Source organism: Quercus robur, chromosome 8 (genome assembly GCF_932294415.1).
Source record: "Quercus robur chromosome 8, dhQueRobu3.1, whole genome shotgun sequence".
Classification (NCBI taxonomy): Eukaryota; Viridiplantae; Streptophyta; class Magnoliopsida; order Fagales; family Fagaceae; genus Quercus; species Quercus robur.
In genome coordinates this window covers 36,401,144-36,462,091 of record NC_065541.1, presented here as the reverse complement: position 1 = coordinate 36,462,091, position 60,948 = coordinate 36,401,144, and the positions used below count along the sequence as shown (strand labels likewise).

Sequence of the window (60,948 nt, the reverse complement as noted above, 5' to 3'; positions counted from 1 at the left end):
TGGCATACTTAAGATTCTCATAGGGAAAAAAAAAATAATGGCATATTTTATCTTGTATCGATACTGCTTTAAAGAGTATTGTGTTTCATAATCTAAAACTATTGAACTACGAAGAATTGAGGTTAGATTATATAGATCAACCACTTTAGACTAGGGGCTATTATGATCAAATCCAAATAGGGAGTAAAGTAATTTATAACTATTGGAACTAACTTGTATCAATTCTAACCTGTGCAATCACCACCTAGGCCATGGCCAAGCGTTTAAGATCTTGATGTAGAGTAGGACCTGAGGTTGAGTCCTTTGGACGATGTGACCTTTGTTTGGTTCAAATCATCAACTCTAATGAACTAGACAGAACTGAGGTCAAATTACTTATTAAGCCACTTAAGATTAGAAGCTATTTTAGTCATGTGGTGGCTCAGCTCAATGGTGTCGGGATTTTTGGGCTTAGGTACCCAATTTACTTGTATTTTGGGCTGAGCTTATTTCACAATGGGAGGTCTAAGAAATGGTTTTGTAGGTTATTGATGGAGTTAAAGTGTTGTTAGGGCCCTAAGCTCTTTTGATTTTGGCTTAGTTGAGGTGACAACTATGTAGCTGAGCCCTTTCCCTGAAATCTAAACATGATTTCTTAACTCCCAGGATGTCTTTCCTCACTACTCTCATGTCTCCCTTTCCCCAATTTTTTCAACCTCCTAATTTGTATCTATATTCCCTTATTAGTATCATTTCCTTAGTGGGATTGTCATGACTAAGGGGGGTCTTCCCCAAGCCTGTGGGCCCTTCTGTGCTATATTCCTGACCAAAGGGGACTTACTGCATACTGTTGACACAACCTCCTTGGAACTTGTACCAGACGCCAGTTAATGCTCGGCGGGTGGATTCCCCATGGCATTATCTATCATTCTTGGCATGACGAGAGATACGCGGTCTAGGTGCTTGGTTGGGCTTGATTAGGCTTGGTTTAGTGTTGGGACGGGACAGGCCGGTTTAGGGAGCAGGCCGTGAGCTCAGGTTGGACCATTATTCACGGTCCATACAAAATATATATATATATATATATATATATAGAGAGAGAGAGAGAGAGAGAGAGAGAGAGAGAGAGAGATAAGTTCGAGTTACATACGGTATAACTTTGAGTTACATTCAGTGTAACTTTAAGTAATGTTACACCACTTCATATTTTTTAATTGGATATAGATTTTGATAAATTAATAGTTGGATTACATTTTCTTTGTACATTCTTCATGCTTGTTACCAATTAATTTTTAAATTCAAGTTTTTGTAGTTTAAAATAATGATTAAAAGATAAGTTTATAGATCAAATAGTAAATAACATCTGATTGATATGAAAATCGGCATGCATGTTAAGAATATAGAGAATATGTACTCCAATAATGAGTTTTCAAAATACAGATTTAACATGTTATTGGATGATGTAATATTATTTAGAGTTACACAACGTGTTATTTTAAATCAATCCATGTATATAAATCAAAAGTAATCATACAGTACAGCAATACTATACATGCAGAATAAATTATACAGTATATTATATGGGTCTATAAATAACAAAGCTAGTATATAACTCGTCAATAGAAATTGGAGTTTGGCTCAAAATAATAATAACTGGAGTAAGATGTTGCCAACAAGAAAATCAGTGTGGAATAAAGAAATTAACATAGTAAAATGGTAAGAATAAAAAAATGAAATAGGAAAAACAGAATCAGTTAGCTATTAAATTAAATAAAGGAGTGACATCACGCAGAACGAAAGACAAACATCATGGTGGCACAGGATAGGTGGTGCCATCACCTACGCGCCTGCAAAGTGCAAATCAATGCAGCTCCCATTCAGACAAGTGTCACTGACTTTCTGAAAAGATATCAATGACAAAGGTTTTATGTAATAGATTAATAGATAAACAAAACTGAGGGAAATGAATTGTGAATTTTCTTGGTTTTTGTTCTTTCCTTATCCAGAAGGGCATTGGTTTTACTTTTTTTTCTCCCCACAAGGGGATGTGAGTATGCCTTTGCGTTATAAATTGAGGGACTTGGAAGAGGTTCAGCATGAACTTCTCCTACTTAGTTGTTTAATTCTTATTGTTTTAGAAAATATTTCATATAAAGAAAAAGTTCAGCCATGGCTGCATCTTACTCTGTGCCCTCAATGGTAAGCACACTGGCCAGAAAGCCTTTATTTAATTCTCTTCTCGAATCTCTTGGTCTGTTCTCACTGGAAGTTTGATAGCTTGACCCATGCTTATGGTTCAAGAGAATTCAACACTTTGGTGTTCATGCAATGAGCTACCCTTGCATATGTTTTGAGCTAATCTGTTGCATTACAATTTTTATTCTAGTTGCCCCAGTACAGATTATGTGGATGAGCCACACCCAGATACATAAATCACGTTCGATTAACTACAAAGTAGCAGACTATTTTTGCAACACAACATCAATCCCGATGTCTCTCATCTCATATAATAGTGCATTCTATTAATTAAATAATTAAATTCTGTTATGTATATGACATTTTTTGAGTTTTTACTGCTTACCAAAAAAATTGATTAAAACAACTGGAATATCTTTAGGGAATTGGTTCTGATTTTGTACTGTACAGTGATCAAAACGAGTTGTATATCATATTTTCCTCTCTCTGGGCTGCCTATATAGTACTCTCATCTCATATAATATAATAGTGCATTCTATTAATTAAATTCTGTTATGTATATGACCTTTTTTTGAGTTTTTACTGCTTATCCAAAAAATTAATTAAGAGACCTAGAATATCTTTCGGGAATTGGTTCTGATTTTGTACAGTACAGTGATCAAAACGAGTTGTATATCATATTTTCCTCTCTCTGGGCTGCCTATATAGTTCTCTCATCTCATATAATATTGCATTCTATTAATGAAATTCTGTTATGTATATGACCTTTTTTTGAGTTTTTACTGCTTACCAAAAAAATTGATTAAAACACCTGGAATATCTTTAGGGAATTGGTTCTGATTTTGTACAGTACAGTAATCAAAATGAGTTGTATATATATCAAATTTCCCTCTCTCTGGGCTGCCTATATAGTTGTAATTTTTATATTCAAACTTTTGTTTCATTACTCTCAACAGTGGTTAATGCATATTCTAGTTTAGCCTACATGGATCTGTCTCTAAATTTTTGATGCTATCCCCTAGAACCAAAATAGTAAGAAAATATTTCATATAGTGACAAATAGTTGGAAATTTAAATAGACTGTTGACTATAAGTCTATAACACAAACAATAAATTTTCTTTTGAAAAACAACTCTACTTCACAGCAAGATTAGAAGATTGTTTTTTAATTCATTTAAGATTATTATCAAATATAGAGAAATAAAATAGTTTTATAGAAAATAATTTTTAAAAAATAACTCAATTTCTAAAAAAATATTATTATCGAAATAAACAGAAAGTCACAATAGATTGTTGAAAATTTAAACATTGACTGACTATAACACAATCAATAATAAAGTTGGCAACAACACTTTCATTTTCTTACCTTTAGTTGCATTTAAACATATGCAACACAAAACATCTTGTACCAAGTATCTTAGAAGATTAAGGGGCTGTTTGGTTTTAAAAATGTCCTCACTCGTCACTTATTACTCAATTCTCATCACTTATCACTTATCACTCATCACTTAAAATACTCCAACTTCCTACTCTTGGCAGCACACTATTTCCAACCTCTCATAACTCAAAAATTTGTAATGTTTGTGGGACCTACTACCTAAGCACCATGTCAGGCTCACGGTTAGCATAGCCGCGTGTATCCTCTCTCTCCCCACAAATCCCCCTTTTTTTTCCCCCAATACCCAGACACACGGTACAAACCCCTCTCCGCCCCTCCATTCTCTTCCTCTCACCGAGTCCAAACATCTTCCTGCACTTTCTTCTTCACTCTTATGCTTGTCGGTCACAATTAGCCCTGTTTCTCCCAAAACCCTCGACGAACCCAGCAAAGGAAATCCACCCAGCGCTGATCTCCATCGTCACCCAGCTTGCGAGATCACCTTTGACGGGCAGCAGCGGCGCCGATCTCCTCCATCATGACCTAGTGGCACTAATCAAGAATGCAGGAAAGGACATGCAAGATCGATTCCATCCCTCTTCTCCGCCCCTTTCCTCTCTTTCATTTCTTACTTCTAGGTTTTGTTTGTGTTTGGAGAAGAAATTTTTAGGTTTATTGTGTAGATGAGCATGTTTGTAGGTTTGTGTTTGTATGTTAGTATGTATAATCGGTATCATGTGTTTATGGGTTTGATTTCTGGGTTTGAGAAATCGGTACCCAAGTGTTTTTGGATAAAATCTTAGGTCCCAACGGTAAGAGGTACAAATATAACAGTAAAAGTAATACACAGGTGGAAGAGTAGAAAAAGTTTCTTATGTGTTTTTACGGAGTATATGTAATATTTTTTTCTTCGTATAATAAAAAAATTCCCTACAAACCTTTGAAATATAAAATATTCTTCTTACGGAATTAAAAATTAATTCCCTTTCTGCTTACAAGCATGAAATCGTACGTGGAGAGAGTTTACGTAAACGTACTTAGCAGAGGCAGATGTACCTGGAGTCTCTTTGTCTTAGCGAACCTCCCTAGGGACAACTTGGCCTTTCTTCTATTGGATTTGCTTAAATTAAATTCTAATGCCTATCATACAGTGTTCAATAAGGCATAGCACTCGTATCATTATGGCATTATAAGTCATTAATTTTGTAAACAGATAATGGAGGAAGAAGGAAGGTTTGAAGCTGAAGTTGCAGAGGTGCAAGCATGGTGGAACACGGAGAGGTTCAAGCTAACCAGGCGCCCATATTCAGCTAGAGATGCTGTGTCGCTACGAGGAAACCTCAGACAAAGCTACGGTTCAAATGAACTGGCGAAAAAACTATGGAGAACTCTCAAGAGCCACCAAGCCAATGGCACAGCCTCTAGGACTTTTGGTGCACTTGATCCTGTCCAGGTGACCATGATGGCCAAGCACTTGGACACTGTATATGTCTCTGGTTGGCAGTGCTCATCCACCCACACCTCCACCAATGAACCTGGTCCAGACCTTGCTGACTACCCCTATGACACTGTCCCAAACAAAGTGGAACATTTATTTTTTGCCCAACAATACCATGAGAGAAAGCAAAGAGAGGCAAGAATGAGCATGTGCAGAGAAGAGAGAGCTCGAATCCCTTATATTGATTACTTGAAACCAATCATAGCTGATGGGGATACTGGCTTTGGTGGCTCCACAGCAACTGTTAAGCTTTGTAAGCTTTTTGTGGAACGTGGTGCAGCTGGAGTTCACATTGAGGACCAGTCCTCAATGACCAAAAAATGTGGCCACATGGCTGGAAAAGTACTTGTTGCCACCAGTGAACACATCAATAGGCTAGTGGCTGCAAGGTTGCAATTTGATGTCATGGGGGTTGAGACAATTTTGGTGGCTAGGACTGATGCAGTCGCGGCTAATTTGATCCAAACTAATATTGACACAAGAGATCATCAGTTCATTTTGGGTGTGACAAATCCAAACCTTAAGGGGAAAAGTTTGGCTACTCTTTTGGCAGAAGCAATGGCTGCTGGTAAAACAGGAGTTGAACTTCAAGCTCTTGAAGACCAATGGATATCAATGGCACAGTTGAAGACATTCTCTGATTGTGTTGTGGATGCCATTAAGAATATGAACATTGGGGAGACTGAGAAGATAAGAAGAGTAAATGAGTGGACGAATTATTCTAGTTATGATAAATGTCTCTCAAATGAGCAAGCGCGCGAGGTTGCTGAGAGACTGGGGCTCAACAACCTGTTCTGGGACTGGGACTTGCCTAGAACCAGAGAAGGCTATTACAGGTTCAAAGGGTCTGTGATGGCAGCTGTTGTCCGTGGCTGGGCTTTTGCTCCACATGCTGATATTCTTTGGATGGAGACTGCAAGTCCTGACTTGGTAGAATGCACCGAGTTTGCTGAGGGGGTGAAATCCAAGCACCCGGAGATCATGCTGGCTTATAATCTTTCACCTTCTTTCAATTGGGATGCATCGGGAATGACCAATGAACAAATGAAGGAGTTCATTCCTATGATTGCCAAGTTGGGCTACTGTTGGCAGTTTATAACTCTGGCCGGTTTCCATGCCGATGCTCTTGTGACTGACACCTTTGCAAGGGATTATGCAAGGAGGGGAATGTTGGCTTATGTAGAGAGGATCCAGAGGGAGGAGAGGAACAATGGGGTTGACACACTTGCTCATCAAAAATGGTCTGGTGCAAACTACTATGATAAGTACCTCAAGACTGTCCAGGGAGGTATTTCTTCAACTGCTGCAATGGGCAAAGGCAAGTATCTAAATTCCTTCCATGTAAATGTACCTGAGTAAAATATGAAAGCACATTGCTAATGTTTCTTTTTGTTTTTTATCTTTTTCCAGGTGTGACTGAGGAGCAATTCAAAGAAACATGGACTAGGCTAGGTGCTGTGGACATGGTTGATGGACCTCTTGTGGTTGCCAAGGCAAGAATGTAAAAGAGCTACCTTATTTATGTTGAGTTTGGTCTGGGAGTTGGGAACATTTCCCAGTTCCAAATTATATATATATATATATTCGAACTCATAAGAATAATGTGCTGTAATAATTTCATAGGCAATTGGTTCATTCTGGGCAATTTTGGGCCGCATGATGCCTTTTTTTTTTTTTTTTTTTTTTTTTTTTTTTTTTTTTTTTAGCTCATTGCATTTGCCTGGGGCGAAATTTCTGTAATTTGGTTTAATTCGATATATATATATATATATATATGTTTAAAATACTATCATTAATTATTAAGCATTTCAATTTCTTTCTCATATTTTTGTGTGTCTCTCGATGATTGCATGGAATCAATTTTCTGTATTGAATGATCTAAAGTGGAAGGCAACGGGAAGTTCGTTCTTAAAACATTGAAGAGGCAAACTCCACTATCTCTCAATATTTGTGAGTGCTAATGAGTAAGCTTAAGCCCTTCTCGATCTTTATAGGACCCTAAGGTCCATCTTGTTCTTTCTTTAGGTTTTAAATGACATAAATGTAAAGAGCTTTAGGTTTTTAATGACATAAATGTAAAGAGCTTAAAATTTAAATGGCATAAAAGTAAAGACTTGGAATTTAAATGATATGAAAGTAAAGAACTTGGAATATTGAAAGGTTGATTAAAAGTTTTTTTATTATTATTTATTTTTATTTTTATTTCTCCCTTAAATAGATTTTAATATCTTTCAAGCCTGATGGATCCTTCAGCATAAAGAAATTGGAGTTCTAAGCCATCACCAATCTTATGAGACATACCCATATTGTGCTCTAATGGAGGTTTAAAAACCATTTAAGAGAGATAGTAGAATATCTTTTCTCTTTTAAGTGTCTAGATATAGTAAATATATAAGTACAATAAAATAGACTCTCAAAAAAAAAAAAAAAGTACAATAAAATATAGGAGGATTGGAGATGTGCAAGAAATTAAATGGGGTAACAAGATATTAAAAGGGAATGGGGGTTGCTTGAAAGTAAATGGGATGACAAGATGCTAAAATGCAATAATAAAATCCTTAGATGCTTAGGTGGGATGGGATTTCTACCCCCTAAAGGTACTTCCCATACATAGCCTAGGAGATGGTCCAACACCTATTTAGGGATACCAACACAATAATAATAACCAACAACAATATAAACATTAAAGTAAAGGATACATACACAAAGTAAAGAGGAGATTTTTATATATATGAAAATGATGATTACGATAGTAAAAGGGATGGGATGAGTTTAGTTATTAAGAAACTAACCACAAAGATTACAAAAAGAAAAGGATGAGTTTGTTTTGGTGTAGGGTTTCACACAGAGAGAGAGAGAGAGAGAGAGAGAGAGATTTATGAAGAAAGAAAAGAAAAAATAGTGGAAAAAAGGAGTGAAGTAGAGAGAAAAATCATAAAAAGTGAGGAAAATAATTTTTTTTCTAAGCCTATTTTTCTAGAATTTCCTCACTTTTTATGATTTTTCTCTCTACTTCACTCCTTTTTTCCACTATTTTTTCTTTTCTTTCTTCATAAATCTCTCTCTCTCTCTCTCTCTCTCTCTCTCTCTATCTCTCTATATATATATATATATATATATATATATATATATTATTTAAATGGGGGACATTTATAGGAGAATGTGGAAAATGGGGGGCTAGTATTAGTGTATTAGGATACACTAGTGCTAGCTATCCATTCAAAGAGTCAGTTAGCATTGGTCTATTCTGATACACCAATGTTACCCTTCTCTTTTTTCCATGTTGTTAGGGTATATCGTTTTTTACACCTAATTTTATTTAAATACTGATGGTGTCACAAATAATCCCAAGTCCATAACTCGTCTATATGTCTCGTCCAAAGACAGAAGCTACAATAGGCGGAGAAAATTGCAAGCGTACCAGCAAACCTCGTCCGTATATGGACGAGATTAATACCTCGTGAGATCTACTCGTCATTTATGAACGACAAGCTTTCCAAGATGATCTCGTCCATCTTTCACTAAAAGTGGACGAGATCATCATGGAGGTCTCGTCCATCCTTACTATGGATGGACTAAAAGTGGACGAGCTCTTCATGAAGGTCTCGTCCATCCTTGCTATGGATGGACGAGTTCATCGGCCCGTCCGACCTAGATAACTTCCACAGCGGTTATGGAAGTTACTCCCAATTCTCCGGACTCCTTGACACTGGGAACGGTTACCAAACAGATAACCGTTCCACACACACACTATATAAGGCCTCTTTGATGAAGGGTAAGGGTATTCAGACATTTTCTTACTTTTAAGAGAATACTTCTTCGTTACAGAGAGTTAAAAGTAACTAACTTGATCATCGGAGGATTTTTGGCCGGTCCTCACCGGTCCCCTCTGATTCTGTATCCTTTGTATTACAGGAGATAGCCCAAAGATCAACGTTCAAGTCTTGTCAACCCACTGATAAACAAAGAATCATCAGTTGGCGCCGTCTGTGGGAACCGATTGTTTTACAGTTTGTTTCTCCGTGACAAAGGGTTGATGGTTCGGACTAGATCAAGGGCTAATAACCCAGGCCATCAGGGAAGCAGCAACCCGCATCGCGATCGCCAGTCTGCGCCGGTCATGCAGTCATTTGCCCAACATGCACAATCTATGGCAGACGCTATGGCGGAGTTGACTCGCCAAAACCAAGAATTACGAATGGAGATTAATATGAGGAGGCAAACACAAGAAGAATGTGAAGGAAGACAAACAGATAGTCATGGTGGAAGAGAGAATACCGAAGTTGGAAGTCAGTTTCGAGGCACCACTTCACGAACGGTACCATACTTGAAGGAAGAAATGGACCAAATGAAGAGAGTTATGGAGGAAATGAAGGAGAATATGAAAAGGGCGAATCCGATAGAAGACTTGGTTCACAGGACTGATTCTCCCTTTACGGCTTCCATCAACGGTCACCCACTACCATCAAAGTTCAAGTTGCCTTCTCTGGATTCATATGATGGAACACGTGACCCGTTTGATCACATAGCCACTTTCAAGACCACCATGCATCTTCAAGGAGTGCCTGATGAGATAATGTGTAGGGCCTTCCCAACCACCCTTAAGGGTTCGGCGCGAGTTTGGTTTAGCAAAATACCTCCAAATTCGGTGAGTTCTTTTGAAGAGTTGAGTAAGTTATTTGTTAACAATTTCATTGGAGGACAAAGGCATAAGCGTTCCTCGTCCAGTTTGTTGACAATAGAGCAGGGAGAGAACGAGAGCCTTCGGTCATTTATCACCCGTTTTAACAGAGAAGCTCTCAGTGTGGACGAAGCAGATGATAAGCTTCTACTGGCAGCCTTCCACAATGGGGTGAATTCAGATCTGTTTATACACAAGCTCTATGAAAAAGAGCCCCAGTCCATGGCCGAACTCGTCCATTCGGCTCAGAATTTTATGAATGCAGAAGACGCAATCATTGCTAAGAAGAGGAAGAGGTCCGAGAGAATGGACGCAAATCCCAGTCGTCAGCACGAGCAAGGTACTCGTCCAAAGAAGGGACGGATGGAGGAAAGGAGAGATCGAGAAAGTAAGAAGCTAGGCCCTCCAGTACGGAACCAGCAGTATACCCCTTTAAACGCCCCACTTGAGCAAGTCCTTATGCAAATCAAGGATGATCCTTCCCTGAAGTGGCCAGAGAAAATGAAGGGTGATCCCAACAAGCGCAACAGGAACAAGTATTGTCGCTTCCATAGGGATCATGGTCATGAAACGGACGAGTGTTTTGACTTGAAGCAACAAATTGAAAATCTCATAAGGTAAGGGAAGTTGAGGGGTTTCCTTGGACGAGACCAGAAGGACGAGAAACAGAAGGGAAAGATGGAAGATTCATCGTGACCACCACTCGGGGAGATAAGAGTCATCATTGGGGGAAGTACCACTGGCCAGTCGTCCAAGTCCAAGAAAGCATTCTTGAAGGTAGTACAGAGCGTCCAACTTTCTGGACGATCACCAAGAGCAAGATCTACGGACGAACGGGCAATCACCTTCACGGACGAGGATGCTGACAGAATTCATCACCCTCATGATGATGCCCTCGTCATCTCCTTACTAATTGCAAACTACACAACCAGAAGAGTGCTTGTGGACAATGGAAGCTCAGCAGACATTTTATATTATCCAGCTTTTCAGCAGATGAGATTAGGACGAGACCAGCTCCGTCCAGTGAACTCCCCCCTAGTAGGCTTTGGTGGGATGAAGGTGCAACCAGTGGGTACCATTTCCTTATCCGTGGTAGTGGGGGCATATCCACGACAGATTACCAAGGATGTGAACTTCCTTGTGATAGATTGTCCATCCTCTTACAATGCCATCATTGGGAGGCCAACTTTGAATAGTTGGAAAGCTGTTACCTCTACTTACCACTTATCAGTCAAGTTTCCAACAGAACACGGGGTAGGACAGGTACAAGGTGACCAACTGGCAGCAAGAGAGTGTTACTTGGCCATGCTGGCCATGGATGAACAAGTTCAAGCAATGAACATTGAAGAAAAGAGGGTTGTAGCAGAACCTACTGAAGCATTGGAAGATATTTCCTTGGATGAAGATAACCCTAAGAGGTGTACTAGGGTGGGAGCAGATTTAGAAGAGAAGATTAAGACGGATCTCGTCCAATTTTTGAAGAAAAACATCGACGTGTTTGCGTGGAGTCACGAGGATATGCCGGGTATAGACCCTAATGTCATTACCCACCGTTTGAATGTATATCCTTCCTCCAAGCCTGTGCGGCAAAAGAAGAGGGTGTTTGCCCCTGAAAGAGATAGTGCAATCAAGGACGAGGTCCAAAAGCTGATGGTAGCAAAGTTCATTCGGGAAGTGTACTACCCGGATTGGTTGGCCAATGTAGTAATGGTCAAAAAAGCGAATGGCAAGTGGAGAATGTGCGTGGACTTCACTGATCTGAACAAGGCTTGCCCCAAGGACAGCTATCCGTTACCGCGCATTGACCAATTAGTAGACTCAACTGCAGGCCACAAATTGCTTAGCTTCATGGATGCCTTTTCAGGATACAATCAGATAAGAATGGACAAGGCTGATCAAGAGAAGACATCTTTTGTCACCAGTCAAGACTTATTCTGCTATAAGGTGATGCCGTTTGGTTTAAAGAATGCAGGGGCGATGTATCAGAGGTTGGTCAACCACATGTTCCGTCTGCAGATTGGGCGGAATGTGGAAGTCTATGTAGATGACATGCTGGTGAAAAGTCAGGACGAAGGAAGACATCTAGACGACCTGCAGGAGACATTTGAGACATTGAGACAGTATCACATGAAGCTGAATCCTAGCAAATGTGCCTTTGGAGTATCATCAGGGAAATTCCTTGGCTTTATGGTATCCCACAGGGGAATTGAAGCGAATTCAGATAAAATTCAAGCAATACTGGACATGAAGCCACCGCAAAATACCAAGGAAATCCAATCCCTCACTGGACGAGTCGCTGCGCTTAACAGGTTTGTCTCCAAAGCTACTGATAAATGTTTGCCATTTTTTAAGGTTCTCAAAAAAGCATTCGAATGGACCGACGAGTGTCAGAGAGCTTTTGAAGATTTGAAGGTATACCTTACCATGGCACCGCTGCTGAGTCCATCAGTGGAAGGAGAGGAACTATATTTGTACCTAGCGGTAACCCCACATGCAGTGAGCTCAGCATTGATAAGAGAGGAAGATAAAGTTCAAAGACCTGTGTATTATACAAGCAAGGCATTGAAAGGAGCGGAAGGACGATATCCACAAATGGAGAAGTTGGCCTTCGCGCTAATCACAGCTTCAAGGAAGCTGAGGCATTATTTCCAAGCACATGTCATTAATGTTATGATGGATCATCCTCTCAAAAAGGCAATGAATAGACTGGAAGCCGCAGGACGATTAATCCAGTGGGCCGTGGAGCTAAGTGAGTTCGATATCAGGTATCAACCAAGGCATGTCATAAAAGCTCAAGCCCTAGCGGATTTTATTGCAGAGTTTACCCCAAGTCATAGAGAGACAGAAGACAGTGAGAGATGGATCGTCCACGTGGATGGTTCGTCTACACGGCATGCAGGAGGAATTGGTGTGGTCTTGCAATCCCCAGAGGGAGATAAACTGAAACATAAAGTCCGTCTACAGTATCAAGCGACTAACAATGAAGTCGAATATGAAGCCCTCCTCAAAGGGCTAGAATTGGCAAAGTCCGTAGAAGCCAAGTCCATATGTGTCATGGGGGATTCCCAACTGATCATGGGGCAAGTGAATGGGACGTATGAAGCGAAGGAAGAAAGAATGAAGAAATACCTTGGTAGAGTAATGCGCCTTGTGAAAAGGTTTGAAAAAGCTGACTTCGTTCAAATCCCAAGGGAGGAGAACGTGGAAGCTGATACTATAGCAAAAGAGGCCTCAGCAGATGAATCATTAGAGAAGTCAGATGAAGTTCAATATATGCCAAGTATCGATGTCCAGGAAGTACAGCAGGTGGATAACAGAGAAAATTGGATGACTCCCATTGTATCATACTTGAAGGATGGACGATTACCAGAAGAGAAAGACGAGGCCAGAAAGGTGAGGGTGAGATCAGCTAGATACATCCTTATGAATGAAGTGCTATATAAGAGAGGTTTCTCTCAACCTTACCTTAGATGCTTAACTCCGGACGAAGCAAACTACGTGCTGAGAGAAGTTCATGAAGGGGCATGTGGCAATCACTCAAGAGCCAGATCACTTGTCCACAAGGTCGTCCGAGCAGGGTATTACTGGCCGCACATGCAAGCTGATGCTAAAGCATACGTTAAGGTCTGCGACCAATGCCAGCGATTTAGCAACGTCCCCAGACAACCATCGGAATACCTTACCCCAATGGTGGCACCGTGGCCCTTTGCACAATGGGGACTAGACATTTTGGGTCCTTTCCCTTTGGGAATAAGGCAGATGAAGTTTCTAGTGGTGGGCATCGATTACTTCACTAAATGGGTGGAAGCAGAACCGTTGGCAAATATCACACAGCAGAATGTGAAAAACTTCGTCTGGAAGAACATTGTATGCAGATTTGGAGTGCCAAAGGTGTTGGTGTCTGACAACGGACGACAATTTGACAATGCACTCTTCAAGGACTTTTGCTTACACTTTGGAATTCAGAACCATTACTCCTCCCCTGCACACCCCCAAGCCAACGGCCAGGCTGAAGTTGCAAACCGATCCTTGTTGAAAATCATCAAGACTCGGCTTGAGGGGGCAAAGGGAATATGGCCAGATGAATTACCAGGAGTTTTATGGGCATACAGGACCACAGTGAGGACCCCTACAGGGGAGACCCCTTTCAAGTTAGCCTATGGAAGCGATGCAGTCATACCGGCAGAAGTACATATGGCTAATCACAGGGTGATGATGTATCAAGACAAGGATAATGAGGACCAGCTTCGTCTGAACCTCGATCTAATAGACGAGGTAAGGGCAAACGTAGAACACAGGGCAGCAAAGTATAAGAACCTTATGGCTAGGCAGTATGATGCGATGGTGAAGCCTAGGCGTTTCAATATAGGAGATCTCGTCCTGAGAAAGGTCTCTTTGTCAACCAAGAACCCAGCACATGGGAAGTTGGGCCTAAACTGGGAAGGACCCTATAGAGTAATCAACTGTAAAAGGCAAGGATCCTACTACCTGAAGGCCCTGGACGGGAGAAAGTTGGAACATCCTTGGAATGTGGAGCACCTGAGGAGGTACTACCAGTAAGAGTGAACCTATGGACGAGACTGGGTCTTATCTGTCTACTAGCGTACTACTATGAGTGATGCTGTTTGATACTACTATGTTTGGTATTGTTTGTGTGTGAAGTTTGAAACTATGATTTACTTTTTATAGTTGTATTGTGGTTATGGACGAAGTCATGAAGTATGTATTTATTAAATAAAAAGGCATCAGTGTGCATGTGCCTTGTCTGTAAACAATATTTATGTTATGTTCAAAATGTTGTGTGAATTCTCCATGATATTGTCGTCCAATTCAATCCTCAAGAGGGTTGAAAGATCCAAGACGAACAAAATCTCTGGACGCAGAGATGTAACGTCTAAATTTTCTTGAATAAAAGGAAGAAACCACATCCATACTCGTCCAACTCATGGACGAGGTAGAGCCAACTGAAACAATCCAAATTCTAGACGAGAAAAGGTTGGCAAAATAAGTAGATGGTATGTAAAATTAGTTTGCAAGTCTTAAGACGAATCAAGCTAATTAAAAATACTACCTGCTAAGACGAGTTAGACTACATGAAAAATATGTATTCTCGACATGGACGAGCTAGGAGTAAAATAGCTTAGCAGCATCCGTCCATGCAAAGTGAAAGTTCAAAAACGTGTACAAAAACACTTTTGAACGTTTAGACCCCCAAAAACCAATTTAATCAACACACGCAATATGTTAAACAACTAGTGTGCGGAAACTTAACATATGCTATAATAAGGAATTGATTACACAACTATCTAAGCCACAACAAAATAAACCACAGCAGATAATGTAAAGGCAGAGATAGAGAGGAAGGAAGATGCAAACACAGCGATAACACCAGATATGTTATCGAAGAGGAAACCGAAGACCTCGGCGAAAAACCTCTCCGCCGCCCTCCAAGCGGTAATCAATCCACTAGAAAATACAGTTGGGATACAAGGACAGCAATAGACCCTCCAAGCCTAATCTACCCAATGCACCTAAGCCCTCCAAGCTTCTTGCTCCAATGAGGTTGCGCCGAACCTTTTTCTTTTCTAGCTTTCCGGATTCCGCTACTACACCGTAGCATCAACCAATGAATATTGGCTCCTTCCTAACTGCTTCCCAGAACTCCAAACGTCTGTCTCACAGGGATGATAATGGTGAGAACCAGGTTTGGTATAATGCCTCTCAAGGATTTGACAATGGAGAGGAAGAGAGTGAGGGAATTTGATGAGACTCTAAGGTAGAGATTGTGGGTGAAACAATCTGGTTTTTCTTTAGGGTTTCTCTCTCAAAATTCTCTCTGGAAGCTCTCTTTCAATCGTGGGTTAAAAGGGTATTTATACTGAAGTGGAGTGGAATGCGAAACGTCAGGTTTTTCCAAAACAGGGGTGGCTCGCGGCTTGACCTCGCGACTTGACTAAGTCGCGAGTTCCAGTCGCGAGTTAACCGTATGGCCAGTTGTCCTGTTTTGTCCTGTAGTGCTCCAGCTAGCATGACTGTTCATCTTCCAGCATGCTTGGCACGTGTGCATCTTCTGGCGGGTTGAAGCCGCGAGTCCCAGCCGCGACACTCTGTTTTCTTGCACACTCTTGAGCAATCTTCACACTATCTCACTCACTACCCTTACAACAATCCCACCTAAATACAGGGTTACTAAATGCTGAATTACAAGCAAATTTGGCACGGAATAAAGCCAATTAGATGGTTGAATAAATTCAACCTTACAATCTCCCCCTTTGGCTATTCCGTGACAAAACCCTAAAACAGACTCTAGACTTAACATGTGAGTTGGGAACAGTTGATCAAAACTCACTCACACCTAATTCTAGAAGCTGTGAAGCACTTGAATCATATGAACATAAACTCCTGAAACACAACAATACACCATGATCATTGTAAGCAGAAAATTATAAATGCATATGAAACAGGCAATATGTGATCAAGCAAAGATGGAGTTAATAAATAAACCATGGCTTGATCAACCAAGTGAACACCACAAGGTAGTGATCACAGTGTTCATTCACACTTGGAATGAACACAAGGACATACAAGTTAACAAGCACAAGGCAAGACACTTGTATGTACAACACTCAACCAATGCATAGCACACAAGGCATATGCATCTAGGAACAATCCTACAAGGGCACAAGAGTGACAGTACATAAACCAAAATGCAGAACATTTAGATTGAAGTACTGATTTCAACATAGCATAAAGGCTGCACTTAAGCATGGTACATACCACAAGGCCTACAAACTATGCATAAAACAATAACCCTGAAAGCTTACAAAAGCATATGGGTACAAACACATTATATTGAATAAAAACTTAAACAATATAAACTAAAAGTGCTTAAAATTTCTCCCCTTCAAAGTGATGATAAGCTGTGATGCACTTGGAACATATTTATACTTGTACCCTGAAACACTTGCACAAAACATATTAGACCCTCAAGGTAAAGCAAGTAATAAATGACAAGTATAATATAACAAGTATAGAAATGGCTATAATGATCACATAGCAAAGCAAATGATCATCTGAACATGCATTCAATGAAGCATAATAGCATAGGGATAAATGCATGTCCAAAGCACAAACATGATGCAATGAGAACAACAAAGCATAACTCAAAGCACCATAAAGCCAACAAGAAAACAAATAGAACAAGGTTTTCTAGTTAACACAATGTCTTCTCCCCCTTGGTATATGCATCTCCCCTATGGAATATCTCTCCCCCTACAAATGTGCATGTGAGAAATAGAATTTCTCCCCCTAAGGATGTGCACAAGAGTCCTATAGAAAAGACAAAATACTCCGAAACATTCTCTAGAGTATACTCTCCCCCTTTTTGTCAGGAATAGACAAAGGGTCAAGAAGAAACGAGGGCAAGAGATGAAGGTATGAACAATGCTAAAGATGCATGAGGGGTGCAAGATGAATGAGAAAATGAAGCTCAAACCTAAGACAAAGTAACATGCTACAAAGCATAAGGTAAACATGACATGCTAGGATGAAGAAATAAGGTAAAGTCCAATGCATGACAAGGGTAGCAAAGGTGTGTGCAAGAGGTGGCTAAGTGCATGCATGTCCAATGCATGAAAAATGCACATGTGGGGCAAAGTGTGTTAAAATACACAACCAATGAACCAAACATGTTCCTAATGAGGAAACATGAGAAACCCCAAAGTTTGGTACTCATCGGAGTCCAAACAAGCGAGAAAATGTCTAAGAGGCATTTTATCAAACACCTAGCATGCACACTATGAACAATAATGTGAAACAATGCATGATCATCATGAAAACCACCCTAAATACATGTTCTTTCTGACACAAGGGGCCAACATCCAATGCATATCAACAAAAGAAACCAGTCCCAGAAAGAAATTTGACAAAAATTAAGTTTTCCCAACCCCAATGATAAAAATCCCAACCAAGAGCACAAAACTTTCCAAAACATAATCCAAGGATCAAAAATAATGAAAAGAATTTATAATTACCTTAGAAATGTTAATGGAATGAAAAACCATTCAAATTGGTTGGATTTTGATGTAAAAATATTGAAAGAGGGGTTTTAGAGAGGATGGGAGAGGTTTAAAACAAGTTTCCCACAAAATGCCCTTTAAAAAGCTGTTTCTGGGCGTTTCGCGACTGGGCGAGTCGCGAGGTTCAGTCGCGAGCAAGCCGCCAGCCGCGAGTTTCAGCCGCGAGCCGCGAGTTTCAGCTGCGAAAATCTTCGCGAGTCGCGAGTGAGCCGCGAGCAAGCCGCGAGTGAGTCGCCAAAAGCTTCTGGATGAGCTCGCGACTGGGGTTTCGCGACTGGCGAGTCGCCAGCTGAGCCGCGAAAAACTCTGACACCTGTTTTTCAATTCAGAACATGTTTAAACATTGAAAAACAAAGTAAGCACTAAATATAAACACAAAAAGTGATAAAAATCACTTCCAAAAACATATAAAATGATCAAAAATCTTTTTGGATTAATCCATATAAGATTGAGCACACACACATCACATTTAGACAAGTACAATCTAACAAATGAATAAGACATTCATTGAACATTAGGCATGTGTGTTGTGTGTGTGTATCAAATGTGGAATAGTCCTTAGTCTAGAGTGAAGCTTCAATGATCAATTCAATCAAGTCATACACAACTAGTGCTAAGTCAAGTGGTCTATCTCAATTATAGAAATGAGCATATATGACCTCCCACAAGAAAATGATTACATATGATGACGCTTTTCATTTGGCTTCTTTACAATTCATAACATTTGATCATTTTGAATCAAAACATCTCATTTTGAGATCGATGCCTGAAATTTGTGATATTTCAATTTGATGAACAAGCCTTTGGCTTTTTGGGCATCATACAATTTCATTTAAGTCGCTTTCCCTTTTTCCTAGTCGAATACTAGTATGTGCGACGGCTTTTGCAGCTCATTATCTCTTTTCATTTTGAGATTTACATTTATTGAGCTCTTTAAGCAATAAAAATAAAAGAGTGGGAAGAGATATAAGCACAAGTCTACGCATGTATCAAAACCAACATGACTATTGACTAATCATTCATGACAAGCTTGAAGATCGATTTACAACAATCACACAAAGATGTCAAGATTTTTCCCACAAAGATATAAGTGCAAAAATAACAAGCTAAGCTCGTAAATGCACAAAGCCATTTGTACAAAGGTACAAGGCCAAACTCACATGTGATATGTGCTCAAACATATACGATCAAACTTTTTGAATTTTTCACTTTTTATGTGGTTTTGGATTTTTACTCACACAAAATAGAAACATAAAAGTAAGATCAAAAATGAAACAATGCATACAAATAAATGCAAGATGCACAAAATGCATGAAGATATGACATTTAATGCATGAAGGGTCCTACAAAGATCGAAAGAATTAGATCAAGGACCAAAAGAGCAAAAGCTCAACCATAGGAACCCTTCCTCATCCAAACGGAACGATTGTTTGGAATGAGTGTCTCATGAGAAGTGAGACGAAGGTTGGAAGAATGAGAACCGGAGATGCACATAGACAAGGAGTTAAGAGCATTAAACACTTTCTTTAACAACATGCTATTATCACTAACATCCGGTTTATCCTTTTTAGCACAACTTCCAAGAAGCTCAAGTTTTTCTTTTCTTTTGATTCTTTTAAAAGCATGAAACTTAGAGCATTGAGGTCTTAGATGATCAAAGGCACCACAATGGTGACACACAATGTGTTTAGGTCCACTAGGCCTTTTGGGAAGGGATCTAGCAATATGATTTTGTTCCATCTTCAACTTATGACATTGAGGTCTTATATGACCAATCACACCACAATGGTGGCAAGTTGGAACAAACTTAGATCCATCCAAAGCCTTAGGTTGAGACCTAAACAGAGGCTTTGACTTAACAGTCTTTCTCTCCACATTTTGATTTCTTTTGTGTGGAGGAACGTACACCGATTTGTCCTTAGAGGTAGAATACACATTAGGCACAAGATCGGGTACCACAACATGATTGCAACACATATTATCATCCATTTTATCAATGGGTTCAGCAATCAAACACTTGGCATGCATCTTAAGAGATTCATTTTCACATTTAAGATCATCAACAAGTTTGTTAGACAAAACAAGTTTAGCATCCAAGTCCATATTCAAACATTCAAACTCTTTCAGCTTTTCAAGAGAAATTTCAGCAAGTTTTTTATATTTCTCAACCAATTTGTTGGATTCATTGAGCTTAGCAATTAAATCATCCTTTTCACAAAATAACTTGCTCAAATTCTTTTGAAACTTCTTAGCATTTTTCTTCAAGAGTTTGTCAACAACACCCATGGATTCAAATAACATGTCATCACACTTATGAGGATTAACACTCATAGAGGCATTTTCACAAACACGTGGCATGTTACATTCATCACCAACCAAATCATGCAAAGAGTCATACAAAGCACAATCCATGGCAAATAAACACAAGGGGTCAAGGATCACACTTAGATATTTAAACCACAACAAGTGTACCCGCTCTGATACCAATTGAAAGTTCAAAAACGTGTACAAAAACACTTTTGAACGTTTAGACCCCCAAAAACCAATTTAATCAACACACGCAATATGTTAAACAACTAGTGTGCGGAAACTTAACATATACTATAATAAGGAATTGATTACACAACTATCTAAGCCACAACAAAATAAACCACAGCAGATAATGTAAAGGCAGAGATAGAGAGGAAGGAAGATGCAAACACAGCGATAACACCAGATATGTTATCGAAGAGGAAACCGAAGACCTCGGCGAAAAACCTCTCCGCCGCCCTCCAAGCGGTAATCAATCCACTAGAAAATACAGTTGGGATACAAGGACAGCAATAGACCCTCCAAGCCTAATCTACCCAATGCACCTAAGCCCTCCAAGCTTCTTGCTCCAACGAGGTTGCGCCGAACCTTTTTCTTTTCTAGCTTTCCGGATTCCGCTACTACACCGTAGCATCAACCAATGAATATTGGCTCCTTCCTAACTGCTTCCCAGAACTCCAAACGTCTGTCTCACAGGGATGATAATGGTGAGAACCAGGTTTGGTATAATGCCTCTCAAGGATTTGACAATGGAGAGGAAGAGAGTGAGGGAATTTGATGAGACTCTAAGGTAGAGATTGTGGGTGAAACAATCTGGTTTTTCTTTAGGGTTTCTCTCTCAAAATTCTCTCTGGAAGCTCTCTTTCAATCGTGGGTTAAAAGGGTATTTATACTGAAGTGGAGTGGAATACGAAACGTCAGGTTTTTCCAAAACAGGGGTGGCTCGCGGCTTGACCTCGCGACTTGACTAAGTCGCGAGTTCCAGTCGCGAGTTAACCGTATGGCCAGTTGTCCTGTTTTGTCCTGTAGTGCTCCAGCTAGCATGACTGTTCATCTTCCAGCATGCTTGGCACGTGTGCATCTTCTGGCGGGTTGAAGCCGCGAGTCCAGCCGCGAGTCCCAGCCGCGACACTCTGTTTTCTTGCACACTCTTGAGCAATCTTCACACTATCTCACTCACTACCCTTACAACAATCCCACCTAAATACAGGGTTACTAAATGCTGAATTACAAGCAAATTTGGCACGGAATAAAGCCAATTAGATGGTTGAATAAATTCAACCTTACACAAAGAAAATGAAATCACTCGTCCATGCAAAGAAAATGAAATCATTTATCCATGCAAAGAAAATAAAACTTCATTCAAAGGGTGGACATCCTACGTCCAAAAACCCTTGATTAGTTTGAAAAGCAGAAATAGTATACTTAAAAAACCCGTCCTAAAACCATGGACGAGTATAATGTATTCTTGTTACATAAAGAAGGTCCAAAAACAAAGGACCAAACACAAAGGTTACAAAAAGAAAGAAAAAGAAAAGTTACAAAGGTTAAAGTTTCGTCTTAAGAAGGGGGAGCATTCTCAGCAGGCTCGTCCTGAGGAAGCTGAGTACTGGCGTCGTCTTCCACGTTGACGTCATCAGAGCCGGTCTGGAGGAGAGAGCTTGTGGCAGCAGCAAGGTTAAGCTTGATTGCGCTGAAGTCAACTTCAGGGAAGTTTTCAACAGCGTCCATTCTGAAATCTTCAAAACCAGCTGCATAATTGCGATCCAAAGTGTCTGTATACTCTTTGGACGACTTGAACTCAGCCACGGCGTCCTCTCTTGCCTTGGAAAGACGAGCATTCAACTCATTGTTCATCTTTTGTAAATGATCAATGCGCGTTTCCTTCTCCAATGCATCCGTCCTTAGCTCCTCAATCAACTTGTTACGCTCTTTGACCTCGTCCTTAGCTTTTTCAGCAAACCCAGCCCATTTCTTACAGTCAGCGTTCACCTCCTGAATCCTTGTCTCCAACAAGACTCTCGTCTTGTCCAGCTCCGTTGCCTGTCTAGACGCTGCTATGAGCTTTGACATGGCCTGTGAATAGACAGAGCAACATAGAATGATTAAATGAGGAAAAGTTAATAACTGAACAAGGACGAGGGATACTAGCATACCTTGAAGAGGTCATGGACGCCTGAATGTTCAAATTCCTTCAAGCCCATGTTATAGCACATGTTTATATCCTCGTCCTTGACGGCTGTCTGGAAACGTTCCCAAGCCAGATCTTCGCTCTCAATAATGTTCGTAGAAGGCTGGGACGAGCCAGGCATAGTAGACTTGGCTAAAGGAGTTCTGGGCGGAGTCTTGGACGGAGTGGATTCAACTGGAGTGGACGAGTCCACGTCGACTATCTGGACGGTAGGCTGAGACTGAGGAGGTTTTGACTTAACCACCTTGGACGAGCCCTGCTTAACCCTTTTGTCTCTACGACTGGGGAGCCCTTCCAGGTCAATACTCTTTGGCAAGAATTTTCTTTTGTCCCCAGCCGTTGGACGCGTCTGACCCTCAGGACGATCCTGGGCCATACCCTCAGGACGCTTCCCTTCTCCAGCAATTTCCTTCCCTTTGTTCTCCTTCATCGTTGACATTCCTAAGACGAGATGAACAAATTAAGAAATGTATACAAAAAAGAAAAGGGAAAGGAAGTTTAGCTAAAAACTTACTTTTTCGCACAGTAACTTCGTGGGCTATAGCTTCGTCTGAAGGCTCGGGACCTAAACCCCACTTGGCTAGACGTCTAAGCGTGACAAGAGAATGGAAGCTCCTATCTGTGTGTAGACGAGCCCTGTGGACGCGGTCACGGTGAAATTTGCTCAAGGACGGACGTTTGGCAGCTACAACACAATGAACAAATAAAGGTTAGAAATTGTAAATGTACCAAATAGGAGTAAGAGTAAAAATAGACAAGGGGAAGGGACGTACCTTCTGGACGAAGGTTCCCTAGTTCCCCAGTGAAAGGGGGAAAGGGATCCCTGCCAACATCCACAGGGTTCCCTGCCTAGAAGCCTGAAAGAAAAATGAACTCCGTCTTCCACTTCCTATCAGACGAAGCTAGGGACTTGATCAACCTACAATCATTCCCCCTAGCAGTAAACTGATAAAAACCTTCAAATTGACTTATGGCAGAAGGTTTATAACAATAAAGGAACTCGTCCACTGTAAGAGGACGGTCCCCACCAAAAACTTCCCTCCACAAAATTTGCATGGAGATAATTAATCTCCATGCATTAGGATTGAATTGACAAACACCTAAACCTAACTTGACTAATAACTCCCTAGAGAAGGCATTTAAAGGAAACCTAAGGCCACCTAAGAAGTAAGATTCATAGACGCCTATTCCAAAACGGGGCTCACAACACCACTCTTCACGGATGGGTAACCTAGGGTTAAACTCGTCCGGGATTTGATACCAGGATTTAAGGTTACCTAACCTTTGTTCGTCCGTCTTAGAATGGACGCCTACAGCGCAACTAAAGACGGTCTCTACCTCGTCCGAAGGATTGGACGGAGAACCAGCTTGAGAGCCAGAAGCTCTCCTAAGCTGTTCTTGGACGACTTCAATAGGGAGCCCAGGGGCCCCAGAAGAGTAGTTCTCGTCCGTGCTTCCTCCACTCTCATCACTAGTACTGCTAGAGCTAGACCTATCACTAGTATCATCACAATACTCGTCTATAACCTTATTAAGGCTATCAGTAGACGAGGAAGCAACAGACATCCCTAACAAGAAACTTAAACCTAAAGACGAGAAAAAGAAGAGTACCTGGCTCTAGACGGAAGAAGACTCTAGACGCAGAGAACTCCTAGACGAGGCTCTAGACGATGGATGTCAAGGAAGAAAATTTCTGGAACGAGGAGGGTTAAGGGAGGCATTCCACTATTTATAGGATGCTGACCTGGGTAATCGAAACGACCCAACCAATACGGAAGCGACACGTGGCATCTACCTTGGAAAAATAAATCGACGGAATCAGTCTCTAATAAGAAAAGAACACGTGGTACAGTGATTATTAACCAATTATGCCCAAGAACGTTCAACCCTTTGGACGACTCATATGGACGAGGGGGCAACTGATGGTGTCACAAATAATCCCAAGTCCATAACTCGTCCATATGTCTCGTCCAACGACAGAAGCTACAATAGGCGGAGAAAATTGCAAGCGTACCAGCGAACCTCGTCTGTATATGGACGAGATTAATACCTCGTGAGATCTACTCGTCATTTATGAACGACAAGATTTCCAAGATGATCTCGTCCATCTTTCACTAAAAGTGGACGAGATCATCATGGAGGTCTCGTCCATCCTTACTATGGATGGACTAAAAGTGGACGAGCTCCTCATGAAGGTCTCGTCCATCCTTGCTATGGATGGACGAGTTCATCGGCCCGTCCGACCTAGATAACTTCCACAGCGGTTATGGAAGTTACTCCCAATTCTCCAGACTCCTCAACACTGGGAACGGTTACCAAACAGATAACCGTTCCACACACACACTATATAAGGCCTCTTCGATGAAGGGTAAGGGTATTTAGACATTTTCTTACTTTTAAGAGAATACTTCTTCGTTACAGAGAGTTAAAAGTAACTAACTTGATCATCGGAGGATTTTTGGCCGGTCCTCACCGGTCCCCTCTGATTCTGTATCCTTTGTATTACAGGAGATAGCCCAAAGATCAACGTTCAAGTCTTGTCAACCCACTGATAAACAAAGAATCATCAAATACTACCTATTTATTTTCAAACACCACTAACAGGTTATTGGACTTTCCCAAATATTTTTTGTCCTATTATTATATTAACCACAAATATTTCATATCTTATTATCTAAATTGGGTCATGATATAAACTATCACAAAAAACCTAAAAAACTCATATCTTATCTTATTTTATTATCATTATTTTTACTAAGCCCAAAACCAGCCCTACAAGCCCAATGCACACATCCCATTTTTTTAAAAAACCCAAGGCTACTAATGCTTGACAATATTTCAAATGCCCAATTCTTATTAGCAATATATCAAAATCCCAATTTTCATTGGCAACATTAAAAGTCCAAGCTAGCTACTTGGCACTATTTTGTAAAAAGCCCAAAGTTATCAATACTTGGCAAAATACTATATCATAAATATTTCACTTAAAATCCAATGATTAACAATGTTTGAAGTTCTTAAACCTATTACTACAATATTATAAGCCTATGAAATCTATCTTATAAAACCCATGGTAACCATTTATGTTAGTGACACTATTCATTTTTCCAAAACCTATGGCAAACATACATCAAGCCCATGGAGAATTATGAATTTGTGTTACTAATATAAAAACCAATGGAAAGTTATGATTTATTTTAAACCCATAATATTTATTTATTTCATAGCATATTATAAACCTATGGTAACTATTTATGTTACGTAACACTATCCATTTTTCCAAAACCCATGACAAACATATATCATGCCCATGGAGAATTATGAATTTATGTTACTAATATAAAAGCCCATGGAAAGTTATGATTATTTATTTTGGACCTATGACATTTATTTATTTCAACCATAATATAAACCCATGGAATTTATATAAGAACTCATGGTCACTATTTATCTTACATCACAACATTCATAATATCTATTTCCAAAACTCATGATAATTATTCACCTTACAAGCATATTATGATTATCTATAGAAAAACCCATGAGAATATCACATTATTCCATTATAGTGGTTGTTACCATATTTTATTTGAAATCCATGGATATTATATTGCCTCTATTTAAAACCCATGGTAAGTATTATTCTCAAGAAAATATTGGAGGTCATTATTTAAAAAACCCCAAAGAAAATATCATTTACAAAGTAATCCATAGCAAAAATTATGAGAAACTATACAAGTTGTTATTTAAAGCCCATGGAAATTAATACCCAAAACCTATCATAAATATTTATTAAACCTCATGGATTCATTTTATTTCTACTAACAACTAAAGCCCATATGGAATAAGAATTCATGGCAATATATGGTAGTTTTGTCCATTTTGTAGGGCTCACAATGAGAAAGCAAAAAGATAGGGTCAAGTGGAGAGAACCACCAGGTCAGAGGCCCACCAAAATACTCAACCCTCATGGCCAAGCCCAACATGAAATCTCAACTAAAACAGCCCATGTGTGCAAACTGACCTCGTTGGGGAACTCCATTTAGTTCTGCCTTCCGCTGGAGGTCACCTCAAAAAGCAACTAAGCTCCCAAACCAAATTAGGAGCTGGCCACCTGTCCCATTGCCAACTTTGACGTGAATAGTATTAGAAGCTAACACCTAAAGGCTAAAAAATACCCTTCTTTCCCAAGTTTTGGTCACAACTCAAGGAAGCCATAACCAAGACCTCCAAGCTCATGAAATTCTCAACCAAATAGTTTATTTTATTACTAAAAATATATGTGATTGGTTCATGAACCAAGCCCATGAATTCTAAAGGGAAAAGTTTGGGAACATGTGGTTTGGAGGGTATAAAGGGATCTCCAGCAAAACCCTCTAAAGTGGACTTAAATTTTGACACTTGGCTTGGGGTGTTGAATCCTACTTCCTAGAGTCCAAATCTCAATTGCAACACTAGGATTCTTCCTTAATACCTGGCTAAACCCCATTGACTAAACACAATCTCAAAATTCTTAGCATTTAATGCAAGATTATGTGGATTTTTACCCATGTGTGACATTGCCCAAAGAACCAAAACAGCCTCAAAAGCAAATCTCCCATTTTAGGCCAAATCTTAGGATAATTAAGTTTGTTGTCCTACCCTTGATCAGTCCTACATTTTTGGAATTTTGCTAATCAATCCCTTAAGCTTTACTATAAAAGGGAACTACCATCAACTCATGGAAGACAACAAATCTTATCATAAAATTCCTCACCCATCATGCTATTTTCAGCCCATAAATCAGTCCCTTAGTTCAGAACCTAGCCTTTAGTCCGTAAATACTCATATACACTTACCCATAAACATCACATTCCATCTTCTCAGAAAATCCTAGCACCTTAAAATAGACACCAAACCCCTCTAAAATTTCTGATTTTCTTGTCACTTTGCTTGTGGTTTAACTCTCCCTAAACTCATAAATCATTCCCCTTAGCCCACACTCACTTAGCCTCAGACATTCCCTTTCTTTTTTTGCATATTCACAGCCCACAACTGTTTCCTAATTAGTCACAGACAACTCTTTACCCATAAAAGCCTTGGCCTCAACATTAACTCCATCACACCACTACAACCTTAAATACCCACTCACTAAAAAATAGCTTACACTACACCATTCATGCCCCAAATATAGATATTCCAAAAATCTTAGTTCAATATGTGCTGCACTGAGCTAGAATCTCTCTCTCCCTTCATTCCATCATTTTTTTCCTCTTTTACTTGTAATTATGAATCCTTTAATCCTTGTTTATTGTTATTATGATGAAAGCCATAATGTTTTGGATACAATGGAAGTTTTCCCTCATGATAACTTGATAATAATAAAGAAACTATATGATTTTTATCATGTAAACATATTTATTGACTAACTAGACGTTATCGTTGGAGGTTTGTCATATTCACTGTTGGACCATTTTTTCACTTGTGTACTTGTTATAATGGGCCAACTTCTGTATTAACCAATTATGGAGGAAATGCATAATTTTTAGGCTAAAACCACATTTTCGTCCTTACATTTTTACGTGATTCTTATTTTGGTCCCTAACTTTTATTTCCACTGCTTTTAGTCTCTATTATGAAAAACGCGTCTTGTTTTTGTCCCTATCGTTACATCAAAAACGGAAAATGCACACGTGGCAAACGAAATGCACTGTTGGCACACTAAAAGCTGACGTGGCCATTAAAATAATAATAAAAATATTATTTGGCATTAAAAAATGCCACGTTAGCATCTAAATTTTAAAAAATAATTTATTAATTTTAACTAAATAAAAAAAATCAAAACAGAAATAAAAATAAAAAATTACATTAATTGAGATCTAAGTATGTCCTAAATAAGATCACAATCCCAGATTTAAGAACACAAAATTAAAATCCAAAAATCCCAAACCTAGAAACACAAACACAAACCTAGCAACAAATCAACCAAACCAAACAATGAACTCCGTTTGCCTAGGCATGCCCATTGTAGCGCAAAACGATGAGGTCATGTCCACAGCCTTGAATTTAGGGAGGAACAAAGAGTCGGAGATGGATTTGGAGTTGACGTAGCGCAAAACGATGTCGCTGAAGAGGTGGACTTCGAAGAGAGTTGTCGTTTGGTCCTTGTCGAGGTGGACGGGAGGGGAGACAGGCGTGGTGCTGTGGGAGACACTGACAAGGAAGGCAGAATGGGGTCGTCGATCTCAACGGCGATGGCACGAATGCGGAGGCCGTGCTTGGATGCGAAGTCGAGACACGTGGCGCGATCGAAGGTGGGGATGGAGTATATGGCTGCGGGGGCCATGTTTTCCATGGTGGCTAGAGAATGAGAATACGAGGATGTGAATAGGAAGCTGAGCTGGCCGGAACGAAGGAGATAGGATGCGTGGGAAAAGTTACTTGTGGATAGATCCGACTTGGCTACGATGGGTCGGATTTGGGTTTGTGTTTGGATTTGGGTTTTTTGGATTTTCTGAAGATGGATTGCAGGTTTTCTGAAAATGGATTACTGGGTTTGTGTTTGTATTCTTACTAATGTTTGGGTTTGTGTTTGTTGTTTTTATGTATGGTTGACAAGAAAAATCAGTTGCTGGGTTTGTGTTTGTTGCTTTTGTGTTTGGTTTGGTTGATTTGTTGCTGGGTTTGTGTTTGTGTTTCTAGGTTTGTGATTTTTAGATTTTAATTTTGTGTTCATAAATCTGGGTTTGTGTTCTTGTTGTTCTTGTTCAAGACATACTTAAATCTCAATTAATGTAATTTTTGGTTTTTATTTATGTTTTTAGTTTTTTTTATTTAGTTAAAATTAATAAATTAATTTTTTAAATTTAGATGCTGACATGGCATTTTTTTAATGCCAAATAACATTTTTTTATTACTTTAATGGCCACGTCAGCTTTTAGTGTGCCAATAGTGCACTCCATTTGCCACGTGTGCATTTTCCGTCTCGGATCTAATGACAGGGACAAAACGAGATGTGTTTTTCAGGATAGGGACTAAAAGTGGTGGAAATAAAAGTTAGGGACTAAAGTGGAATTGCGTGAAAATGTAGGGATGAATATGTGATTTTCGCCTAATTTTTACCATGCAAATACATTTATTGATTTTCCAAACATCTACCGTTGGACATTTCTCTTACTTTCCGCTAGACTATTATTTGAGCACTTGTTGTGGTGGGCCATCCTTTGTACTAGCTTATCTTTGCAGGAGGTATTTTTGGGGCCTTATTATAATCTTTGTTGGATGTATCCTAGACTTTGAGCAAAGTGGGCCTTTCACACTTCACCGATAGCCTTTGAGCCATGTTCTAAGCCTAAAGTCGAGTCTCATTTTTGACTCTCCTAACATCATGTGGGCAACGAATAACAAACGCCCCCAACACACGTCATCGGCCCTTTTTGTACTTTTCTAATTTCTGGCCCAATCTTCACGTAGCTCTTTGGAGGCCTTTCTAAGCTTCGTTTTCTAAGAATTTTATATGAATGGAAAGCTCTGGATGTCTAATTTCCAATGGTTATAGCCTTGTTCGATTTGAAGCTAGGGTCAACGAGATATCACGCTCCGAAGGAGGGTGATGCAAAACTGAAAAATTCTGGACGTTTTTTCTTAAAAAATTCATATCTTCCAACCCGAAGCAGATATAATCGAGCCATTTTGGTGAAAATTAGCTAAGACCTTATTCTTTAAGATGGTCCAACCTGATCATTCTTGTCCAATTGGTTCAGTTTATTACGTGAAGTCGGGTAAAAAACTACAGTTTTCTTGGAAAATACAATGAAGATTTTGTTAGGGTTTTAATATTTTTGTGATATCTCAACCATTTTTACTCCAATTTTGGCCTGTAAATTATCATTTCCAAGGAAAAAATATGTCCTATAAGACAGTCCGAAATCCAACACGATCCAACGGTCAGACCAAAAATTCAACTTTCTATCATACCCGGTTAGGGTTTTGGTCATATATTTTGTAAAATGGATTTTTCAAATGTTATGAATTTTTAATTCACCATTCAAGCAGATTGTATTTACTTTCACCCTTTTTGGCTTTGAAATTCATGATTTTTCACCGTTTCTAAATTTTTTGATTTTGATTTTTTGATTTTTGATTTTTGATTTTTTTGATTTTTATTTTTTTGTCTTTGTTCTAACGTGTGAATCGGGACCGGACAAAATATGATATCAACAGTCCTTAAAAAAAAAGGAAGAGAGTAATAATGAGGATTTTGCCACAATGCAAGCATGTCCTTTTTTTTTTTTTTTTGCTAAATAAAAAAATGGGGTCTTTGGTATGGGCTCATTAACTTTATGCCAAGTGATAGTAATGGGTAATACAACGTGTACCGCACGGATCTTGTTGGGGCTACTACTCAAACTACTCCTCTCTAAGTGCTGAGACAAAAACTCCTGTCATATAGCCACACCCCGTATGGTATGCAAGTGTGTCTTTTGGATGTAAAAATCTCCCATTTCCTATGAGAAAAGAGTATGGCTGAACACGTTACATTTATTATTGTGTACATATATGGCTTTGGTGAACAGTATCAATCCAATAATAAATTTATTATTATATAAAACTATTGGCATACTTAAGATTCTCATAGGAAAAAAAAATTGTGGCATATTTTATCTTGTATCTATTCTGCTTTAAAGAGTATTGCGTCTCATAATCTAAAACTATTGAACTACGAAGAATTGAGGTCAGATCATATAGATCAACCACATTAGATTAGGGGCTATTATAATCAAATCCAAATAGAGAGTGAAGTTATAACTATTGGAACTAACTTGTATCAATTCTAACCTGTGCAATCACCACCTATGTCATGGCCAAGCGTTTAAGATCTTGATGTAGTGTAGGACCTGAGGTTTTTTCCCTTGGACGATGGGACCTTTGTTTGGTTCATGATGAGTCCATAAAAATTATTAAGGTCGTCCATCATAATGGACGGTCATTACGTCATTAGTAGGCCATCAAAGATAGATGAGTAACCGCCCAACACATTCAATAACGATTATCAAATGCCTTAAACCCTCTCATCAAGACAAAGAACGTTACAATTAGGGTAATAATCACCCTTATTTATGTCCAATAGCTACCTAAGTCACCTATAAAAGGGACAATTTGTCTCACTTGCTAAGGTATGTCAAAAACTACAACAAAACACTATCTAAATACAAGAAATATAGGGTGATACTAACTTAAGTATCGAAGGCTCCCCCACCGAGCACAACCCGATGGTCTCTTCGATCTATCTCTCCTTATCTTGCTGGTCCTACAAGATCATCTAAACCTCCGGATTGGGTGAGTGACCCAACTGACGATTTTGGCTTCGTCAGTTTGGCACCGTCTGTGGGGAAGATTAGCCATTGACCTCTTCCTATGACAAAGGGTTACTCAGTTCAATCCAAAGTCATAAAATATTGAATTGTTGCACTCATCCAAAGTAGCAACAAAAAATGCATAGCCGTGAATCAGATAGATTTTGTGGAGTTGAGTTTCGATGAAGATGTCATGGTCAAAAGTCCCAAAGTGGCCATACAATAATAAGGGAAGAGCGAAGAGGCTACCTCTCGCCAAGGAGCAAGGCCATGAATGAAGCAAATGGAGGAAGCAGTATTGGAAAGTAAGTACCCAAAATTTCTATTTACTTCTTGATTATTATAAGTGCCTCCATAGTGCATATATTGGTGTGTTTGGATCGTAATGGATCCATGTTTGGACCGTAATGGATCCTTTATCCATCTGTTATCCATGATTCACGCCCCTCATTAATTCCCTCAAATAATATTGCTTTGTTAAACTAAAATATAAGGCTATTCATAAACTAAATAGTGAAGCATATATTTAGTTAGAAAAGTGGAGAATGTTTGGTGATATCTCATGTATGAGAGATGTGCTTGTTCAAAAGGGGATGTAAATATTTGTACAACTGTGAGGCTTTAATAGTTATAGCCTACATAGATATATAATATATATGGTAAATAAAAAGGATTAGTCAATGGGGAGACTCACCGTTTCCTCTATAAGATTCCTATTAGAGCCAGACTTTATAGCCTTGTTATCCTATTTATGGCCATCAAAATTGTCTTATTATATTTCCTAATATAGTCATAGCATAACATCCTAGTTGATATGCACACATTATGACTTTTCATATCACCACTTTTCTTTCCTAGTGCATCTTGCTAAGATAAGAAAAAAAGAAGGAGATATTGCTTCGGTTTCAAACTAAGATTCCTCAAATATCTTCTTTACAAGGTGATAAGTTTCTGTGATGCCTATATGCTCATGCACCATATGATATAATGCTCATGTTATGTTTATCAGTCGAGGTTATGAATTTATGATATTCCAACATTTAAACATTGCTGTTAAGAACTGTTTAAGGTAAAAACTCCCAACCTTTGTTTTTTTTGCCAAATTTAAAGGTATTAATTTTGAGTATTAAAGAATAACGAAACCAAAATTTATCTCATAATTTTGGACATTAAAGAGGTGGAGTCAAATCTTACTGCCTTTCCAAATTTATAAACCCCAGGTTTAGGCATTAAAACCAGAAGTTATTTGGTTGCATTTTTAGAATTTTGAAATTAAATCTAAGGTTTTCAAAGAAAATTCCACCTAAAGAAAGGTAATGAATTTCCTAATGGGCGTTAAGGATCCTCTTATGAATGCTCCTTGGGGCCTTCAGTCAAATGTGTTAAATGTTATTTTTGGGTCAAAAGATCTGTTATCCATATCACATAAGAAAGAAATGCAAGTTTGTGATTGAAAAAATTGTAAATTTTATGCCAATCTATATAAAGATATTTAGAATCAATATCTTGAAATTTTCTACCATAGAATGAACAAAGTTTATTGTTCAAAATTTTCCATGTATATATACATGTTGCTTTGACTTTGAATATAGAGCACGAAAATTGTTCCATTTATACACAAATCTCACCACACGTATTCATGAAAACTTTGGTGGTATCTATATGCCTGTGCATCATACTTTCATAAATTGAGCCATAATTTTAATGCTCAGTACGAAATAAATTACATTTTATGCACATACATATTTGTGTTATGTAACACACTAAGGGATACTATGCTAAAGACTATGTCACAGATGCATCAACATATACTGTCCTTAAGCCATAACAAATTTTATATATTTCTAGTTAATAATATTTGTGAATTTCTTACTTGACAATGCTGCTCCAAGTCTAACACTTTGCACAGTAAAAATACTTGATTATTTAATGTACCTATATTCTTAAGTTCATAAGCTTTAGAATGAGAACTTGTCAAAAAGAAATAGCCAAGAAATAGATCAAAAAGTCTTAAGTGGAAAAGGAGAATACAACCAAAGATTGTGAAAATTCCTTTGACATCACAAATGGCGAATCAAGCCCTAATATCTTTGAAGCCAATATCAACCCAACAAAGAAGAGCTCATTGAAGAGGAATCAACTTAAAAGGATACCAAAAATCCAGTGCACACATCCAAGTCACTTGTCATGTTCACAAAGTGGTTCCAAGCCAAGCATGAATGTTATAACATCCTTGCAAAGGTGGGCTTGGGTATTCAATTTCTAAAAAAGTCTCCAAGGCTGACAGGTAATTAAAACCTTACTCTTCCTCCTATTAACTTTCTAAAACTTAATTGTCAAGTGTAACGTATATAGTTTATATTTAAGGCATTGCATAATCTTTGACATCATCACTCTAAATACCATAATAATATATGGATGCCAAGAAAGAGAAGCCAAATCCTAAGATGACTATTGGTTGTGCTCAAAAGCAGAAAGTGATGGATTGCGTTATTTAATAATTCATCTCTTTTTACCTTTTAATATTTGCAATGCTGTGTTATTTTGAAAGTTGAATACCCATTGAGCAAGGTTAAAAAGGAGTATATATATCTACCCTCATATAGATTCAAATAGAACATGCATGAGGGGGTTCAACCAATTGGTTGAATTACCCGAAACACCAGTGGACTACCAAGTTTAATAGTAATCTTATGACAAAGGTTAACTACGTGGAAAATAGCCTTATAAAGTGATGGAGATCAAGGCACCACTTCGAAGGATCTCGTTCAAGTACCAATTGGGCTGGTTACGAGAGCACAAGCAAAGAAGTTCAAGGATGTACTTAACAGACTCATCCAAGAGTTATGGGCTCAAGCAAATTCGTGGAGGCCCATTAAGCATGATCCACGTGGGCAACAAAAAATCGTCACCTTCATTCAAGTTCTAGAAGGATCCGGTCAAGGCTAAGAATTGGCATGAAATATTTTGGGTCTATGTAAAAAACGTTATTCTAGGTTTAGGTGATTTATTTCCTTGTTTTTAGGTGCATTTAATGCTTTTTAGGTTAAACTTTATTCCTAATATGGTTAGGTATCAATTAGGAGTTATTTTAGAATATATTTTCTTGTCTGTCAAGTTTTAAGAAGCCCTTAAATAGTCATCTAAGTCTGTAAACGTTTGTAGATATTAATTGATAAAACTTGTGAGGTTTATTCTCTTTGGTTCTTTGAAGAACTACTCGAACTTATCGGGAATTCCCGTGACGTTCATCTCGACTTATCAAACGGAGTTTCCACCACCGTTTGTGGCGTCTTCCTTATACCAAGGTTCCTGTTTGTCATAAACAATGGGTCGAGGTCTCCCATTTGAATCTGTCCATAGAACGATCTTGGGTTCCCTTTCGTTGTTGGGTCTCGTTATTCTTGACGGGGTTCACATCATAAAGATTGCTACATGTGTGCCTACCAAAGAATTTTTTTTTTTGTAAAAACAAAGAGAAACCTGTTGAGAATAGAAGTATCCAAAATAATCGACAATCTCTACTGTAGTCTCAACACTTTAAAGAAGCATATAATATAGCTTCATTTTGTATACATCATATAATACTTCTCTGTGATTTATATAGAGTACGCTTTGTCAAATGGCATCAATTATTGTGCAACATGCAATTGCCTATTTGTATATTGTCATTCCTAAGGAAATGCAGGTAGCTCTATCGAAGTGAGTCGTCTTAAATGACCATGGTCAAAGCACTCCAGTCAAAAATAAGATTAAGCCCAAAGAAAGGAAAATACAAGTTCAAACCATGATAGACGATTCCTCTGGTCGTTGTCAGATAAGAATTGCACCTTTCATGTATGAATAGGGGGCAAACCCTCTAGATATATCTACATCTTCAAGCAGCTGGAACAAAATATAGCAACAATGCTGCCCAGTTCTTGGGCCTTAAGGTCAAATTTAAAATTTTCTTTTCCTTTTAGCTCATTCGCAACAACGTATTAAGTCAAGTTTTAGGCATAATGACAAATAAAAACCTAGCTATAAATTTAAAATAAGATCATAACAATTTACCATGAAAAATATGATGATTGTTTATCATAATAGCAAATATCATTAATCACACTGAATTCCAACACTCTTTAAGAAGTTTAAACACTTTGCCAAGTGTTATTTAGTTGCACAAGAATAGGATAATAGTTATGAAAACGATTGTTGGAAAGGCAAATTGCTATATCACAAGATTAGTACAAACATGCACAATTGACACAAAAGGCTAGATAATTTCTTTCTAAAGTTAAAAGGCTTGATTAGTAATATCTACTTTAGATAGTGCGACCTATTTTAGACTTTTGATCTCTAACCGATCAAATGATCTTAAGTTCGTCCATTTCTTTTGCTATTCTACTACTGTCAAAACAAAGAAAAAAGTGGAAATGGTTGAATTGCCTATAGAGTATGTGCTCCATACATAAAATAAGACAATTTGGTTTGATCGCATGGCATTAAGTGTGGCTTTAATCCTCACTAAGTTTTCATACTCTTGCATGAAATGATATTGTTTGGACATAAGCTATACCAATTCACTCAAAATTTTGTACAATATGTAAACCTATAAGAGGTTTGCAAGATTACTAGCTTCAAATTTGCAAAAAATAGATACTCCAAAATTTCTAAGGGGATGTCATAACTTGATGAAGAAAAACCCTTAAGAAGAAAATAAAGATATAGCTAAAAGTTGTGAAAATTCCACCTACATCACAAATGCTGAGTTTAACTCTTGTAAATTATGGAGTTGTACAAATCCAATGAGGAAGAGCTCCATTAGTAAGAGTTCAATGACAAATAGTTCACCAAGAAGACTACAACAATGAAAAGATCGAGGTATGTACAAAATAGTATCGAGATTTAAGGTATTCCATTGAGGTAATTCATTTCTTTCTTTCCTTTTAATTATCCATGAGATTATTTTATTGAAACTAAATAATATCAAGCTTGCATGATTATTACAAATGTGTATGTGGAACATGTTGAAAATATTACTATAAAATTGTTACAATTATCACAATCAATATGACTATATTATTAGTAGCATATGTTTCATCGTCATGAATCTAAGAAGTTCTATTAAGTTTCCTAAACTTAAAATATTAGATGATTGTGTTCACAATATGCTTATAAGTTTAAGTCTCAACAAATTTCCACTCACCAAAATCTTTTTAAATTGCTTTAAAAATCATATACGGTGCAAGCACCTAACAAAGACCAATTTAAAGAAGCATATAGTCAAATAGCTTCAATTTTTATACTTCTCTTTGATTTGTATAGAATGCACTTCGTCTTGTATAGCACGCAATTGCACATTTGTACATTGTCATGTAGCTAGCACTATTGAAGTGACTTCAGTGTACAATTAAAGAAGAAATAAGAGGAAATTGCTATTACAAACAGCAATGACCATAGTCATCAAAGCACGCCAAAAAAAAGAAAAAAGAAAAGTTCCAATCGTGATAGACCATTCCTCTAGTCGTCAACAAACGAGAATTGTACTTTTCACATTTGAACAGGGGCAAAAACGTGGCCTAGTTTTTACGCCTTCAAAAAATTGAAGCAAAAGAGATCTAGGCCTTAGACATGAAGTATCATGTTGAGCTTAAAAAAAAAAAAAAAAAAAAAAAAAAAAAACTTGAAAAGAGAAAAGCTCGTCCTCTTAAAAAGGGAAGAGCTTGTCAAGAAGAAGATCGAGGTATGTGATAATATAATATCGTCACACATTTATCTCTGTCTCTTTTATATTCGTCTATAAAAATTTACACCTAGTAAAGTTTCATGCAAAAATGTATGCATTACTAAACATATCACAAAAGAGGTAAAACTCTAGGATTAAAGAGGTAAAACTCTAGGATTACAAGGAAATAAGAAAAAGGTCCACCTAGGCTATTGGTAACTTATTATTTATATATGAATTGTTCTAAAATTCTTATTTAACCAAGTCTTGTCAAGTGCATGTGATACTTAATGCAGATATCAACATGGCCTCAAGAAGGTCCAAAACGACATAGCGTCAAGGAATCTTTCCAGCAACAAGTGACAAGATTTCTTAAATGGATGCAAGCCACCAAAAAATGGCTAAGTGATAAGATTCCGCCAAGACGGATGTAAATCACTAACGAAGCCTAAGTGACAAGATTCCTTAAATGAATGTAAGTCACCAAAAAATGGCTAAGTGATAAGATTCCGCCAAGAAGATGTAAATCACTAACGAAGCCTAAGTAATAAGATTCCTTAAATGGATGTAAGTCACCAAAAAATGGCTAAGTGAAATGGATGAAGGTCCAAAACAACATAGCGTCAAGGAATCTTTCCAACAACAAGTGACAAGATTCCTTAAATGGATGCAAGCCACCAAAAAATGGCTAAGTGATAAGATTCCGCCAAGACGGATGTAAATCACTAACGAAGCCTAAGTGACAAGATTCCTTAAATGAATGTAAGTCACCAAAAAATGGCTAAGTGATAAGATTCCGCCAAGAAGATGTAAATCACTAACGAAGCCTAAGTAATAAGATTCCTTAAATGGATGTAAGTCACCAAAAAATGGCTAAGTGAAATGGATGAAGGTCCAAAACAACATAGCGTCAAGGAATCTTTCCAGCAACAAGTGACAAGATTCCTTAAATGGATGCAAGCCACCAAAAAATGACTAAGTGATAAGATTCCGCTAAGATGGATGTAAATCACTAACGAAGACTAAGTGACAAGATTCCTTAAATGAATGTAAGTCACCAAAAAATGGCTAAGTGATAAGATTCCGCCAAGAAGATGTAAATCACTAACGAAGCCTAAGTAACAAGATTCCTTAAATGGATGTAAGTCACCAAAAAATGGCTAAGTGAAATAGATGAAGGTCCAAAACGACATAGCGTCAAGGAATCTTTCGAGCAACAAGTGACAAGATTCCTTAAATGGATGCAAGCCACCAAAAAATGACTAAGTGATAAGATTCCGCTAAGATGGATGTAAATCACTAACGAAGACTAAGTGACAAGATTCCTTAAATGAATGTAAGTCACCAAAAAATGGCTAAGTGATAAGATTCCGCCAAGAAGATGTAAATCACTAACGAAGCCTAAGTAACAAGATTCCTTAAATGGATGTAAGTCACCAAAAAATGGCTAAGTGAAATAGATGAAGGTCCAAAACGACATAGCGTCAAGGAATCTTTCGAGCAACAAGTGACAAGATTCCTTAAATGGATGCAAGCCACCAAAAAATGGCTAAGTGATAAGATTCCGCCAAGACGGATGTAAATCACTAACGAAGCCTAAGTGACAAGATTCCTTAAATGAATGTAAGTCACCAAAAAATGGCTAAGTGATAAGATTCCGCCAAGAAGATGTAAATCACTAACGAAGCCTAAGTAACAAGATTCCTTAAATGGATGTAAGTCACCAAAAAATGGCTAAGTGAAATGATTCCACCAAGACGGATGTAAATCACTGACGAAGCCTAAGTGACAAGATTCCTTAAATGAATGTAAGTCACCAAAAAAGAAGAAAAAAAAAAGGACAAGATTCCGCTAGACCAATGTAAATCGGTGATGAAGCTCCGTAACTGGATGTAAGTCACCTAAAAGTGGCTAAATGACTAAATATCCTTAGACGAGTGTAAGCAGACAAGGATTTTCACATAAACACAAGTCACATGCAAATCAAGAATATCAAACATGACAACCAGAAAATGAATGAATGAAGAAGCATCGAAGTGATCAAAAATGGTCGTCCAAAGAAATCACCTCGCTCTTCTGTAGTGATAAAAAATGGTCGTCCAAAGAAATCACCTCGCTTTTCAGTAGTGATAAAAAAATGGTCGTCCAAAGAAATCACCTTGCTCCTCAGCAGTAATAAAAAATGGTCGTCCAAAGAAATTACCTTACTCTTCAACAGTGATAAAAAATAATCATCCAAAGCTCACTTTCAAGATCAAGCTATGATCCTTCGAACATCCAAAAAGACCTTCAAAAGGCAGATACTAAGAAGTCCTTGCAAAAATACTACCATTCTTGAAGAAGAAAGTAGTTGAAGATAAAGAAGTTTGAATTTAAACAAGTCAAGAATATTCCTAAAGCCTGACTAGCACAAAGTGAAATCAGACTTGGGAATGGGGGGCAATTGATGAGTCCATAAAAATTATTAAGGTCGTCCATCTTAATGGACGATCATTACGTCATTAGTAGGCCATCAAAGATAGATGAGTAACTGCCCAGCACATTCAATAACGATCATCAAATGTCTTAAACCCTCTCATCAAGACAAAGAACGTTACAATTAGGGTAATAATCACCTTCATTTATGTCCAACTGCTACCTAAGTCACCTATAAAAGGGACAATCTTTCTCACTTGCTAAGGTACATCAAAAGCTACAACAAAACACTATCTAAATTTGAGAAATATAGGGTGATACTAATTTAAGCATCGGAGGCCCCCCTACCAGGCACAACCCGGTGGTCTCTTTGATCTATCTCTCTTATCTTGTAGGTCCTACAAGATCATCTAAAACTCCGGATTGCACAAGTGACCCAACTGACGATTTTGGCTTCATCAGTTCAAATCATCTAACACTATTGAACTAGATAGAACTAAGGTCAAATTACTTATTAGCCACTTAAGATTAGAAGCTATTTTAGTCATGCGGTGGCTCAGCCCAATGGTGTTGGGATTTTTGGGCTTAGATCTCCCAATTTACTTGTATTTTGAGTTGGGTTTATCCCATAATGAGAGGTCCAAGAAATAGTTTTATAGGTTACTAATGGAGTTAAAGTGATGTTTGGGCCCTAAACTCTCTTGATTTTAGCTTAGCTGAGGTGACAACTATGTAGTTCAACCCTTTCCCTAAAATCCAAACAAAATTTCTTAACTCCCAAGATGTCTTTCCTCGCAACTCTCATGTCTCCCTTTCCTCGATTTTTTCAACTTCCTAGTTCGTGTCTGTATTCCTTTATTTATATCCTTTCCTTAGTGGGGTTGTAATGATTAAAAGGGGTTTTCCTCAAGCTAGTGGGCCCCTTTGTGCTATATTGCTGACTAGAGGGGACCTACTGCATTCTGCTGACACGACTTCCTTGGAACTTGCACCAGACGCCAGTTAATGCTTGATAGGCAAATTCCCCCAAGGCATTATCTATTATTCTCAGCATGACGAGAGATAAGTAGTTTAGGTGCTCAGTTGGGCTTGATTAGGCTTGGTCCAATGCTGGGACGGGATGGGCCGGTTATATATATATATATATATATATATATATATAGAGAGAGAGAGAGAGAGAGAGAGAGAGAGAGATGAGTGAGAGTTACATTTGATGTAACTTTAAGTAATGTTACACCACTTCATAGTTTTTAATTGGATACTGTTAGGACATATATGTTTCACATTAAGAACATATATCATGATTTAATGTAATTGGCTTATCCTTTGACAAAACACACTTTACTTGTATTTGGGTAGATTTAGGATGTGTTTAAATACTTCAAGAAACCATGTTTCAAGATCAAGTATTGAAGCCTTCAAGTCCGTCCAAGAAAACAAGTTTATAGTACAAAATCATTAAAGCTCGACAGTTGTATTTATCGAGCTTAAGAAAGTTGTTCAAAGATTCGGTGTGCTCAACAGCTGCTCGACACCTCCTATCTGTCGAGGTTTAAGATTTTCAGAATTCAAATCTGATTTTCTTGGGATCCGTGAATTTGTCTTTGGGATTTCTTTTCTCCTAACCCTAGACATATAAAAGGATTGTTTCAAAAGCCGTCAAACAGTTCACAAGTTGAACAAGTTTTGAGCAAACTTTGTTCAAGCAAATTGTGACCGGAGACGAAGTTCTTGCCCTAATTCATCTCTTTCTCTTGAAGAAGTTGCTGTGTATGTGCACCGTAGGGTTTTGTGACCAAGCATCTTCTTGATCTTCATCGTGTGGATGAACTGAAAAACTTTGCAACCAACAACCTTCTTAGTTGGTGATTGAAGTCGCGTACTGGGATTCGCGTAATTGGTTAGTCACGTACTTGGGAGTCGTGCATTGAAAGGGGAACTGTCATTACAGAACAAGTCCAATTGGGTATTGGGGTAAGGGTTCAATTGTAGGTTGGTAAGATACTTGGGATTCCTTTACTTATAACCGTTTGTTGTGATAATAGTGGAGTTTCGGGAGTGGTGACCTGAAAATCACTCGGTGGGGTTTTTGCCGTTAGGTTTTTCCCATTCGTAAACAAATCACCGTGTTATTTATTTTCCGCTACATAATTAGTTTATTGGTAATTTGTTTGTACTACCACGCGTTTGCATGATAAATTGATTAATTAATAACTTGACTAATTAATTAATTAATTTCTATCACAAGGGGTCATTCAGTTTGTGGCCTATCAAGTGGTATCAGAGCAGGCACACTCTGATTAGGGTTTAATCTTTGCTGTGTTGATCCATTGACCCCTGTTTGCCATGGATAGAAGACAGTCATTAATCATATCTCATTTATTTGATGGCACTAACTATGCATACTGGAAAGTACACATGAGAGTTTTCTTACAGTCTTTAGATGAGAAAGTGTGGCAAGCTGTGGAGATAGGCTGGACTAAGCCTATAAAAGCGCCAGCCGACTGGGATGATGCCAAGATTAAGGCGGAAAATTTCAACAGCAGAGCATTGAATGCATTGTTCAGTGCAGTCACCAATGAGGAGTTCAAGAAGATATCCTTAACTGAAATTGCCAAAGAGGCTTGGACCATCCTCCAGACAACTTATGAGGGTACAAAGGGTATAAAAGACTCAAAGTTTCAGAGGCTCACTACAAACTTTGAAGAGATAAAGATGGAGGAGGATGAGTCTTTCGATGAGTTCTATGCCAAGCTAAAGGACATAGTGAACTCAGCCTTCAATCTTGGGGAAACCATTCCTGAACCCAAGATTGTAAGGAAGGTGCTCAGATCTCTATCTGAGAGATTTCATGCCAAGATCATGGCAATAGAGGAATCAAAGGGTATTGATAAGTTTCCTTTAACTGAGCTGGTTGAAAACTTGCAGACCTACGAGCTAGGGTTGACTAGAATTGGCAAGACAAGTAAAGGCAAGAGTATGGCACTGAAGGCCAAGAGCAGTGAGAAAGATGAATCTTCTAATGATGAAGATTCCAAGATGAAGTCCTACATCACCAGGCAGTTCAAGAAGTTTATGAAGAATGCCAATGGAAAGGGTTTTGACAAGGACCGCAGGCAATCCAGTTCTTCTCAGTTTCAAGGCCAAGACAAAGGGAAGAAGGATGCTAAGGAACGTGGTCAGTACACTATTCCCGTAGGACCTAAGTGCTTTGGGTGTCAAGGCTTCAGTCACATGAAGCATGAGTGTCCTACATATCTTAAGAGCATAGGGAAAAGCAAGGCACTTGCTGTTACCCTGTGTGACATCGAGCCTAAGGATGATTTCGACAATGAAGATGACGGAATCTTGAATTCCTTCACTGCCACTGTTGATCCTACTGATGGGATTGTTGAAGATGTGGTTGAAGAAGAGGAATTGGCGGAATCAAAATTTGAGAAGATGGATGATCAAGATGACATCCATACAGCCTATGAGAAGTTGTACAAGCTTTCTGAGAAGCATGAGAAACTATATAGGCTCACCACCAAGAAGCTCAATGACGTGGAACTTGATCGTGGGGAGCTTTCCACCAAGTCTGATGAAGCGAATCAAACTATTGGAGCACTGGGGTTCGAGAACAATTTCTTGGCTGAGAAGACCAAGAAGATTGAAACGGAGTTGTTTCAAGTCAGAGCTCAATTGGAGAGGACTTCAAGTGCAAAGCTTGATGAGATGCTCAGCATTCAGAAATCTGCTACAGATTGAACAGGTTTAGGGTATGGACTTTCTTCCTCTAATACTGCTTCTTCTAGTACTACTGTTTTTGTTCCTCCTGCTAATAATGTTAAAACTGAGAACAATGAGATTAAAACTGAATTAGCTAGTAAGAACATAGACAAGGGTAAATCTATCTTAGGAGCACCCTCTAAGCTTGAGAAGAAAGATATTAAAAACCCTAGGGTTAAGAAGGCTAACTCTCAAAAGCCTAAACAAAAGAAGCAGCATCTCTTTCATCATTGTGGAGTTGCCGGTCATACTCAACCAAATTGCTACAAGTGGCTTGCCAGTCAATAGAGCAACGGCATGATAGCATCTGGGAACCAGAATCAACTTCAATCCTCTCTTGCTCCCCTTAGAGATCTTCTCAAAGCCCTTATGTTCCTTTCGAATTTGAACGGTTTTTCCCCTTCACCGCCAGTTTAAGGGTTTAATCAAAGGAAGGGTTCCTTTAGGGTGTGGAAGGAAAAGAGCTCCAAGTGATTTTGTCACTTTTCTCTCTCTCTTCTTGTTTTTGTTTGTATATTACTTATGTGTTTTGCTTTCAAGTTTTGAGTCAGTCTAGTTTTAATGCTTTGGGTGTTTAACATGTTTTTGTTTGGTTATTTTTCAGTTTTGCTTTGTTCTGTTTTTCATATAAAAATTTAAAAAAAAATTGAAAAATCAGAAAAATACAAAAACAGTGTGTGTTTTGTGTACATTGGTATTTGTGTACCTTGGATGGCCATTGAAACAAAGTCTTCTAAACTTTGTATCATTTGTAACTTAGATGAGCATCTCTATGCACAACTAAGCAAGTGAACTTTATGGCTCGTGTTTGTGATGAGTAAGATTAAGTTGTCTTTTATACTTAACACTCATATCACTCTTTTTGACGGGAAGGACTAGAAAATCCTAAGAGAAAGGCATAAATAACCATCTCACCACTGTTGCCTACCAATCATAATATGACAACTGTATGCTTCGGTATAGCAAAATTGGAATGTCAAATATCATTGGGTATTTCTTTTTTCTCTCTTTTACATGACCATGCATGATATGCTTAAAAGAAAAATATGTAAAGAAAAATCAAAAGCAAAAAGATAAAAGAAAATGCTTTAAATATGATTGCAAGCGTGTATTCTAGGAGATGTGGGAGTTATAGGATGTACCTCAAAGGTGATAGTCCCCATCAAGCAATTATGATTGTGTGTGAGTTAAAGTAATTTTCTCATATCTCAAATTGTCATAACATGTATACACTTGTGCAATCTTGTGATGTTTTTTACACACAACACGCAATATTCTTTACTATTCTTGATATATGTGCAGGTACAATGTGATTTGGACATCACAAAGGTTTACATGTGTTAATGTATGCTCACTAAACAGTCTTAATTTGTTTTTGAAATATAAAATTGGTTAGACTTGTTTAGTTTGTGTGTGTGTTTTTGAAGATCCATGTGCTTAAAATTTTAATTGAGAGATGTTTTTGAGAGCTTAATATGTTGATTGGATCGTTGGTTGAGTTGCATGTTGGATTGCGTTCATGTCTGTGTTTTTCTCATCTTGAAAAACTGCTTTTAAAAGCTGGCTCGACACCTCCTCAATACCTCCTCGATACCTAACTGTCTGTCGAACTTCTTCAGCTTTTTCTAATCGCAATCCTGGCAGCTTCTCGATACTTGGTGGATCAATCGAGAATGGGTCTACATCCTCAATAGCTTCTTGACACCTGGTGGATTGATCGAGCTTCTGTTCTTGATTCTGATGAGTTGTTCCTCGATACCTTCTTGACACCTCAGCTGTCGACAAGCATTTCCTCAACACCTCCTCGACAGATACCTCGATACCTCTCGATACCTGCATTTGTCGAGATTTACTGCTTGTCCTATTTTAGCTCCTGTGCGATCCAGTTCTCATTTCAATCGATCTCTCTCTCGATACTTCTCAGTTTTCTCTCCCAAAACACTCTCATCTCACTCCAAACTTTGTTCTTCAAGGATTCTTCAAGCTTTTTCAAGAATTTCTTCCCTTGGTAAGCTTTTAATCCTTTTATATTCATGCATTTCATGTCTGCTTTTTATAAGCATCTGTTTACACCATGTCGACCTTTTGCTAAAGGTCCTAGATTCATGAACATGGTGATGACTTTTGTTTTGCATCCACTCTCTCACTATAACTCCATTACAGAGCCTCGTGCTTAATTTTTGTTGTCATTTCTTGAGCATCTTACTAGAGATTTCCCTTCTCATTTCATTCTGTCTATTATAAATGTTCATCTAGATTTGGCGTCCGGTGTTAAGCTCATCTTTCCTTTCACTATCACGATGATCTTACGCCATTTCTTTGTTCCTTTTCTCTCTTCTGACCATTTTACCGTCATGTGTGCCATAGATTACGCTACCGTTAAACGTAGCAAGGCCCAGCTTCGGCTACGGCAGTCAAATTTAGCAGCTCCTTCCTCTTGTTCTGCTCCATCCACATCCACTCCTCCCTCTTCTTCGGGCGATGTGACTTTAGGAGACATCATGGCGCAGCTGCAGTGTATGGATGCTCGCTTAAATACACTCTCTACAGAGTTGTATCAGGTGAACGTTCGTGTTGGTCGTATTGCACGGCAACAAGCGTCCATGGGTGGTTTTGCTCCTGAGGCTACTCCTTCACCACCTTCTCCCGTGGCTTCTGATTCTGAGGATGAGGATGAGGATGATGATGATGGTGATGACGATGATGCTTCGGATGATGTTGATGGAGATGCTAGCTCTACCGATGAGATGTCTACTTGACACTCTTACCCTTTGTCACTCGTGACAAAAAGAGGGAGTAGTTTTGGATATGAGAGTAGTCTGTCTTAGGGGGAGAGTTAGTATAGGACCATTTTTGTTGGGGGGAGTGTTGACACATTTTGAGGGATGTTGTGAGGATAGTATGTATCTCTTCTTTTCTTTCTTTTTAGATACATTACTCTTGTACATGAGGTCTTGTGATCATTTATAGACATACATTGTACTTATCTCTTTCTTTATATTGATGTATGTTTTTCTTTCACCTACCCTTTCATGTGTTGTTTCTTTTCTCCCTTTATACACATGTTTCTTATACTTGTATGCAATCTATTATTTCTGTTTCACACAAAGATGCTTTGATGAGTTTTGTTTAAAGTGTTTCATAAATATAGGTTGTCAAAGTCTACTTGCCATAAACTCTCTTCTTGCAAAGTTTTTCAAGAGTTTGTGTTAGGATAGATTTTATTGTATTCAACAAGTAAATATGAGTTGAGTGATTTATGACTTCTCTCATATGTTCACTTGTTTGTTGTGGTTTTGTCACGGATTGCCAAAGGGGGAGATTGTTAGGACATATGTGTTTCACATTAAGAACATATGTCATGATTTTATGTAATTGGCTTATCCTTTGACAAAACGCACTTTACTTGTATTTAGGTAGATTTAGGATGTGTTTAAATACTTCAAGAAACCATGTTTCAAGATCAAGTATTGAAACCTTTAAGTCTGTCCAAGAAAACAAGTTCGTAGTGCAAAATCATTAAAGCTCGATAACTGACTCGATAGATATATCTATCGAGCTTAAGAAAGCTGTTCAAAGATTCGGTGTACTCGACAGCTGCTCGACACCTCCTATCTGTCGAGGTTTAAGATTTTCAGAATTCAAATATGATTTTCTTGGGATCCGTGAATTTGTCTTTGAGCTTTCTTTTCTCCTAACCCTAAACATATAAAAGGATTGTTTTGAGGGCTGTCAAACAGTTCACAAGTTGCATAAGTTTTGAGCAAACTCTGTTCAATCAAATTGTGACCGAAGATGAAGTTCTTGCCTTAGTTCATCTCTTTTTCTTGAAGAAGTTGCTGTGTATGTGCACCGTAGGGTTTTGTGACCAAACATCTTCTTGATCTTTATCGTGTGGATGAACTGAAGAACTTTGCAACCACCAACTTTCTTAGTTGGTGATTGAAGTCGCGTACTGGGATTCGCGCAATTGGTTAGTCACGTACTTGGGAGTCGTGCATCGAAAGGAGAACTGTCACTACAGAACAAGTCCAATTGGGTATTGGGGTAAGGGTTCAACTGTAGGTTGGTAAAGTACTTGGGATTCCTTTACTTGTAATCGTTTGTTGTGATAATAGTGGAGTTTCGGGAATGGTAACCTGAAAATCACTTGGTGGGGTTTTTACCGTTAGGTTTTCCCCATTCATAAACAAATCACTGTGTTATTTATTTTTTGCTGCATAATTAGTTTATTGGTGATTTGTTTGTGCTACCACGCGTTTGCATGATAAATTAATTAATTAATTAATTTTTATCACAAGAGGTCATTCAGTTTGTAGCCTATCAGATACAAATTTTGATAAATTCATAGTTGGATTGCATTTTCTTCGTACATTCTCCATGCTTGTTATTAATCAATTTTTAAATTTAAGTTTTTGTAGTTTAAAATAATGTATAAAAGATAAGTTTATTGATCAAGTGGTAAATAACATTTGATTTGCATGGAAATTGGCATGCATATTAAGAATATATAGAACATGTAATCCAATGATGAGTTTTCAAAATATAGATTTTTAAAAAATTATTGGATGATCTAACATTACTTAGAGTGACACAATGTGTAATTTTAAACCAATCCATGTACATATATCAAAAGTAATCATATAGTATAGCAATACTATACATACGGAATAAATTATACAGTGTATTATATGGGTCTATAAATAACAAAGCTAGTATATAACTCGTCAATAATAATTGGAGTTTGGCTCAAAAAAAAAAAAAAAAAAAAATTGGAGTAGGATGTTGCCAACAAGAAAATCAGTGTAGAATAAATCAATTAACAAAGTAAAATGATAAGAATGGAAAAATGAATTAGGAAAAACAGAATCAGTTAGATGTAGTGTGTTGTGTGTGAGCCACACTCGGATACAGAATTCACGTTCAATTAACTACTAAGTAGCAGGCTATTTTGCATGAAAACATAAATCTCAACATTCTCTCATCTCATAATAGTGCATCCTATTAATTAAATACATGATAAAACTCACTATTTAAGTAAGAAAAGGGAGCATATTTATCCCAGTATTGCACTATTTATGATAAAACTCACTATTAATTAAATACATGATAAAACTCACTGCTAACTTTATATAAAGAACATATTTGGCTTTCAAAAGATCTAACATCAAATTATGTTATATATATATATATATATATATTACATATTTGGTCCCTGTCCTATATATCATATTTCAATTTAATTTCTAATTTTTCAATTGTGTCAATTTGGTTCTTAACCTTTCTGTACCGTGTCAATTTAGTCATTACCATTATTTTTTGGATGAAAATTGATGACACGTCTAATGGGTAGCCTAAAAAATAATCTTTTGTTGATGTGACAATACAATAAAATTTTATTTTGGCTATTTGAAATGTCATCAATTTTCATCCAAAATATAACAACAGAGACTAAATTGACACGGCACTAAAAGATTAGAGACCAAATTGATACAATTGAAAGGTTAGAGACCAAATGAAATATGCTATAAAGGATAGGAATCAAATATGTAGTTTACTCATATATATATATATATATATATATATATGACCTTTTTTGAGTTTTTACTACTAACTAAAAAATTTGATTAAAACACCTGGAATATCTTTAGGGAATTGGTTTTGATTTTGTACAGTAAAGTAATTGAAACGAGTTGTATATCGTATTTCCCTCTCTCTGGGCTGCCTATATAGTTGTAACTTTTATATTCATACTTTAATTCATTACTCTCAACAGTGGTTAATGCATATTCTAGTTTAGCATGCATGGATCTGTCTCTAAATTTTTGATGCTATCCCTAAGAACCAAAGTAGTAAGATAATATTTCATATAGTGATAGATAGTTGGAAATTTAGGCCTCGTTTGGGAGAAGAGAATGGAATGGAATGGAAAGGAATAAAAAGAATAATTTTAGAATATTCTTCCCTTCTCTTGTTTGGGAGTTTTAATGGAGGGAATGGAAAGCTCATTTCCTTGTTTGGGAGTTTACGTGGGAAGGAATGGAATGGATAGGAGAGAATACTCATTCCTCTCTATTTTCTTAAAACCTCAAATTTTCATTCCTCCCGAAATTGGGAGGAATGGGAGGGAATGAAATTAAATTTAATGATTTTTTTACTAAAACTCCCAAAATATCCCTATATATTCAAATCTTTATTTTAAAATAGGGGTCTAATAGTAATATTGTCATAAAATGATTCCATTCCATTCTCACCATGTTGCTCCCAAACAAGATTACGTACATTCCATTTATTTTCACTCCTTCCCATTACTTTATATTAAAACATTCAATCAAGGTTACTTGATTCCATTCCATTCCATTCCATTTTTTTCCATTCCTTTCCCTTACTTAAATACATTTCATTTCATTCCATTCCCTTATGATCATTCCATTTCGTTCTCTTATGAACTCCTAAACGGAGCCTTAAACATTTACCGCTGACTATAATACAACCATTTTTTTTTTTAATTTAAAAAAAAAAGCTCTATTTCATAGCAAGCTAAATAGGGGAAGTTAGAAGATTGTTTTTCAACTTATTTAAGATTATTATCAAATATAGAAAAATGAGACAATTTTATACAAAATAATTTTAGAAAAATGAGTCATTCTCTAGAAGATATTATCGCCTAAATAAACAAAGAGTTACCATAGATAGTTGGAAATTTAAACATTGACTTATTTGGTTGGAGATTTCTAGTATCGTTGTTTAAAATGATGTGAAAACTATGGTTTAAAAAGTGTTGTGGAAACACATGTTTATAGTATTTGTGGGGGGTAAAAGACCAATAGGCCCACGTCGATGTCTAAACTGGGCCAGGGGCCCAGCCCAAGGAAAAATCCCTTCTCGGCTATGGGGAAAATCCTCCTCGGCATGGATATAGCCAAGGATGAGAGAGGCAACCTACCATCGGTAGTAACACTCCATATCGTTCCACAGAGCAGGAAAAGCACAAAAGTAGAAAAGGACAATGGAGAAAACGGAAGTGTCTAAGGGAAAGGCTGTCATTATTGCATTCAGTGCTTTGTGCCTAACACGGCCATACTTCTCTGTCCTTACAACCACTCCTAATAACTGGAGGAAAGGGCTGATGGGACAAGCACCTACCCTAGGGATCCCATTCAGGAAGAAGGAAACTACTATAAAAAGGGAGTAAAGAGAGACAGAATGGGCGAGGCTGAGACCCCCTCCCAACACATCAGAGGTACCTGAAAAATCTCCTGGGATCGTGCCGAGGACCAATTCTCTCTAAAAAACTCGGTCCTTGAAGAACACCGTGATGACCGTTGTCCATATACTAAAACCTAGCTTTTTGGCCCACTCTCTACAAATTCATTGTACAGGGCTCACTGGTTTAAGGTCCCATGTATCTTGGGCCTGGCCAAAAAAACGTGACCCTATAATTGGCACCATCTGTGGGAAGAGCTTGTGCGTTAGCAAGTGCAACGGCTAATCACGGTTGGATCAAGCTCCTGCCAGTAGGAGTCCATCAGGAAGACCGTTGTGGCGATGGTACAAGCTACACTAAAGCCTCCCCATTATTTCCTAAAACACACCGTCATTGTCGTAACTCAGCTTCCACTCAGATGTGTGCCTCGTGCACTTGAAAAGTGGCTAATTCTCGCGGGCCTAGTAGTCCAGTCCACTAAATCCTCTCCAGAGAAAGAAGCTAATAGTCATTCCAAGAGCCTAAGTGCTAGACAGAACCAAGGTCTTGCATGGTCCTCAGACTCAAACCTATGGGGAAACTAGTCACTCCAAGAGCCTAAGTGCTAGACAGAACCAAGGTCTTGCATGGTCCTCAGACTCAAACCTATGAGGAAACTAGTCACTCCAAAAGCCTGAGTACTAGACAGAACCAAGGTCTTGCATGGTCCTCAGACTCAAACCTATGGGGAAACTAGTCACTCCAAAAGCCTAAATGCTAGACAGAACCAAGGTCTTGCATAGTCCTCGGTTAAACCTACGGGAAACTAGATACTTCAAGAAAGGCCTAAGTCCTAGGCAGAATGGTGGTCCTGTGTGGTCCTCGGACCTCCAGCTTTATGGAAACTGACACACAATGACACCTTTCTAAGTGTTTTAGACTAGGTACAGTCATGCCTCGGTCCTCGGACCAGATGCTTAAAGTAAGTTAAAGCTATGAATATCATCGGAAACATGGAAAAGAACCCTAGCACTCGTCAACCCCCTAGGATAGTTTATTTTAGATTACATATCCTCGAACGGTCACCCCGTTCGCAGTACAGAACATGCGGCCGTTATCCCGGTTAGTCTTATATAGTTAACCTACCTAAAGTCGACATTGTTGTGCCCATCAGTTTTGATAAGTTCAAAGTGATAACTCTTTACTGACAAGGGCATCGATCCTAAGTACTGTTCGAAAGAAAAGACACCAGCACATCCATTCCCAAAATAATTATTGCAGAAAAGAAAGGATACATAAAATGAGATAAAATCATCTTTTATTAGATAAAAAACTAGTACAATATACATAAAAGGGCTTAGACAAGCCTATATCAGAAACTAATTATAAAAAAAAAGGGGCACACAGGAACGATGAATCCTTAATTTAGCTTCAACCGCAATAGCGGAAGTACGGATGGCATCGGCGATGGAAGAGAAGAAGAAGCGGAGGTGCCCGATCCATGACCTTGCTTTAGCAGCAACCAAGCAAGTCTGGACGGGACCGGCAGGGGAAGAGAAAAAGAGGCAGGGATGCTAAAATCTCCATACTTGCTCTAGCAGCAATCGAGCAAGTATTGCTCTAGCAGCAAATGAGCAAGTATGGATGGTACCGGAAATGGGAAGCCCAAACCCTCACATGCGTGGTACACAGCACTGGATGAAAATTCCAGTGCTGTCACACCAAAAATCTGATGCGACCTCCACCTGCTTCGGATTTTGGCTGAAGGAAGAAGAGACTCCTTTCTTGTCCTATCGAGGGGAAGAGATATCTTTAGCCTTTGTCTCCCTTGCCTTGACTGGGCCATTCTGAATCTCGGAGATACCCAAGGCTTCTGAAGAGGGTCTGGTTCCTTTACCCTCACCCTAACCATGACCATTTCACTCCCTAAATCTCAGTCACACTCATAATGAGAACTTTGGGAACCTTTGGAGAGTTAGGAACCCTAAAAGCTCAAGGGTATGCAAATAAAGGGGAGTGACCTCCCACTGTGCGTCTTATATAGGAGGCAAACCTGGTGGCAATCAATTCACCCAAATCTCTAAGAAGGAATTACAAGCGAAATAAATCTCGCTCAATTTCCAAAGTAATCTTTAGTCGCTGGATTTATGTCGCCTCATGAAGAGAACCTCATTAAAGCGCGCCTCGTGTACCGAAACGACAGGGACGCTGCTTGGATAAACTAAGAGAATGTCTCATAGCCAGGAACGCGCCTTAGGCAAACGGAGAGGCTCTAGCATTAATGGAGGGCAAGACTTGGCAAGCCGTGACAGAGGCCTGACGTCACCAAAACCCTCCTTTCCATCCGAGGAGCCGAACAACAGGATTTTGAGGGGCTATTGTGGGGGGTAAAAGACCAATAGGCCCACGTCAATGTCTACACTGGGCCAGGGGCCCAACACAGGGAAAAATCCCTCCTCGGCCATGGGGAAAATCCTCCTCGGCATGGATATAGCCGAGGATGAGAGAGGTAACCTGCCATCGGTAGTAACACTCCATATCGTTCCACAAAGTAGGAAAAACACAACACTAGAAAAGGAAAACGGAGAAAAGGGAAGTGTTTAAGGGAAAAGCTGTCATTATTGCATTCAGTGCCTTGTGCCTGACACGGCCATACTTCTTTGTCCTTACAACCACTCCCAACAACTGGAGGGAAAGGCTGATGGGACAAGCACCTACCCTAGGGACCCTATTCAAGAAGAAGGAAAATACTATAAAAATGGAGTAAAGAGAGACAAAATGGGCGGGGCTAATACCCCCAACACACTAGAGGTACCAGAAAAAGCTCATCGGATCGTGCCGAGGACCAATTCTCTCTAAAAAACTTGGTCCTTGAAGAACACCGTGATGACCGTTGTCCATACACTAAAACCTAGTTATTTGGCCCACTCTCTACAAATTCATTGTACAAGGCTCATTGGTCTAAAGTCTCATGCATCTTGAGCCTAGCTAGAAAAACATGACCCTACAATTAGCGTCGTCTGTGGGAAGAGCTTGTGCATTAGCAAGTGCAACGGCTAATCACGATGGGATCAAGCTCCTGCCAGTAGGAGTCCATCAAGAAGACCATTGTGGCGGTGACTAGTGAGCCCTGTACAATGAATTTGTAGAGAGTGGGCCAAAGAGTTAGGTTTTAGTGTATGGACAACGGTCATCACGGTGTTCTTAGGACTGAGTTTTTTAGAGAGGATTGGTCATCGGCACGATCCAAGGAGTTTTTTCTGGTACCTCTGGTGTGTTGGGGGGGGGGGGTCTCAGCCCCGCCCATTCTGTCTCTCTTTACTCCCTTTTTATAGTAGTTTCCTTCTTCCTGAATGGGGTCCCTAGGGTAGGTGCTTGTCCCATCAGCCCTTCCCTCCAGTTGTTAGGAGTAGTTGTAAGGACAGAGAAGTATGGCCGTGTCAGGCACAAGATACTGAATGCAATAATGACAGCCTTTCCCTTAGACACTTCCGTTTTCTCCATTGTCCTTTTCTACTTTTGTGTTTTTCCTGCTCTGTGGAACGATATAGAGTGTTACTACCGATGGCAGGTTGCCTCTCTCATCCTCGGCTATATCCATGCCAAGGAGGATTTTCCCCATGGCCGAGGAGGGATTTTTCCTTGGACTGGGCCCCTAGCCCAGTGTAGATATCAACGTGGGCCTATTGGTCTTTTACCCCCCACAGTATTCATAAAACAAAAAATGTATTTGGTACCATATTTCAAATAACATATTTTAGTGTGTAAAAAAACATAATTGTGTATTTGGTATGTGTGAGTTTTATTTTTAAAAAGCTGACAAGCACATGATTTTGTCTAATCAAGTGAGCCCCATGGTTTTCAACATAGTTACAAAAATGTCATTGAACAACATTTTTTTGATCTCAAAAACAAAAAAAAAAAAAAAACAACGTTTTTTTTAAATTGAAAATTGGTAAGAAGAGTTTTCTAAATTTAGTATTTATACACCCTAAAATGAGTAATATAACTTAAACATTCCAATAAAAAATACCCTTACCAAACACGTTGTTTTTTTGGGTCCACAATTTTAGTGTTTAAATACTGAAAATTATTATTTAAACACTTTTTTTTTTTTAGAGAGTTTCAACCTATGGCGTCTGCTCCTGATGATAGCTCTTTATCATCAGACTAAGACACCAAAATAGGATCGACTATAAGACCACGACACTTTCATTTTCTTAAATGGATCCCTTTTTTTCTCTCTCAACTCATCATCTTCCCATCAAACAAATGGTTAATGTTTATACTATTAATAAATTTCCCATTGAATCCAAATTGCTTTAAATTCAGCAATCAATCCTTCTCTCTCTCTCACTCACAATTTTCATCTCCTTAACAAACAAATAGTTTTTCTCCCCATCAAAATAGTCAATTGCCTCCCCTTGAATTTAATACCCACTGATTTAAAACCCACTGATTTATAAAGATTTTGAATTTCTTTCTCTCCACATCAAAAGTCACCAAATTACAACTAGAATTGGAAAGTACATTTGAGGTCAGTTTTTCTTTTTCTTCACTTGAACTTCTTTGTTTTTCTATTGCAATTTTATGGTTTGTACTAGATTTTTTTTTTCTTGGGGTTGTAAATACCATGTTTCTTTTTTCAATTTTCAATTGATAGTCTATTTCTTTGTATTCATGTTTACAATTTATCTTTACATAATATTTTACCCATTGAAATTGTTTATGTCTATAGAATTGGAATGTGTTTTATTGATTTAGTAAATGATCATTTGCCTCCCATTTGTTTATTTTATTTTTGGAATGGCTTTGTAATTTTTTAAATTAAACACTACTTAAATTCTTGCTAATTTTTTTTAATCTCATCTAAATCTATGCTAATTTTTAACTTCTTAGGATAACTTGGAAGAGGAAATAAAATATTATAATTGATAAGTATGGACTGTATGGTGTTCCTATTTTTCTTCGTATTTGGGATTATAACTTAGCTTTATATAGTTATTTTCATCAAATTTTCAACATATTACTATGTAAAGGTTTGTACTGTATTTTCTTTTCCGGGGTTATAAATACCATTTTTTTTTCAATTTTCAATTGATAGTCTATTTCTTTGTATTCATGTTTACAATTTTTCTATACATAATTGCATTTTACCCATTAAAATTTTTTGTGTCTAAAGAATTGGAATATGTTTTATTGATTTAGTACATGATCGCATTTGTTTATCTTATTTTTTGAATGGTTTTGTAAAATTTTTAAAATTAAATACGGCATAAATTCTTGCTAATTTTCTTTTAATCTCATCTAAATCTATGCTAATTTCTAACATCTTAGGACAACTTGGAAGAGGAAACAAAATATTCTTATTGGTAGGTATGGACTGTATTGTGTTCATCTTTTTCTTTGTATTTTGGATTATAACTTAGCTTTATATGGTTATTTTCATTAATTTTTCGACAAATTATGATGTAAATTACATTAAGGAAGTCAGACATACTAAAGTTATATATATATATATATATATAAAGATCTAATCTCTAATTCATACCATATATCTTCTTACAAAAAAAAATCTTACAATTTATAATTTTTAAGGAAATAACTTTGGGACGCTTACAATGTTGAACTATTGCATCCATTTCATGACTATGGACATACATGCAATATTGCTTTATGTTTTCTATGGTAATATTAATGTCCATTACTTTAGAATTAAAAAATTCTTTCAAATGAAGCATATACCTCGATGTGATCTCATTCTTAGGAAATTTTGCAACTTAATTCAAATCATGCTAACCAATAGATATTATATATATAAATATATATATATATATATATATATATCCAACATGAATTAAATCATATTACCTTAGTTAGGCTAAATAAACTTATCTAATTCTCAAGAGAAAAAAAAAAAATCTTATTTTGAGTTCAATTTGGCTATTATATGTTGCACTTCAATCCATCATACTTATTAAATATACAAATATGTGATAGAAATAACATGAGAAATATGATAGAAAATCAACTAGGCATTTCTTTTGTACTTAAAAATATTCTTAACCTATGGCGTCCGCTTCTAATGATAGCTCTTTATCATTAGACCAATACACCAATCAGTTTTTGATATAGACAGGGATTGAACCCCAAATCTCTTATACAACCATCAGAGATTTTACCAGTTGAGCTAACTGGAACCTACCAAGAGTTAAAATAATTAATTTCTACTTACAATTTACCCTTTCTTTTATCTAATTGAAAAAGTAAAAAGAAAAAAACCATAAAATTCTCATTTATGAAGGAAATTACTTTCTCCATTAAAAAGTTTTCCGAAAAAAAAATGAAAAGTCTCAAATTTCTCATAAACCAATATGGTACCCCAAAAGTCCTCTATTCAAACTTTGTACTTATGTTACCACATTCGATTTGATGAGTTTACACACACACACGCACGCACGCACGCACGCACACACACTATGCAACTTACCAGTTATAAATACATTTTTCAATTACCAAAACAGACAATATTAATGTCTCTTCCTCTTCCCTAACCTTTCCTCCTACGACACTTTTGTATCGTGTATACCTTTTTTCCCTTCCCCTACATTTTTTATTTTTTATTTTTTTTTATTTATATATGTTTTCTTTTGATCTTTTTTAAAACCAATAAGCATAGTATTTTTTTTTAATTATCACTACATATTTTTTTTTTTTGAAATCTACTATCAAAGGTACCTCTCTCTTTGTATCTCTCTCTTCGATTTCTCTATAATCTTGATCTTCTATTTGTTAAAATTTTAAAAATTTAGAAATTGTCCTTGACTTTTTTTTTTTTTTTTTTTGAGAAACGAAATTGTGCTTGACTTCATCTTGCTAGGTTCTTTTTTCATGATCATTGGTTTATATGTTGTGAGTTGGCTAAAACTGAAGACTTGGGAGAGATCAAACAAGATATAGTTGCTACATGAATATTTTAGAAAAACAAGAGTATTAACATATACAAAAACAAATATGGACATATATAAACAATTATATCATGAATATGTTTGCTTTCCCCTACACCTTTTATGTTATTTATTGATTGACTAAAATCAACTACACATTTAGCTTCTTTAGTTTTTCACATTTTTTTAAATTGTATGGAAAGGAAAAATAGAAATCAACATATGTTTTGGAGAGACAGTTTTTGTAATACTTGATTCTCATATATGAGTTTAGTGATTATCAAAATATAAATTGTTATAACATTGTTTAATAGTACTTATGTGATAAAATGGAAACGAAGTTTGAATAAATTGCTCAATAACTTCTCCAAAAATGCAAAATAATGTTAGCTTTCATATGAAATCATCAAAATTCATTTTCATGTTCTAATAAAAATTATACATTTTCCATTTTCTAATTCGGTTGTATTTTGATGCATATCTCACTCTATTATAACGTATGTCATATATAATAATTGAATATAAAGTGCAATAAGATTTTTTTTTTTTAAAAGTGCTGTATGTTTCCTTGCCACAAAAATTTATGTATACAAAACAATCAAGATATAGACTTCTTTACTTAATTAGATAAAATATATTATATATATTATAATGTAATCACATTATTGTGAGATGAGTTCGAGACTATTAATTATAAGTCTCCCTTAATTTTGTAAACAGATAATGGAGGAAGAAGGAAGGTTTGAAGCTGAAATTGCAGAGGTGCAAGCATGGTGGAACACCGAGAGATTCAAGCTAACCAGGCGTCCATATTCGGCTAGAGATGTTGTGTCACTACGAGGAAACCTCAGACAAAGCTACGGCTCAAATGAAATGGCGAAAAAGCTATGGAGAACTCTCAAGAGCCACCAAGCCAATGGCACAGCCTCTAGGACTTTTGGTGCACTTGATCCAGTCCAGGTGACCATGATGGCCAAGCACTTGGACACCGTATATGTCTCTGGTTGGCAGTGCTCATCCACCCACACCTCCACCAATGAACCTGGTCCAGACCTTGCTGACTACCCCTATGACACTGTCCCAAACAAAGTGGAACATTTATTTTTTGCCCAACAATACCATGATAGAAAGCAAAGAGAAGCAAGAATGAGCATGAGCAGAGAAGAGAGAGCTCGAACTCCTTATATTGATTACTTGAAACCAATCATAGCTGATGGGGATACTGGATTTGGTGCCTACACAGCAACTGTTAAGCTTTGTAAGCTTTTTGTGGAACGTGGGGCAGCTGGAGTTCACATTGAAGACCAGTCCTCAGTGACCAAAAAATGTGGCCACATGGCTGGAAAAGTACTTGTTGCCACTAGTGAACACATCAATAGGCTAGTGGCTGCAAGGTTGCAATTTGATGTCATGGGGGTTGAGACAATTTTGGTGGCTAGGACTGATGCAGTCGCGGCTAATAATTTGATCCAAACTAATATTGACCCAAGAGATCATCAGTTCATTTTGGGTGTGACAAATCCAAACCTTAAGGGGAAAAGTTTGGCTACTCTTTTGGCAGAAGCAATGGCTGCTGGTAAAACAGGAGTTGAACTTCAATCTCTTGAAGACCAATGGATATCAATGGCACAGTTGAAGACATTCTCTGATTGTGTTGTGGATGCCATTAAGAATATGAACATTGGGGAGACTGAGAAGATAAGAAGAGTAAATGAGTGGACGAATTATTCTAGTTATGATAAATGTCTCTCAAATGAGCAAGCGCGCGAGGTTGCTGAGAGACTGGGGCTCAACAACCTGTTCTGGGACTGGGACTTGCCTAGAACCAGAGAAGGCTATTACAGGTTCAAAGGGTCTGTGATGGCAGCTGTTGTCCGTGGCTGGGCTTTTGCTCCACATGCTGATATTCTTTGGATGGAGACTGCAAGTCCTGACTTGGTAGAATGCACCGAGTTTGCTGAGGGGGTGAAATCCAAGCACCCGGAGATCATGCTGGCTTATAATCTTTCACCTTCTTTCAATTGGGATGCATCGGGAATGACCAATGAACAAATGAAGGAGTTCATTCCTATGATTGCCAAGTTGGGCTACTGTTGGCAGTTTATAACTCTGGCCGGTTTCCATGCCGATGCTCTTGTGACTGACACCTTTGCAAGGGATTATGCAAGGAGGGGAATGTTGGCTTATGTAGAGAGGATCCAGAGGGAGGAGAGGAACAATGGGGTTGACACACTTGCTCATCAAAAATGGTCTGGTGCAAACTACTATGATAAGTACCTCAAGACTGTCCAGGGAGGCATTTCTTCAACTGCTGCAATGGGCAAAGGCAAGTATCTAAATTCCTTCCATGTAAATGAACCTGAGTAAAATATGAAAGCACATTGCTAATGTTTCTTTTTATTTTTCATCTTTTTCCAGGTGTGACTGAGGAGCAATTCAAAGAAACATGGACTGGGCCAGGTGCTGTGGACACGGTTGATGGACCTCTTGTGGTTGCCAATGCAAGAATGTAAAAGAGCTACCTTATATATGTTGAGTTTGGTCTGGGAGCTGGGATTATTTCCCAGTTCCAAATTTTATATATATTCGAACTCATAAGAATAATTTGTTGCAATAATTTCATATAGGCAGTTGGTTCATTCTGGGAAATTTTGGGCAGCATGATGCTTATTTTTTCTTGTTTTAGCTCATAGCAGTTGTCTGGGGTGAAATTTCTGTAATTTGGTTTAATTCCATATATATATATATATATATATATATATATATGTTTGAAATACTATCATTATTATGCATTTCAATTTCTTTATCATATTTTGTGGATGTCTCTCGATGATTGCATGGAATCAATTTTCTGTATTGAAGTTGGATTCTGAGTTTGATCTAGAGTGGAAGGCAACGGGAAGTTCGTTCTTAAAACATTGAAAGAGGCAAAGTCCAGTATCTCTCAATATTTGTGAGTGCTAACTAATGACTAAGCCTAAGCCGTTCTCGTTCTTTATAGGACCCTAAGGTCCATCTTGTTCTTTCTTTGGGGTTTAGCCCTATCTTTATTTCTTTTAGAGAACTTAGCCCGTTAGCCACATCCATGTACTATTCTAGAGGCCCTAGGTCCATATTTTCTTCATTTGAGCCTTAAGCTAATTTCCATGTTGTCAAATGATATTAACCCCGTCTTCAGTTCTATGATAGATTCTCAAAATTTTAAGTTGATTTGATTTTTAATACATGAAGCTACATGTTTGGCCATAAATGAACAATGAAAAATGGGATGAAGAGAGA

The 60,948-nt window shown here is 37.9% G+C and overlaps 4 protein-coding genes across 4 annotated transcripts; 3 read left to right on the top strand and 1 right to left on the bottom strand.

The window, feature by feature from the left end:
* The first annotated feature begins 2,080 nt into the window (after positions 1–2,080).
* Positions 2,081–6,556, top strand: LOC126693973 (isocitrate lyase). The gene is made up of 3 exons (XM_050390017.1): positions 2,081–2,178; positions 4,767–6,369; positions 6,462–6,556. The coding sequence occupies exons 1-3, from the start codon at positions 2,149–2,151 to the stop codon at positions 6,554–6,556; spliced, it is 1,728 nt and encodes a 575-aa protein (XP_050245974.1). The 5' UTR covers positions 2,081–2,148.
* Positions 6,557–12,156: 5,600 nt separating this feature from the next.
* LOC126696229 (uncharacterized) lies at positions 12,157–13,934 on the top strand. The gene is made up of 2 exons (XM_050393000.1): positions 12,157–13,599; positions 13,845–13,934. The coding sequence occupies exons 1-2, from the start codon at positions 12,157–12,159 to the stop codon at positions 13,932–13,934; spliced, it is 1,533 nt and encodes a 510-aa protein (XP_050248957.1).
* A 7,746-nt stretch (positions 13,935–21,680) lies between these two features.
* On the bottom strand, positions 21,681–22,988 carry LOC126696228 (uncharacterized). The gene is made up of 2 exons (XM_050392999.1): positions 22,277–22,988; positions 21,681–22,196 (listed from the first exon to the last, which is right to left on the bottom strand). The coding sequence occupies exons 1-2, from the start codon at positions 22,748–22,750 to the stop codon at positions 21,681–21,683; spliced, it is 990 nt and encodes a 329-aa protein (XP_050248956.1). The 5' UTR covers positions 22,751–22,988.
* A 30,218-nt stretch (positions 22,989–53,206) lies between these two features.
* LOC126696227 (isocitrate lyase-like) lies at positions 53,207–60,296 on the top strand. The gene is made up of 3 exons (XM_050392998.1): positions 53,207–53,248; positions 58,390–59,995; positions 60,088–60,296. Exons 1-3 carry the CDS (start codon positions 53,207–53,209, stop codon positions 60,180–60,182), a joined length of 1,743 nt encoding a protein of 580 aa, XP_050248955.1. The 3' UTR covers positions 60,183–60,296.
* Positions 60,297–60,948: the final 652 nt, after the last annotated feature.

Bases quoted from the DNA above. Each gene is read 5' to 3' on its own strand.
- LOC126693973 (XM_050390017.1), top strand. From the start codon at position 2,149: ATGGCTGCATCTTACTCTGTGCCCTCAATG. The intron at 2,179-4,766 runs GTAAGCACACTG...TTTTGTAAACAG, and splicing joins CTTACTCTGTGCCCTCAATG to ATAATGGAGGAAGAAGGAAG. The intron at 6,370-6,461 runs GCAAGTATCTAA...ATCTTTTTCCAG, and splicing joins AACTGCTGCAATGGGCAAAG to GTGTGACTGAGGAGCAATTC.
- LOC126696229 (XM_050393000.1), top strand. From the start codon at position 12,157: ATGGCACCGCTGCTGAGTCCATCAGTGGAAGGAGAGGAACTATATTTG. The intron at 13,600-13,844 runs GTATGCAGATTT...ATGGGCATACAG, and splicing joins ACTTCGTCTGGAAGAACATT to GACCACAGTGAGGACCCCTA.
- LOC126696228 (XM_050392999.1), bottom strand. From the start codon at position 22,750: ATGTCAACGATGAAGGAGAACAAAGGGAAGGAAATTGCTGGAGAAGGG. The intron at 22,197-22,276 runs GTATGCTAGTAT...GTCTATTCACAG, and splicing joins GCGTCCATGACCTCTTCAAG to GCCATGTCAAAGCTCATAGC.
- LOC126696227 (XM_050392998.1), top strand. From the start codon at position 53,207: ATGGATATAGCCGAGGATGAGAGAGGTAACCTGCCATCGGTA. The intron at 53,249-58,389 runs GTAACACTCCAT...TTTTGTAAACAG, and splicing joins GAGGTAACCTGCCATCGGTA to ATAATGGAGGAAGAAGGAAG. The intron at 59,996-60,087 runs GCAAGTATCTAA...ATCTTTTTCCAG, and splicing joins AACTGCTGCAATGGGCAAAG to GTGTGACTGAGGAGCAATTC.